We start from the raw sequence: 72,089 nt of genomic DNA, 5'->3' as shown, positions 1-72,089 counted from the left end.
TTCGCGAAATCATGAAGTTTGAGATGTTGCACAATGGGTTTCAGATCACATAAAAAAGTGGCCATTTCCAGGGGAACCAGGTTCCCGGAATGCCACGGAACCTGACCAGAACCACTCAGGTACCTCAAATTAGACTCTATTGAGCTCTTTTCTCGAAATCATGAAGTTTGAAGCGTCGCAAAATGGGTTTCGGATCAAATCGAATAGTGGCCACTTGCCCGGAGGAACCAGGTCCTCGGAATGCCACGGAATCTGCCCAGAACCACTCAGGTACCTCAAATTAGACTCTGTTGAGCTCGTTTTGCGAGATCATGAAGTTTGAGACGTCGCAAAATGGGTTTCGGATCAAATCGAAAAGTGGCCACTTCCCGAGGAAACCAGGTCGCCGGAATGCCACGGAACCTGACCAGAACCACTCAGGTACCTCAAATTAGACTCTGTTGAGCTCGTTTCGCGAAATCATGAAGTTTGAGGCGTCGCACAATGGGTTTCGGATCAAATCGAAAAGTGGCCACTTGCCTGGAGGAACCAGGTCCTCGGAATGCCACGGAATCTGCCCAGAACCACTCAGGTACCTTAAATTAGACTCTGTTGAGCTCGTTTTGCGAAATCATGAAGTTTGAGACGTCGCAAAAAGGGTTTCGGATCAAATAAAAAAGTGGCCACTTCCCCGGGGGAACCAGGTCCCCGGAATGCCACGGAACCTGACCAGAATCACTCAGGTACCTCAAATTAGACTCTATTGAGCTCTTTTCGCGAAATCATGAAGTTTGAGGCGTCGCAAAATGGGTTTCGGATCAAATCGAAAAGTGGCCACTTGCCTGGAGGAACCAGGTCCTCGGAATGCCACGGAATCTGCCCAGAACCACTCAGGTACCTTAAATTAGACTCTGTTGAGCTCGTTTTGCGAAATCATGAAGTTTGAGACGTCGCAAAAAGGGTTTCGGATCAAATAAAAAAGTGGCCACTTCCCCGGGGGAACCAGGTCCCCGGAATGCCACGGAATCTGCCCAGAACCACTCAGGTACCTCAAATTAGACTCTGTTGAGCTCGTTTTGCGAAATCATGAAGTTTGAGACGTCGCAAAATGGGTTTCGGATCAAATCGAAAAGTGGCCACTTCCCCGAGGAAACCAGGTCCCCGGAATGCCACGGAACCTGACCAGAATCACTAAGGTATCTCAAATTAGACTCTATTGAGCCTGTTTCGCGAAATCATGAAGTTTGAGGCGTCGCACAATGGGTTTCGGATCAAATCGAAAAGTGGCCACTTGCCCGGAGGAAGCAGGTCCCCGGAATGCCACGGAATCTGCCCAGAACCACTCAGGTACCTCAAATTAGACTCTATTGAGCTCGTTTCGCGAAATCATGAAGTTTGAGACGTCGCAAGATGGGTTTCGGATCAAATCGAAAAGTGGCCACTTCCCCGGGGAACCAGGTTCCCGGAATGCCACGGAACCTGACCAGCACCACTCAGGTACCTCACATTAGACTCTATTGAACTCGTTTCGCGAAATCATGAAGTTTGAGACGTCGCAAGATGGGTTTCGGATCAAAAAAAAAGTAGCCACTTCCCTGGAAGAACCAGATTCCCGGAATACCACGAAACCTGACCCAACCTCAAATTAGACTCTATTGAGCTCGTTTCGCGAAATCATGAAGTTTGAGACGTCGCAAGAAGGGTTTCGGATCGAATCGAAAAGTGGCCACTTACCCGGGGGAACCAGGTCCCCGGAATGCCACGGAACCTGACCCGAACCACTCAGCTACCTCAAATTAGATTCTATCGAGCTCGTTTCGCGAAATCATGAAGTTTGAGACGTCGCAAGCAGGGTTTCGGATCAAATCAAAAAGTGGCCACTTCCCCGGGGGAACCAGGTCCCCGGAATGCCACGGATCCTGACCAGAACCACTTAGGTACCTCAAATTAGACTCTATTGAGCTTGTTGCGCATAATCATGAAGTTTGAGACATCGCAAGAGGGTTTCGAATCAAATCGAAAAGTGGCCACGTCCCGGGGGAACCAGGTCCCCGGAATGCCGCAGAACCTGTCCAAACCCACCAGGGAACCTTGGAACAAGCACTATTGAACATGTCTCGTGATTTCATGAAGTGGGACACATCAAAAAATTAGATTTAAGACTTTTAGCATGGTCATTTGATTTGAGAAAAAAAAGGTACCCCACTCGACTCCGGAATTATTCCGTAACCAGGTGGCCAATGCCAATTCTCTTCTCAGGTTTGAAAACTAAAGACCTAACCGGTTTGCTTGGTAGGCGAATCGTAAAAATCGGTTGAGAATCAACGGAGTTATAATTTTTTGAAGTTATTTTTTAGTGCTTAAAAAGTATCAAGGGAGGATAAGGGTTAATTTCGAATGCGTTTTAAGGCTCAAGACTCCATCACAATGTTTTGAGAATTAATGACTGTATCGCTTATTTGTAATAGTGAGGCAATTGGTACGGAAAAGTGCAGCAGCGATAGATAAATTTTGTTTACAACTGGGGTGGGTGGAAATGGGGAGTTAAAAATATGCCAGCTGATGCATAATGTTGCCAGACTTGACGAAATGTTTATTCTATATCATAACACATGTTCACGGTGTATCAAATATATGGGTATTTATCGGCTTAAAATTTGTTATTCACCACTTGGAATTTAACAGAAGCTTACATAACATGTTTAAATATTTTTTTCTGGTATATTTGTTCAATCCGACAAACAGCAATGTTTTTTTCCAATAACCAAATCTGGCAACGGTGAAGAGATGATTATTTTCTTGTGTATGCACACCTTTGTTTGCGTGTTGGCTGGCGTATACGTTGTATTGTTCGGATTGAATGAAGTTGCATCGCGTAGATTTTGTACTCACCATTTCACTTATTGCGCTAGTGAATTTGAGTCTTCCGCATTTTATTACATTCACAATACGGTCGTCAAATTTGTCTCTCACTTCGATTTTTGGGAAGCAGTTTTCGACAGTTTTTGGACGCGAAGTGAATAAATTGGAAGTCAATATTAAAGAAAAATGTGAAACTTAGTTAGTGAATATGTTTTAGAAGTGATTAAATCAAGGAAACAGTGATAAAAGATCAAGTGAAAAATCAAGTGCGTGTGTATGTGTTTGCTCCGAACGTTCGGAGTTAGTATGCGTTCGATAAAAATACGAATGCCGGCCCAGGAAAAAAGGCAGTTTTCAGCGTTTTTCCTGCAATTCCTCATTAATTGTTAATTAGGATAAGTGAAAATTTTATATGAAAATGTAATGAATATGCAATGATGAAGGTAAGTCGGCAAATAGCCCCAATATATTGAATTTAGTTCAAAACTTTATTAGTATTAGTGCGGATTCTAATAAAATCATCGTCATTATCGGATTGATTACGGTTTATAGAGCCTTAAACCAAAATGATGTTTTGGCAAATGAGCGGAATGATGCGTTTTAGCATTACAAATTCAAGCGTGATGCATTCCTTTAAAATCACAGATGATTTCGTTCGCACGGGAGGGCTCGTTGATTGAGATTTATGAGTGATGATGCGGATGAAATTTTTCGTTGGGTGGTGGTGGCGGTCGTGGCAACAGCAGTACATCTTTACATCCATGTTCCCAACAGCATCTTTGAATCTGGCAATCAACGCCGTGCTGTTGGTGAGGCACATAAGTGGAAATGAATCGGTTCTTTTCAGGACCACCATTATGATTGAGAGGAAGGTTAAGTTGAAATAATGTTTGACGTAAACTACGTCTAAGGGGAAGCCTCGGATACAGGGTGCAAAATGAAAATTTTCAAATTGGGGACCGTCACGAAATCATGTAAGATTTCAAACGGTAATAGCGTCTTTATCTTTCGATGGATTTTTAATCACTAACTCTGCAGAAGTCAAATGATGAATTGAATCTAATGAATTTTTGCGTTACTGCTGCCGATTTAACGCAACAATCTCATGAATTTACTCTCAGTCAAACCAAATTCCTCCAATGAAAAATTTAATGCCCTGAAAAGGACAGATTTCAGATCATGCGGATTCCTAATCACCAATACAACAGCAACCATTCGATAGTCAGAATATCACAAGAGTATTTCACTTAAATGCAGATGCTGGCTCTATGATTTACCGCTACACTGCATCATATTGCCATCGTTGGATTTTATGTTTTGAATATTGCTCGAAACCAGTGTTGTCTCAAAAGTAATCAAAAGAACAATTTTGTAATATTCATGAATGATGAGACTTGCTAGGTTCTTCATTTCACCAAACGGTTTTACGTAGTTTACGTCGGGCGGTCGTGTCTTGTACATAACCCTTATGATTTTTTTTTTTTAATTAACTCGCATGCACAGACCGCATCGTGCTTTCGTGCTGTGCGGTTCTTTCTCTCTTTGCGGAAGGAAGTTTTTAATACTACCCGAAGCTATTTTAATTTCAACGGTGCTTCTTAGCGCTATTTGTACCCACTGATCCCGTTACGATCTTTGCAAGGACCCGTGCCTTCGTTTTACGTTGGACCCGTTTGCGGAAGTAAAATTCCGGCAAGCGGAGGTAATCCTGCAGGGACACCGTTCTGGGAAAAAACCTCTTAGAAGGTCACGTCTCCACGCCCAGCAATGAGCATTAATAAAAACAAGAGGAAGGGGGAGTCTCTGAATTCTCCACTTCCTTCAAAGAAACAAGGTTTCAATACCGTCCTGCCAAAGCGCGGAAAAATAGAAGGAAGCAGGAGACTTCAGATATTCCTTCTAACTCTAACATCGGAAATAATTTCTTCTCCAATCGAACTGAGCAATCAGTTCGATTTGATTAATGATGAAATTGAGCAAATCGAATATACCTCTAGCCCAGGTGATTCGATTCATGCGAAGAAACAACGGATTCCGCCAATTGTGGTATCTGTTGCCGAGTTTTCTGGCTTTCGGAATGAAATCTTGAGTAACCTTCAGGGGATCAAGGTTTCATTTCAGATTGCTAGGAAGGGTGACTGCCGCGTTTTGCCGGGATCCTTTGACGATCGCAAACGTCTTCTTCAGTATTTAACTGAGAAGCGCCATAAATTCTTCACATACGACGACAAAACTGAGCGATTGTTCAAAGTCGTCTTGAAAGGTCTCCCCAGTGATGATAAATCACTGGATGAGATTAAAATTGAAATTTCTCAATTACTTGGATTTGCGCCAGTCCAAGTAATTAAGATGAAAAAGAAATCCCACTCTGGTACTTCCCAAAGGGGCATTACTCAAGAATTTTATTTAGTTCATTTTAACAAAAGTGAACTAAATAATATGAAAAGTTTGGAAAAGGCCTGTATTATGTCTCATGTCCGTGTTACATGGGAACATTTCCGCAGGCCTGGGGGAAATTTCCAAAACCCCACCCAGTGCCGTAAGTGCCAGAAGTGGGGTCATGGAACCAGACATTGTCACATGGATGCTAAATGCATGATTTGTGGTGGAACCTCTCACGCCAAGGACGCATGTCCTGTGAGAGAAGATTCCAATAAATTTAAGTGCGCAAATTGTGGGGCAATCATAAATCCAATTTCTAGGAATGCAATTCACGCAAAAAGTTTTGAATTCCCGTGCAAAATTGATGACGGAAATTCCAATCGGATCCCAGATTCGACGGATAGAAATTTTCAAACGCTCAAATTTCGAAACCGGTCCGGTCGAGCAATTCATACCCACCACAATTCACAAACAAATTTTGCCGCTCGTCAACGGGTAGCAAGCACTTCAGTAAATTCCAATTTTTCCAATGTACCTACGTATGCAAACATCGCTGCTGGTAGACACAATTTCTCTTCTCAAAATGAGGTTTATACCCATGTCCCAACGGAAAATAACGGTCATATTGCCGATTCAGGTAGCATGACAGCTTCCGATTTTGATTTTTTAACTGAACAATTGCATCACATGATTGATGCAATGTTCAAAGCAAATACCATACCTGAAGCTGTTCAGGTTGGTATAAAGTACACACAAAAAATTGTTATCGGACTCCGTTTCAATGGATCCAAATAATTATATGAAAGTTCTAAATTGGAATGCCCGCTCTCTAAAGGGTAAGGAAGATGAATTATTCAACTTCCCTTCAGTTCATAATGTGCATATTGCCATTATAACTGAAACGTATTTAAAACCAGGACTCTCCATTAAAAGAGATCCAAACTATTTTATCTACAGAAATGATCGTCTTGACAGCGCCTGTGGTGGGGTCGCCATCGTCAAATAGACGTATCAAACATAAATTATTTTCTTCGTTCGAAACCAAAGTTTTTGAAACCTTGGGAGTTTCTGTTGAAACAAATTTTGGACAATTTTCCTTCATTGCAGCCTACTTGCCTTTTCAATGCAATGGGCAGCAAAATAATTGGTTGAAAGCTGATCTTCAAATTCTGACTCGTAACAAATCAAAATTCTTCGTAATTGGTGACTTCAATGCCAAACACCGTTCATGGAATTATGCTCAAAGCAATTCCAATGGCAAAATTTTATTTGAAGATTGTTCTGCGGGATATTATACTATTCAATATCCCAATGGCCCTACTTGTTTTTCTTCCAGTCGAAATCCTTCTACAATTGATTTAGTTTTAACGGATTATAGTCAGCTTTGTGGCCAATTGGTAACTCATGCTGACTTTGACTCTGATCACCTTCCTGTGACGTTTGAAATCTCTCAAGAAGCCGTTTATAATCCAATCAGCTCTACTTTTAATTATCATAGAGCTGATTGGGATTTCTCTCAAACGTATATCGATAGGAATTTTGATGTTGATATTCCTCTCGATACCAAAAGTGATATTGATAATGCTCTCGTATCTTTGACAAATTTAATTGTCGAAGCCAGAGGCATTGCAATTCCTAAATGTGAAATTAAATTCAACTCCATTATTATTGACGACGATCTTCAGTTACTGATCCGTTTAAAAAATGTGAGGCGAAGGCAATACCAAAGAACTCGCGATCCCGCGTTGAAAGTTTTTTTGGCGAGATTTGAAAAATGAAATTAAAATACGTATCGCTATTATGAGAAATACCAACTTTGAGAATAATGTCTCGAAATTGGATCCCAGTTCGGAACCCTTTTGGAAATTAACGAAAATTCTTAAGAAACCTCAAAAGCCAATTCCAGCGCTTAAAGAGGAAAATAAAATTTTATTAACAAATGGCGGAAAGGTTAAAAAACTTGCTCAGCAGTTCGAGAGTGCCCATAATTTTAGTCTAGGTCTCACTAGTCCAATTGAGAATGTTTTTGACCCTTCGTCGGGAACTAATTTGGATGAAGTGAGATCTATTACTAGAAAATTTAAAAATATGAAAGCACCGGGTGATGATGGTATTTTCTACATACTTATCAAAAAACTTCCGAGAGCTCTTTATCCTTTTTGGTTAATTTTATTTAACAAATGTTTTCAATTGGCATACTTCCCAGATAAATGGAAAAACGCCAAAGTTGTTCCAATTTTGAAGCCGGACAAAAATCCGGCTGAGGCTTCTAGTTATCCTTAATCAGTTTGCTTTCTTCAATAAGCAAACTGTTTGAAAAGATTATTTTAAATAGAATGATGGTTCATATAAATGACAATTCTATTTTGCTGATGAGCAATTTGGTTTTCGCCATGGGCATTCAACCACTCATCAGTTATTAAGAGTTACAATTTAATTCGGCTCAACAAATCTGAAGGATATTCGACTGGAGTTGCTCTTCTTGAGATAGAGAAAGCATTGGACAGTGTTGGGCATGAAGGTTTGATTGTAAAATTGATGAATTTTAATTTTCCTCTGTACATTATTAAACTGATCCAAAATTATTTATCAGATCGCTCACTGCAGGTCAACTATCAGAATTCTAAATCCGATAGATTACCTGTAAGAGCTGGTGTTCCCCAAGGCAGCATACTGGGGCCCATTTTGTATAACATTTTACTTCTGACTTACCTGATTTACCACCAGGGTGTCAAAAATCTTTTTTGCAGATGACACAGGTCTCTCAGCCAAAGGGCAGAAGTCTTCGTGTCATTTGTAGTAGATTGCAAAAAGTTTGGATATTTTCTCCACTTACTTGCAAAATGGAAGAAATTTCCCTAATGCTTCCAAAACTCAGCTTATAATTTTCCTACATAAGCCGAGAGCTTCTTATTTGAAACCTTCTAGCATACATATTGTCACTATGAATGGGGTTCCAATTAATTGGTCTAGTGAAGCTAAATATTTAGGACTTCTGCTAGATCAAAATTAACTTTTAAAAATCACATTGAAGGCCTTCAAGTCAAATGTAACAAATATATTAAGTGTCTATATCCACTTATAAACAGAAAATCAAAACTTTGTCTTAAGAACAAACTTTTGATTTACAAACAATGTTTTAGACCTGCCATGTTGTATGCTGTGCCAATATGGACTAGTTGCTGCAATACCAGAAAGAAGGCACTTCAGAGAATTCAAAATAAAATTTTGAAAATGATTCTGAAGTTGCCTCCGTGGTATAGTACCAATGAACTTCATAGAATTTCTAATATTGAGACATTGCAACAAATGTCCAACAAAATAATTTCGAATTTTGAACAAAAATCGTTGCAATCTTCTATTGCAACGATTAACCCCTTGTACCCTTAGTGTAAAGGAGGTTAAGTTTAGTTTAAGTAGAAAACATTATAATTCCTACATGGTTTAATTCAACCAGAGGAAATATCTTAACTGCCAGAGGCAATTGAAATGTATTAATAACTAGTTGACCCGGCAGACGTTGTCCTGCATACCCGATCAAGAATGCATAACAAAATTATAACAAGGAGAGTTATTTATTTCAGAAAAATAATGTAACAAAATGTGTTATAAAATTGGCTGGTTAGTTGTTAAAATAACAAAAATTATATCAAAATTCCCTCTAGCCGTAACATAATTATATCAGAGGTTGTTACCTTCATTTCAACATTATAACAACCGTTGATATGATTATGAAGGTACAAAATCTTCTTTCATGGTAATTGCCTACATCACGTATAAAAATGTGGTACGCTACAATGCCGGATTTCCATCCATAATGTAGGCAATTAGCTTTGTACTAGCTATTAACATCGAACATTGATTCAAGTTATACTGGAGGTGATTACCTCGCTTTTTTTCCAATATCAAAAAATGTAGGCAATTATTTTGTGTAAATATACATAACTAATGTTGTTATAATTTTGATATGAAATAAAACTGACCGAAGACACATTTTTATCGAATTATCTAATTATAACACACATTGTTTTAAATAACAATTATTGATAGAATTGAGTTATTATTTTGTTATGTATTCCTGATCGGGTAGTAGGCGAAAAAGCGCACTGTAAAATGCCCATGCAAAATTTCCATATGAATCTTAGTTTTAGTTTTTCACGATTTACTCAACTTTACTCGTGATTTTGGCAATAGGAAATATCATATAAACCCGTCGGAAACGATAACGGGCATATTTGCTGAAGGAATGGAGAAAATCTATCCAGCCGTTTTCGAGTTATGCGGATACGAACACAGACCATTTCATTTTTATATATAAGATAACTAAAAGCGTAACATAGCAAATAAGGATGATAGTGTTAAGAAAACACGGAACACCTAGTCTAAGAGATAAATGCATGTATTAGATAATTAGCAAATAAAATTAGTTAAAAAAAAAAAACTCGCATGCATAATCCCATTTTTGAGAATTCCAAATCGTTATCAATTTTTTAATATGATTTGGTTGAGAGAAACGAAATTTTGTGAACAACCTACCCGATATGAGAGTCTGATATAAATATTGTAGATCCAGTTGAAAACCGAACTTAGTTCTCGCGACAATTGCATTTTCTCCCATTTCCGGATGTCGCAACTGCATCGCGAATAGTGCGCATCTATGCCACAGCCGTGCGCCATCCTGCGCACCACTCGCGATGTAGTTGCGACATTCGGAAATGGGAGAACATGCGATTGTCGCGAGAGCTCAGTTCGGTTTTCAACTGGATCTACAATACAATTCAAACATAATTACTTTTGTGGTACAATCTTCTTCTATATATATAAATAATGTTCTATATATAAGAATGAGTTTGCATTTCCTTTGAGGCAATATAACTCACGAACAGGTTGACCGACTTGTACGGTTTTCTCACTAATCGATTCGTCTTGAGATCAGCTGTGTTTCTATATATAACAACACTAAATTTTGAGGAGAAAGTTGAGAAATTGTGAAAACACAATTTTGATGCGAGTTGTAAGGCAAACCAATACGATCGCGCAAAAAATGACCTAGAGTGCGGTGCTGAATGAACTCAACAATTGACAGTAAGAATGCAAAATATAGTTGACCAATTTTTAGGCTACCATCTTTGGACGATAACAAACACATCAACAATAAGTAATGACATTTGTTTTGTTGTCGTTTTTCATAGCAACAAGCTTTTATGGATCTAGTACCCATTTAATTTTTTTCCATTCCCTCCCTATCTCGATGGTCGCTTCAATATCGATATTTGGAGAAGCGACTGTAGTATAATCCTGAGCATGGTCGGGTACGTTCAACTACACGCAAAAAAATGTTGCGGTCGTAACTACCATTCCGAGGGTTAATTTAAGAATACGCACCGACGATTTTCAGCAGACAACAAACCCGTTTGATTTTACCATGCGCGCAGTAAAAATCAACTGTGGTCCTGGTGGAATGTTGTTGCATGAACTGAATCAGTGGTGAATTTGTCCGAATGCGTGGTTAATTTAACTGAAAATTTGTGGTTGTTTTAAAACATGGCGTAGTCTACAAAATAGTAACCGTTACCATAGAATTTTTTTCTGTGTAGCTTTTCTTGCGAAATTATCAAAAATAATCTATTAAATCCCAAAAAATAGCTGATATTGGACACGAAATCGAGGAAGCACAATAAAATGGGCGTAATTAAGTTTAACGGGAATATCTCACCGTAATGCTACATTTTGAAAGGGCAAGTGAATTGAACAACTTAGTTGGATGCAATTGACTTGCCAACATGTTCAATTTACTGGCCGTTCAAGTGAGTTATACGAAGGTGTTTGGACGCGTTTAATCCAAGCGACTTGTTTAATTCACTTTCCATGTCTAAACGTAACATAATGGTCATACCCAAGATTAATACACCACTAGGTGTTCCAATGTGCTAAATTCACGATTCAGCCATCTTGGATTTTAGTATGGGAGAGCCAGCCGGATTGTTTTCGTTTTGCACTGAAAATGATGTTTTCACCCCCGCCTTCTTCTCTTCCACAAACTAGGCAGTTTGGAGCACCAGTACTGTATTCTTCATTCAGTCAAACCCATTATAATAAGCGCAACAGTGGCGTAGCCAGAAAATTGGTCTGGGAAGGCGGTTTTCTGAAGATTTTTTAAATTCGAGAATGTTCGAAAAGAAAATTTCTGCTAAGAATTTTGTCTCTGGGGGGTTTTATGTTCAAAACCACCCCGTGGCTACGCCACTGAAGCGCAACAAAACACAACGCAAACGGATGAGTGTCATCTTCCTGGCTTTCCACTCAAGATACATATTCATTCAATCAATGGTGAGCAGCGAAAAGTTTTCAATTCATAATAGGAATAAAACAATAAGTTGAAACGCAGGTGTTAAGTTCCAGTAGGAATTTAGGACACCGAATAGGAAGAAGAATGATGCATTGGAATAATATCGATAATACATATTCATAAAGAATTAATCAAATTTCTTGCTGAAAAAATGATTGAAATGTTTACAGTGGAACTATCATTTTAATGTTTGCGGAACGGCTTTTTAACGATTGAAGCAAAAGTGTAGATTGTCTGCATTGCACTGCTGTTTGCATTTAACAAAGTCGATATTCCGGTAATCGATTTATTGAAAAATGTATGGACATCCCCACACTGTAAAATGTCATCGAACAACTGTGTGACTATCCATTCTTCAATAAATTATCAGAAAAAAACCTTCCAACTAAATTTCTGGAATAAGTCTTGCGAGAGTTTTGGAAGAAATTTCATATGGTTTTACTAAGATTTCCGCATGATTTCAAGGAGGAAGTTTCCAAGGAATCTCCGGATAAATTTACAAATGTCTTTTCAGAGAATTTTTCCAAGAAATGACAGAAGGAATTCCTGGCGTAGTTTATTAGAGGAGTTCTCAAAAGAATTTCTGAAGGATTTCCTGAAACATGCCCTCTAGAAATTCCTAAATCAGTTTCTGAAAGACTTCCTAATGAAATTTCGGAGGGATTTCTTCTAAAGTAATTTTGAAGGTATTCCTAAAACAATTTCAACAAATCCTGAAGCAATAACCTAATTTTAAGTATAATTTCAAACGAGCTCCTACAGGAGTTCTCAAAAGAAATTGTAAAAGAATTTCTGAAAAAAAAAAAATCCTAAAAGATCTCGTAAAGGAATCAACGAAGAAAATTTCGAAATTTCCTTATATTACCTTTTTTGAATTTTCAAAAGAATTTCTGGGTTTATCTGCGAAGTAGTTTCCGGTGGATTTTCTGAGGAAACCACAAGAGGAAAATTTTGTCCAAGACTTGTGGGAGCAATTCTTGCCGGAGAAATTTCCTAGAGAATAGAAATTTCGTTAGTATTCGAAGGAATACCTACCTGAAATAATTTTTCAAAAGAGTTTCTATGAGAATTTCTGAAAGTACCGTCGTTCGGGGTGACATTGGGCCTAGGGGGTAAGATTGGGCCAAAACGAAAAATGTTTCAACTCAAAAGATTTTTTAGTTACTAGATAAAGATTGTCGCTTCGGTTCCCTTTGTTCTGCTGTCCGAAACATATGTGGTACATACCTGTCAAATTGTATGGATTTTCCTTCTTTGACATTTAGCTCCCCTATCCTCGCCAGTAAAAGATGTTCCGGACAGCGACGACAGCGACAATCTTTATCTAGTAACTAAAATATCTTTTTTCAACTCCTAATATCTCAGAAACTGCTACGAATTTTGATCAAAACAAACGGTTCGAAATTATATTAAAATTCACGTCTAGGAAATCACAAAACAAATTCCAAGAACTAATTGTGCTCGTTCCATAATGCTTGGAATTTGAATGTAAAACTATTGATCGAATGAACCCGTATTAAAATAGTGTCAGTAATGCCCCACAGATGTATTACATAACTAGTTTTTAGATCCATGGATACCTGGTTATCATGTTACGATAATCTGTTGTTGTTTTATCGAATTTTATGAATATTTATATAGCGGTTCTGTTTTTCGTAACAACGAGCAATGCAAGCTGAAAAGGGGTGAGATTGGGCCAAGCCTTTGGTTGATTTGCCATACATTATAGTAACCTTATGTTTACTGATTTAAAACTGGATATACGAACATCATAAGCAATTTCTTAGTTGATTGTTCACTTATTAATTGTTTGTTTTTCCCGAATCACAACGCAAATGTTTATTCAGGAATTTTAAAACCTCATACATGTATACCTCTGCTTACCAATGTCTGCTCCACGCGAGTGACATCAAATGCATTCTCATGATTTGATTAAAGTTTCCTAACATCTCCGCGCTGTGAGATTAACCTATATTAAATTCCGTCAGGTGACAAGTTCAGCAACACCTCCGACTGCTGACTGGCACCTCCCTTATGCTCAGTAATACAGCACTTAAAGGAAGCTAAATTGAATTGTACGACCTCATCATCATTACCATATCCTTTCATGCACAGACTGTCAATGTCATCGAGTCCACGGCGACGGCTTCAGAAAGTGGAACTCATCTACCCTTTCATTAGGAAGCACCGAGAGAACCGTAATTACGCCAGGGAAGACAAACAGTCACCCATCTATTTCACGATAGCTGCCACGCCACGCCACGTATTGATATACCTTCTCTTCGAGGTTATCTCCCCGAACCGAGCCGCACACGGGCCATCACAATGGCTCAGAAAAGTTCCCCTCGAAATTAAATTCCTTGGCCACAGTTCGTGCTGATTCACGTGCGGAAGAGCGGATTCTTCCTTTCGCGACACGCTCACACGTTCGTCGCCGCCATAGGCGGGGGCGTTTGCCTTGAAGCTAGCTCAGTTAGGATCGAAGAAGGTAAAATATTAGCCCTGTTCAATGGAACAGCACGAACTTATATGAAGTTGCTACATTTTACTCGAGTTTAATGTAAAACATCGTCGAAGCTACTTTCAGTGGTTGTTGAATGAGGTACGACTCACCGACTCAAAGCAAACAGAAGTGATTATATATATGGCAACAATGCATTCAAAAGTGATTGTAGTTTATCTGTTCCCACATCTAATTGAACAGGGCTATCCTCTTCTCGCCATAATATTCGTTCTTTATCACAATTTTATTGATGTGTCGACAGTTGAAGTGGAAAATTGACAGTAATTAAGAAAGCTTCAATTAAATTTAAATTATTTCGACACTTCGCCGGTTATTGAAATTTGCGATTCGAGTCCAACGTTTATGGTTACGATATACATCATTTTCTTTTTATTTCTGTCAAATTCATCAGCCGATGGTAAAAGTTTCAGATAAATTAAACATCTACGTCTAAGCGCTGATTGGCTATGTTTCTATGGCTGGTATGTTGATTGAAGTTTAAGATAAATTTGCGCTGATCTCCGGAAGTAAATAAACGCCAATATAAGTTAAACCAAACCTTCAACTGTTTCGCTCAAACTATTGTGTTTGGTTGACCGTTAACACTTGTTAGAAAAACGCAGAACATCCTGGTCTAAGGCAGATTAGATCGCCTTTTGAAAATCTATAGCATGTTCAATGCTTCGGCAATGGAAATCTAGAATTCGCCTTTGCGAAAGTGTGAATCAAATCAAACAATTTATATGAGAAGGGAGACGGGCAAACTGGTGGAGGTTGAAGTCCCCCTTTAGCTGATCATAGAGCTGTAGTTGGGTGTGAGACCATCACCCGAGTTAGCGTACCCGGAAGGCCCAAGATGGCGACTAAATTTGTTGATATAGCCCTCCGTCTTTGAGGAATCAGACAAGGGGCTAGGCTGGCGATACCATTAGCCAAAGCGTCTCGGATACTCGAATCGCTACAGAATCACTGGATCGGGGAACGTCGAACTTCAGACACCGGCAAATCTTCGATGGAACTCAACATCCCACATATTTCTCAAACAGTCCGGAAAAGACTACCACCGAAGCTATGTGAAAATCGAGTGCAGCCGTTGAGAAGAGATGATCTGTTGATCCCTGTAATTGGGCATATCGTTCTAGGGAGCTGTTGATCCCTTAACCTTAACCAATCCTGACGATTCTCTTAATCCAGGTTTTGGCGTCAGCCTGAGGAAGCGAGGTGGCAGGCCTTGTTAACCGACACCAGTCAGATTGACGAGAATGGCCTTAATCCATGGGTGTCTTGGGTGATCGCTTCAAAGCACAGCGATTGTACTAGCGGGGACAGTCAGGACTAGAATCGGTTTGACGGAGGGTGGTAGTGGATTTGACCGAAAAAAAAGCAGCTGGGGAAGACTATTTGTCACTGTTAGGTTGTATCTGTAACTCTTAAGCCAACCCTTTGCCTCGAAACGGAACCGTCGGTGTAGCGTTGTTCGAGGTTGCTGTATTCCGTGGTTAGCATCTCAACCAGCGTCTTAAGAAGAGCCTCCGTATTTCCTGATTTATGTTGGCAATGGATGAGTGCCAGTGTTTTTCTCCGTGCCAGTAGATCATGGCCACTTGGGGGATCGGACGCCAACCACCGCGCGCAGGATCCGGCCCTCTTCAATAAAGAGAAGAGTCCTGTGATTTTCGGCAATACATACAGCGAAGGAAGCAGCCTTGCAGCATATAGCAGCCCGACCGCGGTAGCGATGTGGCAAGATGCCTGCCCGGTGCAGGCAGACTCGACGGGTGTTGAGGGTAGAAATTCGGAGACGATCCGAACCCAACTGTTGAAGGTCGGAGACAGGAAGTTAAAGAGGTTACTGTATGCTATGCAGGTGAGTTTTTTTCTGTCTAAGCAATGGAGGGGGAATCTGCTCAACAGACATCCTGGATTGTCCAGGAAGTGCAGGTTAGGGGCCACCTCCAACGAGGGGAGGTGTGTAGGACTGCATCCCCTGACCCGCTAAAACCGTTTCGTACATTGCCGCCAAGCCCATCGTCCCTTCTGATAACAACCAGAAAGTAATGCTTCAGCAAGGGGCCAGTGCATAACGCACCCTCGAGGTTAGCTGCGTGTCCTTTGCAGCATCGGGAACATCGTGACTTCCGCTTTTTAGAAGAACACCATGGTATCGTGCCAGCGCATTGCCGGCTTCTCCAGGTGTGCCTTACCACGCCCCTATGTCCCTCTCGGAAGGTGGGAAGGGTCAGACTTCGCGCCTGCTTCCCTCTGCACAGACTGGTATCAAGAATGATGATTCCGCGTGCACCCCAAATTGACCTTTTCTGGCGATAGGGCCTATTCGCCGCCCAGCACACAGAGGGACTTGCTGACGCGGTGCCTACGCATGCGCCCCAGCCTTGACGAGGACCCCTTTCCGTCCCTCGCTCGGAACCCGCCCTGGAGTTGACCGACGCCGCGAAAGCGACGATACCATGTTGTTCTTTCACGCGGCCACTTGTTCGATACAAAAGGATTGAAGTTCGACCTTCACAGGGCACCGGTATGATCCATGAAGCCGACTCCGAACCCTTGACCAACTCTTACATTTGCGCCTGAACTAATGCCATTCCCTCGAGTCCACGCGCCATCTTCTGTGTAGCTCCTGAGGACTATTTGGACGATAGCCGATAAAATGGCGTTCCAGCCAACTTCATCTGTATATACCATCCTCCGGATCTAGGTTGTCCGGGGTAGTGTCCAGACCACATGTGGCAAGCATGTGGTCACGCATTGTGCGAAAACGCGGGCACACGAACAACACGTGTTCCGCCGTTTCCGCTAAACCTACGCACACCGGACACTCGGGCGAGGTGTCGGGTGAGGTGTCCGAACCGGTGTAGGTACTGTCTGAAGCAACCATGGCCTGTTAGGACCTGGGTCAGATGGAAAGTGATTTCCCCATGGCGCCTCTTGACCCACGTACCTATCTCCGGTATCAACCTGTGTGTCCATCTACCCTTAGTGGAACTGTCCTACGCACGCTGTCATTTGACCATTGAGGCCAACCTGTTCTACGGATGCCTCTCGTGCCGCGCATTTCGAAGCACTCTATGTCTTCACCGATAACGATTTCAATAGGCATCGTACCGGTGATGACGCAAAGTGCATCGTGCGACACGGTACGGTACGCGCTCGCAACTCTTAGGCTCATGAGCCTATACGTACTTTCTAACTTCGTTCTGTAGCAGTTAATACGCTTGGTCGTGCCCCAAGCTAGCCCCTCATATCTCAGTATGGACAGAGCAACGCTAGCCAGAAGCTTGCGCTTGCTGGCATAAACTGCAGAGCTATTGGACATCATCCGGGACAATGCCACTATAGCTGTGGAGGCACGCTTGCAGGCGTAATTGACGGGGCTACCAAAGGTGAGCTTATCGTCGATCATTACCCCCAAGTGTTTGATGGAGCGTTCAGAGGTGACCGTGCAGTTACCTGCCCTTATCACCGCTTGTTGCTCCGACCGGGAACCGGGAACCACCGGGAACTTCAACCTCAAGACACCGTCGTGCATGACGTTCCATAACACCGGACCCAGTATGGAACCTTGCGGAACCCCTGAGGTTATGTCAACGCACTTACGACCCGCCTCCGTGTCGTATACCAGTACTCGATTCTGATAGCAGCTTCCGAGAATCTTGTACAGGTACTCGGGTATTCCAAGACGCAGGAGCGCATCTGCAATAACTGCCCAACTGGCACAATTGAATGCATTTTTCACGTCGAGAGTCACTACTGCACAATAGCGAACTGTCCTCCTCTTACGCTGGATGGCAATATCCGCGGATTTGGTAACCGACAAGATAGCGTCTTCGGTCGACTTACCCTTTCGGAAGCCAAACTGGTTACTCGATAGACCATCCACACCCTCCGTGCGTATCAACAACCTGTTGAGAATGATCTTCTCAAGCACCTTCCCCGCCGTATCAAGCAGGCAGGTGAGTTCAAGACCATACATAAGCCGGCTGTCTATATTGGATTCCCCAATACGGACACGAATAACCCTGTAGCTGGTCCTGGAAATGAGATAGAAATGTGAGACCATGGTCGATGAAGACGCCGAGTACTATAACAATTTTACGGTTGGGGATGGAGTGTTTACTCAACTTGATGCACGGTCCTGATTTCTGACAGTTGATGTCTTTATCGAAATCGGTGACCGCGTACACATTTGCGGTCCTACTAAATCCTATCAAGGTGATTCAGGATGCATCCAGGTGTGTCTCCGATGACGCCTAATAGAAGTAAACGTTGGGTAGTACGTAGCGAAAGATACCGTTCATGGCAACCAACAATAAGGGGACCGCAAGAACCGACCCTTGGGGTACGCCAGTTTTCTCCTGGTAGATTCCGGAAGAGTGATTTCCGATGATGACTTGAAATAAGGAAATTCCGAGAAAATGCCAGTATGTTGCCTAAAAATCCCCATTGCGGCAAAACTAGTGGTGTCCAGGTTCGATTGCACGCTTTCAAGATGTCAAGGGATACCAAAAAAGCGTGTTTATTCTCCTTGAATGTATTCTGAAGGACATTTCCTAGGCCGGCGAAGTAGGTACCGGTTCCATACCCAGGACGGAAGGCATGCTGGAAACCGAATCTTTCGGAGGCCTGGAGTTTCTCACGTAGATGACTCTTAGCTAGTCTTTCGAGAACCTTGTGATATAGCCCCAGACTCAGCAGCACCCAAGACAACCTTCGGATTGTGTTGACTGAGTGCTATTTTCAAGAACGCATCGCGGGTGTTGCCTTCCTAGTCGGCGGCATCGTATCGCTATCGTGACTTCCGGGAGGTGTTAGGAGGGGACATTGAAGGCATTGACCATTATTGGAAAGTGGTTGCTCCTTTAAAGGTCGTACATCGGACACTTGAGCACGGCGAGAATGGATCGACGAGATTCTTATACAGAATTGTTAGAAAATATAACAACCACCGGCTGGGTGTGTTGACATCGCTTATTTGCATGCTACCTTGGAGACAAACACCAACAACTGGGATGTCCTAGTTGAACTTTAGCACGACAAAGGGGATGTCCTGAAGATCCCCTATTGCCACTGAATGCCGGATGTTGGCCCCAACCTTAGTAACCCACTTCAATATTCTACCCAGGGATATAGGGTTAACCTCATGTAAGCCGATAACCCAGGGGACTATTGTTGATTATCAGTTCGAGGTACGAAAGTTTTTCCAATAGTCGTTTATATTCCATTGGAGGCAAAGCTTGATCTTCGAGGGAATCGGCTAGTTGAGCTGGTTGAGGGTAGGGCCTGACGTGTTGGTACAGTTGTCGTGGTCCTAGAAGAAGATATCATCTTGGGGAGTTGTGGTCCTGGGTTGTGACCAGAGAGGTGCTGCTATCAGTGAAAGTCCCTTGAAAGGTTGAATTTGGGAGAAATCTGTGCCCTGGAATGGGGTTAGCGAGCGAAGATGATCATTTATTAGACTGCTAGGCATAGTAAGACTTATCGCCCGTGGTGCCCGGAAAGCGGTCTGATGATTCTTCACTGCATAATTGCACTGTCGTTGAGGCTCCGGACGCCGTTGTGCCGTTTGACAACTATCATCCTGCGTTGGATATATCAATTGACAACGGATTTGATCAATGTTTCGATGAACCTATGAGTGACGATCGGCTCAATTTTCACAAAACCGATTTTCAACAGCTCCGACAATGCTTGTCCCGTATTGACTGGAATGTTTTAGATCGCCTGGACATCGAAACAGCGGTAGACCGCTTCAACTGTCTGCTACGTGATTGCGTTTCAGTCGTTTTACCGAAGCAAAAGCCTCCAAGGAAACCACCGCGGACTAATCTGCCGTAATCTGGAAAAAGTGACGTAACACCCATTTTACAACATGCATGTTTTCCATTTTTCTGTTAAAGAGCTCGATGAGTAGTATTCGTTAACACCATTTTTGGAAAATGGCGTATACGTCACTTTTTCAGATTACGGCAGTAATGCTCTTTTACGGAACCTGAAAAGAGTGCGCGCTTATACCTTTCGACGGTGTGCCTTCACTAAACGGAACTTCAACATCGCCAGCAATGATTATCGGTGCTATAATAAACTCCGTTACAAACACTATTCAGGGTGGCCACCGAACCGGGAAAAACGGGAAAAGCGGGAAAAAGACGGGAAATTGATGTCACCGGGAAAAAAAGCGGGAAAAACCGGGAATTCAGGACATGTACCGGGAGAAAACAAAATATTCGTCAAGTTACATTCAAAACTCTTCAAAGTTTTTAATGAAGTTGATTTAACAAAAAGATTTACCTTTTAATATTTATCAGTCGCATTCCAGCTGAATTATAAGATTTTAGTACATGGTGTAAGACGCGGTAAGACGCGCGGCTACAAAGCAAGAGGGTGGCTGGGTTCGATTCCCGGTGCCAGTCTAGGCAATTTTCGGATTAGAAATTGTCTCGACTTTGCTGGGCATATAAGTATCATCGTTCTAGCCTCATAACAGGGCCGGATTTATGGGGGGGGCTTTGGCCCCGGGCCCCCACAAATCTTATGTACCAAAACCAACCTTTTTTGTACATTTTGGGGTCCCCACATACCGTCGGCCCCTTCCGGCTAAATCCGGCCCTGCCTCATGATATACCAATGCAAAAATGGTAACCTGGCTTAGAAACCTCGCAGTTAATAACTGTGGAAGTGCTTAATGAACACTAAGCTGCGAGGCGGCTCTGTCCCAGTGTGGGGTGTAATGCCAATAAGAAGAAGAAGAAGTACATGGTGTGTGTGTGTGTGCGTGTGTTTTTTTTTTTTTTGCAAGGGTTAAAGGCCATCAAAATCTGCGCGACAGACACCTCGAGTATCCACACTATGCTCGAAGGCGAACAGGGATGGGCTCCTCCCGACCTGCTAAAATGTGCCTCCCGGATAAACCGGGTCCCTTATCCTCCTTGCCTCGATCCCCGGGACCACTGGATGCTGCGACTACTTCGGGGGCTGTGCTCATGCACTTCTTCTAAAATTCCGGCCCTAGCTTAGGCTAGTTCGCCGACTGGCTTGCTGAGATCCACTGCTACGTCTCGATCCTCGGCGGTTGTGCCGCAAACTTCCTCACTCGAATCCTCCTGGCTTCCCCGGCGTCGAGGGTGGTCCACCAGTTCCGGTGAAGGAAACTTCCGCACTGATGGTGCCCCGACTACCGGCGGCTATCGCAGGGACGCTTTCGCGCATTGCGTCGACTTCTGTCTTCGGGTTGCAGAGGTGGTCCGACAGTTCCGGTGGTGGATAACGTCCGCACTGGCGGTGCCCTACATACCCGGAAGCACTTCCTTCTTCTTTCTTCTTTCTTCAGCAGGTTGACGGTTCGAGTGCCGAGGTCGGTCCGACGATTCCGGTTGGCAGAAGACTTCCGGTTCGCTGGCGCCCCGACGACTCGAGACCCAACACTGCTCACTGTGCTGGATTTTGCTCCAAACCGACGCTTACTTGCTGGTCCCTTCTCCATCGACGCTGCAGCTCTGACATTATTTGTGTCACGACTCTGGTTACCGCATGCCACGTACCTTCATCGCGACACATTTGCTCTGCGATGTTGTCCGCCCTTATGGCATTCTCCTACGTGCCTCCGCAAACCTCGGGCAGTCGAATATCACGTGCTCTGGAGTCTCCTCTACGTTGATACACGCCGGGCAGAATGGCGATGACGCATGGCTACACCGGTGCAAATATTGGCGGAAACAACCGTGTCCGGACAGGAACTGTGTGAGGTAAAAGTTCACCCCACCATGCTCCCTGTTCACCCACGTCGACACATTGGGGATGAGCCGATGGGTCCACCTTCCATTATCCGCATTGTCCCACTCCTGCTGCCACTTCACCATAGAGTCCAGTCTCACCGCCTTCCTCACATTTCTGGTATCCCTCCGTTGGTAGCACTCGATGTCCTCTGCTAGGGTTATGCAGACTGGAATCATCCCTGCGATAACGCAAACTGCCTCCGACGAAATAGTTCGGTACGCACTCACGACTCGAACGGCCATTAGGCGAAACACGCTGTTCAACTTCACTCCGGTTACGTTTCGTCTTGAGCGCAGCTCCCCAGGCTGGAACTCCGTACCTTAGTATCGAGATGATACTGACGCAAGAAGACGCCTACTGCTGCCTTTCGGACCGCCGACGTTCGGCATGATCCTTGCTAACGCACTGATCATTTGAGCCGCCTTTTCACAGGAATAGTCCACGTGGGTGTTGAAGTTCAACCGGTCATCAATCATCACACCTAGATGTCTCAGAGTCCGCACCGACGGGATGTCGTGCCCTCCAATGGTAATCTGCATCCGCTGGATTACTTTGCAGTTGCTGACCAGCATCACTTCCGTTTTGTGATGAGCCAGCTGCAGCTTGACTCCATTCATCCAGGTTTCTACTGCGTCGGTCGCTTCCGCCACCAGCATTTCCACCTCCTCCAGTGACTCACCGGTTATCGTTAGGACGACATCATCCGCGAATCCGTAAATCTTTACACCTTTGGGCAACTTCAGCATCAGCACCCCGTTGTACATCACATTCCATAACGTCGGGCCTAGTATGGACCCTTGTGGAACGCCCGCCGTAACCCTGATCGACTTCTGCCCCGAGTTCGTGTCGTAAACCAGAATCCGGTTCAGGAAGTAGCTCCTAAGGATCTTACACAGGAAGTCGGGGATTCGCATTCCATGCAGCGCTGCGGCGATGGCCTCCCAGCTGGCACTATTGAACGCGTTTTTGACGTCAATCGTCACTACCGCGCAGAACCGATTGCCGCTCCTCTTCTTCTTGGACGCCCTCTCTGCATCTTCAATGACTGTCCTGATTGCATCCACAGTCGATCTGCCTTTGCGGAATCCGAACTGTTTTTCCGATAAGCCAGTCTCTCCCACCGTGGACTTGTAAGCCTATTAAGGATAACCCTTTCCAGAAGCTTCCCCAGTGTATCCAGCAGACATGTGGGCTTATACGATGCTGGATTCCCAGGTGGTTTTCCTGGTTTCGGCAGCAGCACCAGTTTCTGGATCTTCCACGTATCCGGTAAATTACCATCTACTAAACACTTCTGCAGCACCATCCTGAACAGATCCGAAAACGCAAAAATCGCGGATTTTAGAGCCACATTTGGAATTCCATCCGGACCCGGAGCTGATAATAGCTCGTCATTGGAGACTTGCATACCTGCAGCGGTAACTCGGTCTTCATTTTCTTACGGTGCAGGCGATCACGTCGTAGAACAATGCTGCGGGAAAAGACCGTCCATGATAATCTTCAGCTTGTTTGGAAACATTCCCGCTGGCTTCACTGGACCCCTGATCTTCTTTGTCACAACTCGATAAGCGTTACCCCAAGGATCAGCGTCAGCTTCCTGGCACAACTCCTTGAAGCTGTTAGACTTGCTGATTTGGATCGCCCGTTTGAATGCCGCTCTAGCTTCACGGAAAACTATCTTTCGCTCCTCTTTGACCATTTCAGACCGTGCCCTCTGAACGTGTCTCCCTAAGCTCTGAGACAGGCAGCGCGAAGGTTAGCAAGATTTTCGTTCCACCAGTAACTTGGCCGTCGGCTATTCGTTGGCTCCAATTTCCTCGGCATCGTCGCATCGCAAGCCCTCGCTAGCGCTTCCGTCAGTTGGTCTGCGTCAAGGTTTGTAGCGTCGTTGTTCCTCAGAAGTGCTTCGATAAAAGATCCTTATCGAAGTCCTTCGTCTTCCATCTTCGCCAACTAGACCTTGTCTCCCGTCGTACCGTCGGCGTTCGCGTTCCAACACTATATCGGATCGCCTGGTGATCGCTATGGGTATATTCTTCACAAACTTTCCAGTTCATGTTCCTCGCCATCGACGGACTGCAGAACGTGACATCGATGATGGACTCCCTGACTCTCTGCGGAATGTACTAACGGTACCTTCGTTGCACAATCTTACTTCCAGCTTAGCCAGCGCCTCCAGCAAACTGTAACATCTGGCGTTAGTTAGTCTGCTTCCCCAATCCACTGCCCAAGCATTGAAATCATCTCCGATGATCACCGGGTTTCGGCCGATCAGCTTCTCCGTGAGTGAGTCCAGCATCCGGTTATACTGCTCTTCAAAGTCCACCTTGGGGTGCGTAACAGCTACACATAAAGATCCCGTTAATTTTGGGGATTACGAAACCTTCGCTTGAATTGTCTACCACATCTTGGATAGGGAATCTGCCCATCACTTGGATAGCCGCAATCCCAGATGAATCCGACACCCAGTTGCCGTTGTCAGAAGGGATCCGATACGGTTCAGCAATAATTGCCACGTCACACATTGCTTCTGTTGTCGACTGCCACAACAGCTGCTGTGCGGTGTCGCAATGGTTGAGATTCAACTGGATGATCTCCATTAATCTCGGCCCGCCATCGCCTTCTTGTAGGCAGGGCATTGAAAGCCACCCGTCATGTGGTCGTTTCCATCCTCCGGTTTGCAGAGCAGGCATCTTGGTTGCTTCGTGCAGTCCCTAGCAACGTGTCCTTCTCCACCACATTTCCTACAAAGACCGGATCTGTCTGGGCCACTGCAGTTTCGCGCCTGGTGTCCAAATGCCATACATGTGTGTGTGTGTGTGTGTGTGTGTGTGTGTGTGTGTGTGTGTGTGTGTGTGTGTGTGTGTGTGTGTGTGTGTGTGTGTGTGTGTGTGTGTGTGTGTGTGTGTGTGTGTGTGTGTGTGTTTTTTTTACATGGGTTAAAGGCCATCAAAATCTGCGCGACAGACACCTCGAGCATCCACACTATGCTCGAAGGCGAACAGGATGGGCTCCTCCCGACCTGCTAAAATGTGCCTCCCGGATAAACCGGGTCCCTTATCCTCCTTGCCTCGATCCCCAGGACCACTGGATGCTGCGACTACTTGGGGCTGTGCTCATGCGCTTCTTCTAAAATTCCGGCCCCTAGCTAAGGCTAGTTCGCCGACTGGCTTGCTGAGATCCACTGCTTCATTGTCTCGATCCCTCGGCGGTCGTGCCGCAAACTTCCTCACTCGAATCCTTCCTGACTTCCCCGGCGTCGAGGGTGGTCCACCAGTTCCGGTGAAGGAAACTTCCGCACTGATGGTGCCCCGACTACCGGCGGCTATCGCAGGGGACGCTTTCGCGCATTGCGCCGACTTCGTCTTCGGGTTGCAGAGGTGGTCCGACAGTTCCGGTGGTGGATAACGTCCGCACTGGCGGTGCCCTACATACCCGAAGCACTTCCTTCTTCTTTCTTCTTTCTTCAGCAGGTTGACTGATCGAGTGCCGAAGTCGGTCCGACGATTCCGGTTGGCAGAAAACTTCCGGTTCACCGGCGCCCGACGACCCGAGGCCAACACTGCTCACTATGCTGGATTTTCCTCCGAGCCGACGCTTGTTTGCTGGTCCCTTCTCCATCTACGCTGCAGCTCTGACAATATTTGCCTCACGACTCTGCTTACAACATTCCACGTATCTTCATCGTGACACATTCGCTCTGCGATGTTGTCCACGCTTAGGGCAGGCATTCCTCTACGTGCTTCCGCAAACCTCGGACAATCGAATAACACGTGCTCTGGAGTCTCCTCTACGTTGATACACGCCGGGCAGAATGGCGATGACGCATGGCCACATCGGTGCAGATATTGGCGGAAACAACCGTGTCCGGATAGGAACTGAGTGAGGTGAAAGTTCACCTCTCCATGCTCCCTGTTCACCCACGTCGACACATTGGGGATGAGCCGGTGGGTCCACCTTCCATTGTCTGCATTGTCCCACTCCTGCTGCCACTTCACCATTGAGTCCAGTCTCATCGTCTCCCTACATTTCTGGTACCTCTCCGTTGGTAGCACTCGATATCCTCTGCTAAGGTTATGCAGATTGGAATCATCCCTGCGATAACGCAAACTGCCTCTGACGAAATTGTTCGGTACGCACTCGCCACTCGAATGGCCATTAGACGAAACACGCTATTCAACTTCCTGCGATTACGTTTCGTCTTGAGCGCAGCTCCCCAGGCTGGAACGCCGTACCTAAGTATTGAGGATGATACGGTCGCCAGAAGACGCCTACAGCTGCCTCTCGGTCCGCCAACGTTCGGCATGATCCTAGCAAGCGCACTGACCATCTTTGCCGCCTTCTCGCAGGAATAGTCGACATGGGTGTTGAAATTCAAACGGTCGTCGATCATCACTCCTAGATGTCTCAAAGCCCGCACGGACGGTATGTCGTGCTCTCCGACGATAATCTGCATTCGCTGTATGATTCGGCAGTTGCTGACCAGCATCACTTCCGTTTTTGTGGTGAGCAAGCTGCAGCTTGACCCCATTCATCCAGTTTTCAACTGCGTCGGTCGTCTCCGCCACCAGCATATCTACCTCTTCCAGCGACTCTCCGGTTATCGTTAGAACGACATCATCCGCGAATCCGAAGATCTGCACGCCTTTGGGCAACTTCAGCTTTAGCACTCCGTTGTACATAACGTTCCACAGCATTGGGCCAAGTATGGAGCCTTGCGGAACACCCGCCGTAACCCTAATCGACTTCTGCCCCGAGTTCGTATCGTAGACCAGAATCCGGTTTTCGAAGTAGCTCTTAAGGATTCTACACAAATAGCCAGGAACCCGCATTCCATGCAGCGCTACGGCGATGGCCTCCCAGCTGGCACTGTTGAACGCGTTTTTGACGTCAATTGTTACTACGGCGCAGAACCGATTGCCGCACCTCTTTTCTTGGATGCTTTCTCTGCAACTTCAACGACCGCCTTAATTGCATCCACCGTCGATCTGCCTTTTCGGAATCCAAACTGCTTCTCCGACAAGCCGATCTCACCCTCCGTGAACTGCGTCAGCCTGTTAAGGATAATCCTTTCCAGAAGCTTCCCCAGTGTATCCAGCAGGCATATGGGCCTATACGAAGCTGGACTCCCCAACGGTTTTCCTGGTTTCGGCAGTAACACCAGTTTCTGCATCTTCCACTTATTCGCAAACCATCTGCTAGGCATTTCTACAGCACCATCCTGAACAAATCTGGAAACGCCAGTATCGCAGTTTTTAAAGCCACGTTTGGAATTCCATCCGGACCCGGAGCTTTCTTCTTCTTCAGACCTTTCGCCACTGATGACAGCTCGTCGTTTGAGACTTGCATACCTGCAATGGTGACACGGTCTTCATCTTCGTACGGTGCAGGCGGCCACATCGTAGAATCATGTTGCGGGAAAAGACCGTCCACGATGATCTTCAGCTTGTCCGGACACATCTCCGCTGGCGTCGCTGGACCCTTGATTTTCTTTATTGCCACCCGATAAGCATTGCCCCAAGGATCAGCGTCAGCTTCTTGGCACAACTGCTTGAAGCAGTTGGACTTGCTGACTTTGAGCTCCGTTTGAAAGCCGTCATAGGTTCCCGGAAAACTATCTTACGTTATTCTTTTACCGTTTCAGACCTTGCCCTCTGAAAACGTCTCCTGGCCCTGAGACAGGCAGCACGAAGATTGGTAAGAGATTCGTTCCACCAGTAATTTGGGCGTCGGCTGTCTAATGGCTCCAGTTTTCTTGGCATCGACGCATCGCAAGCCCTCGCTAACGTTTCCGTCAGTTCATCTGCTTCCAGATTTATTGCGCCGCTGTCAACTCGAAGTGCTTCGATGAAAAGCTCCTTGTCAAAGTCCTTCGTTTTCCATCTTCGCCCGGTAGTCCTTATCCCTCTCCGCATCGTCGGTAGCCGTGTTCAACACTATACCGGATAGCTTGGTGATCACTATTAGTGTAGTCCTCACAATCTCTCCAGGTCATGTTTCTCACCAGCGACGGGCTGCAAAACGTCACGTCAATGATGGACTCCCCGCTGTCTCTGCGAAATGTATTAACGGTACCTTCGTTGCACAGCCTGACTTCCAACTTTGCAAACCTCCAGCAAACTGTAACCTCTGGCGTTGGTCAGCCTGCTCCCCAATCCACTGCCCAAGCATTGAAGTCGCCTCCGATGATTGCGGGTTTAAGGCCGATCAGCTTCTCCGTGAGTGCATCCAGCATCCTGTTATACTGCTCTAAAGTCCACCGTGGGGGTGCGTAGCAGCTACACACGAAGATCCCGTTGATTTTGGCGACAACAAAACCTTCGTTAGAGCTGTCTACCACCTCTTGGATAGGGAATCTGCCCATCACTTGGATAGCCGCAATCCCCGCACATTGCTTCTGTTGTCGACTGCCACAACAGCTGCTGTGCGGTGTCGCAATGATTGAGATTCAACTGGATGATCTCCATTAATCTCGGCCCGCCATCGCCTTCTTGTATGCAGGGCATTGGAAGCCACCCGTCGTATGGTCGTTTCCGTCCTCCGGTTTGCAGAGCAGGCATCGCGGTTGCTTCGTACAGTCCCTAGCAACGTGTCCTTCTTCGCCACATTTCCTACATCGACCGGAACTATCCGCACCTTTGATGCATCGCGCCTGGAGTCCCAACGCAATGCATTTGCAGCATCTCTCCATCTCTTTGGTGACCCGCGGAGTGAGTCTCAACGGGCACACCGACCATCCGACTTTCACCTTGCCCACCTCCACCATTTTGTTGGCAGCAACTGCTGGTAATCGTACCGCTGCTACTTGTGTACCACCGTACGCTTTCCTAAGCCGGATCGTCATCTGCACCTCACTCAGCATACATTTGTGAGACAAGAGCCTCCCTCAGTTCGTCTTCCGACGTAATCTCGTCCAGGTCTCTGCACTCGACTACTGCTTCCTGTGTAAGAGCTCTTACGTTTGCTTCACTGCCCAAGGAATTGGCAACAGGCTCCCGGAAGGCCGAGCTTTTGATTGTTGGATCTTTCTTCAGCTCGAACAGCAACTCCCCTTCTGGGTACGCCTAGTCCTCACTACTTTCTCTCCCAAGTCCTTGAGATCCGGGTTTTCTCTTACTTTCCTTAGGATTGCTGCATACGTCGTCCTGTCGCTCGCTTCGATGATCAGGGCGTCGCCCTTGACCCTCTCCTGAGGAGATCGACGTTTTCTTTCTTCTTCTGTTCCTTCTTCTTTCCACAGTCACCTTCTGCTTCTTCCTCTTCTCTCGCTGGCTTTCTACGGTTTGCCATTCACCGTTCTTGGCGCCATCCTTTAGTACGTTAGCACAATCGTGCACGTTCCGCTGCTTCTTCGGGACTTCCTGCTCCCCTGGCGAGGCCCCGCTTCCTTCTCCGTGCGAGTATTTTGGATGCTCATTGGTGTCTGCTGTGTGTCTGCTGCATGCTCCGCTCCCTCTCTCAGCGTTTTTCAGCTGCCTCAGCTCTTTTTGATCGCGTTCTGTTCGTGCTCGGCAGCTTTAACGGCGAATTTGATGCTCGTCACTAGAACCTTTATCTTAGTGTGGACATTGTGTTTGTCCTTCACGAAGTCATAAAGCTCGTTGACTCGCTTCCGCACTTCCATCAGGTTGGACCTCCCAAGTTGTAGTTCCTCCTGAATAACACTACTTGCCGATTTTGGTGTGGACACCCTATTCTCGGATCCTAGCTCCTGTTGGCCTGCCTGGTTCTCAGAAGTCTTGGCCAAACTGCTGGTACTTGCTACTGCTGCCTGCGCCATCACTGGAGATCGCTGCAGCTTCCCACTCTTTGCGAAAACAATCGCTCCGCCTGCTCCTTCGTTGATTTTTGTATTCGTTTCCATGTTAAAAGGGTCCCCCTCCGGGCCGTTATCTCTACCCGTTGTAGATAGTCGCCTTTTGTGATCCCATGGGTGCCTTTGTAAACAGTGAGGTCCATGCAAGGGTTGACTCCGGTGCCTTATAGCACCGTGTTCAGAGCCGGATCGACGTAGATCAGGAATGGTGCATCTGAACCTACTACCCACCAGTCTAGGTGACAGGTGTTGAGCGTTACCGGAGGTCTGCCAGGTTGTTTACCGGGACGGAGGCAGTCGAACCATTAGCCTGCCTACCATTTCGAAAAGATGTCACTCTTTTTACTCAGGAAACAGAATAGCTCGACTGTCAGCCCATATACGCCTAATCCTATCCAAAACCGAGAATCGTCCAATGTCGTTTGCCGTGACCAGTATACCATAATCAGGATCTTACTGGTATGAATCCTGATGTGCCAGTTGGCACTCCTCTTGGGCTTGTGTGCTTTGAGCGGCGCACGGTCGCTGTGATAGGGCCTGCTTGCAGACACATGCAGCTTTTTATAGAGGTTCAACAGAGCCCACTGTCAAACCCCACCACATCCTAGACAGGCCCCTAACTCGCAGTGGCCATGGGGAGGGGTCGTCAAGCCCTTGGACAAAGTCCTTGCTGCCCTGTGTGTGTGTGTGTGTGTGTGTGTGTGTGTGTGTGTGTGTGTGTGTGTGTGTGTGTGTGTGTGTGTGTGTGTGTGTGTGTGTGTGTGTGTGTGTGTGTGTGTGTGTGTGTGTGTGTGTGTGTGTGTGTGTGTGTGTGTGTGTGTGTGTGTGTGTGTGTGTGTGTGTGTGTGTGTGTGTGTGTGTGTGTGTGTGTGTGTGTGTGTGTGTGTGTGTGTGTGTGTGTGTGTGGTACAACAATTACGTAGATCTGTTTTTCCAAATCCAGTTTGTGTTATCACTAGATCATTTTGATATCAATTTCGAGTGACATATTTAATTTAAAAATTCTACAAATCATAGAAAAATGGTATTTCTTATACTTCGTGCTTTCGCTTGTAATATTTCAAAGAGCAAAATGTCTTTATTTAAGTATGTTTCCACAACTAACTTAACGTAATAAAAGTTTATGATGGTGAATGTTATACTCTAAGATATTTTTTTAACTTGTTAAACTTTGAAAATTGATCAGAAACAAGTCTTCGAGTGTTTATAATTTTAGTTTTTTAGAAAAGCAATACCAATAACTTTGATGAAGTTATACACTGCTTTACTTCTTTATTACTAACTTATCTAAGTTAAAAACTTCGATTAAATTTTATTTATTTTATAAGAGTGAATTATGTCTTTGCTCACATAACTTTGCGGTATTTTGAAAAGCCTCATCAGTTACCCAAGAAGATATAATATGTTTAAATAGCCTGAATAAGATCAAACCGAGAGCTAAACATTAAAAATATTTCGGCTACACTTTAAGATACCGTCGTTAGTTATGACTCCAAGGCTACTTTTGATTTTTGATTTTCTAAAAAAAAATGAAAGGAAAAAAAAACTATATTTGAAACAAAAAGTTATCATCCAACTATTATAATTTCAAACTTCATTGCTTTCTGTGAACATTATGCTCCAAAAAGACATAACCACACTAGACTAGCATGCAATGAACAATGCATTGGCTCTGTCAGAAACTTTCAATCAAGAAAAAAAGTACGCAAGTTTTGCAACTAAGAAAAAAATAATTGTTATTAATGTATTTGCTTCAAATGTTCGTTTCAAATTATCAGTTGCTTCGATATAAACACTTATTTTCGATATAGAAACTGACTGGGCAGAAAATAAAACACCGAAATAAAGTTCAAAAACTATGTTTTCCAAGTAAAATAAAAACCGGGAAATTTTGACAAAATTTATCGGGAAAAGCGGAAAAAAACCGGGAATTTGAAAATCGAATTTCAGTGGCCACCCTGCACTATGTTCATCTCACGCAACAAAATCTCCGACGACACCCCAGGAAGTTTTGGTCTTTCGTGAATTCTAAAAGAAAGGAATAGTGTCATCAAGTGTTTTTCCCGATAACGACATTGCGCTGAATACTGAGGATAAATGCAGCCTTCTCGCTAAACACTTCTCAAGTGTATTCTCAGGCCTTTCGCCTTCTCAGGTTGACATTGATAGAGCTGTAAGTGGAGTACCTAGCTATGTAGTGGATGTCTTTCAAGAAGATGTTCAAATGGTACTGTCAGCGATACATCAGACCAAACGTTCTTCCATCGGCCGTGCTAAAAAAATGCTCCGATATTTTAGCTGCGTCACTTTGTCTTCTATTCAATCTATCACTCCAGCAGAGGAAAGTTCCAGTGCAGTGGAAATCCTCTACTATGTTCTTAGTTTTCAAGAAAGGCGACAAACGAGATGTGAGCAACTACCGTGGCATTACATCACTCGGAGTGGAGTCGAAAGTGTTCGAGTCGCTGATTGACGATAGAATGTTCGCTTCCTGCAGAAATTATATCAGCCCGTATCAGTATGGTTTCTTTCCCGGTCGCTCTGTAGAAACGAATCTTGTCAATTTTACTTCGTTTTGCATGGAGAACATCAAAAAAAAATTCCAAACAGATGCCGTTTACATCGATCTCAAATCTGCTTTTGACAAGGTAGCACCCTTGGACCATTGCTATTCTCGCTTTTCATAAACGAGGTAACCCTTATTTTGCGACGTGGAGGTATGCTGCTGTTGTTTGCCGATGACCTTTAAAATGTATGTAGTTGTTCGAGACCTTACTGACTACTGGTGTACTCGGAATATGATGGTTCTAAGCATTCTTAAGTGCTGTGTCATAAGTTTCCGACGAACAACTAATTTCGTCCAGTTTGACAACAATATTGCTGGTTCTCCACTTCAACGGGTTGATCATGTAGAAAACTAAGGAATTGTTTTGGATGAAAAGCTTACCTACACCCGCCACTTATCAAATACCAACGATAGAGCCAATCGCCTGCTTGGGTTCATGTTCAAAATCTCCAATGAGTTTCAAGATCCGTTGTGTTACAAAGCGTTGTACTGCTCCCTGGTTCGCTCAATACTAGAGTTTGCATCTTCTGTTTGGAATCCCTACCAGGCTGTATGTATGTAGTGAGCGGTTAGAATCTGTCCAAAGAAGATTTGTCAGATATGCTTTGCGTAGCCTTCCATGGAATGACCCGTTGATTTACCTGCCTATGCTGATCGCTGTCGACTACTCGGGTTGGATACTCTATCCAAGCGAAGGAATGTTGCTCAGTGTTTTTTCCCCCGAGATTTTAACATCCGAATACGATGCTCCTGAGTTGCTGTCGAGAATTAGTTTATATGCACCTGTCCGAACGCTTCGAGCGCGAGCGCTGCTACACGAGGAGCCACAAACAACTAACTATGCTGCTAACAGTTCAATTGTTGCCATGATTCATCGATTCAACGAAGTGTACGACGAATTTGATTTCCAGATTTCGCTGTCGTTTGCTGAGCCGTATGTAATGTTTTTAATGTTTGACCACAACTAGATTGAAGAATTTCATGTAGACAGCCAGAGCATTAGTGATTAATCATAGATCTATTCATGATTAATGAATAATGGATTATTTAATCATTATTCATTAATCATAATCATACAAAAAATATGATATAATCATTAATCACTAATCATTATTCATATAATTCTACATTCAATCATTAATCAATAATCATATTCATAATTGTTTTGAGTTTATTCATTAATCATCAATTTTATTCATTGCATACATCGCTTTTATTCATTAATCTTTAATCATAATCATATAATTTTATACCTTTTAATAACTCAATTTGGAAGAAAGGTTACTTGGCTATTGATCACTATGCAAATCATTCAATTTGATTATTCATAATCATTATTCATTAATCATATCGATCATTAATCATTAATCATACACATATTCTGTCAACATTTAATCGCGATCGGTAATCGTTAATCATACTTCAAACCAAGGATGGTTTCAATCGTATCAATGAACGTTCATTTCACATTTTATTTCTGATTCACTCAACACGCACAACTAAAATGCTGGCATCTCTTCTCAAAAAGAAAACAAAAGCGACAATGCCACTCATTGAATGAACACAATGCAAACGTCATCGTCTATCAACCACACCCGCATTCATCACTACTTGCTTCTGCCGTTCCGCGATGCATTCATCGGCTTTGTTTGACCAGTTATCATCACTTCACAATCCGATTCAGCATTAGGCACCGAATTGTCCGATAGGATCAGCTCGCAATTGCGTGGTGAAAACTAAATTACAATGGCGCGGAAGGGAATTTCGCAGAAAGATAAGATTATCCAAATAGTGGAGCAAATACAAGAGGGCGAACTCATTATATACAAATGTGCAGTGGATGTCGATTGTGTCCCGAAATGCAGTTATGCACAAAAAAACTTTTTGGCCAGTAACTTTAAACGGCACCTCAAACATCCCATCCAGATGCCTACAAAGGGCTGAACCTTGATGATAAACCAGAAGAAGAACCTGCCCCAAAGAAGCCGAAGGGTGCCAAACTGCTGGTTGACCTAGAAAAAAGAGACTGCTATTTAGGATTGTTACAACTAGTAACAATTAACAATTTACCGTTCAGCTTCATCGAATGGATTGGCTCAAAAACATTGATACATCCTGTGTTGAACGCAATCGGGAACAAGTGGACACGTCATCGCGTTGCGGCTTTCGTTAAAGCAGCCGCGGCAACCATCCGCGAAATTTTGCGATCCCGAATGCAAAAACGAATGTTGAGTTTAAAAATCGACTCCGCGTCGCGTCGTGGCAGGGCCATTTTTGGAATCAACGCTCAGTATGCTGATGAAGACGGCCAAGTACGGATCAGACACCTAGGTAAGTTTGAAATCTATTTTCGTGTGTAATGGCACAGGATTTTCTTAATTTACTAACAGTTAAATAAATTGTCACTATCTGTAGCTGTGCGCGAGATGAACGAGCGACAAACCAAGGAAAATTTGTCAAACGTAATACTCGAAGAGCTGAATGATCTCGGATTCTACATCAATCACATATTCGCCATTGCTCATGACAACGGCGCTAATATGTGCGCAAGTGTCAAGCTTTTGAAAGCTCTATCGAAACCTGGATCAGAAGACGAAGCTGCTCTAAACAGCATGTTACCAGCCGAATTCGAGCTATTGGAACAATACGACAGGGAGCAAAAGCCTATTGATGCCAGATGAGGAAAACCTTGGTCTGATGAGCATGCTGCCCGCTGAGTTTACCGAATTCGACTCTGATGACGCCCAAGAAGCAGACGTAAAGGTAAAGAAGAACACAACAAGCAAAGCACTACCGAACAACAGGAAGACACAAACGATTTCGAGAACGAGAAAGATGGAACATCTGACATCCTTGTCAATGACGACGATTCAGAAGAGCCAGTTATTCTTGACAGCATCAGGTGTGGTGCTCATACGGCGCAATTGGTCGCATACGATGTCATTAAGCTGCACAATAAGAGGCTGGGTCAAATCAACAAAATTTGTCAAAAGATGCATCATAAGACTAGCAGGGAGCTTTTTGTTCTGCACAAAATTGCTCTGCCACCGAAAGTCAATGAAACCCGTTGGGGCGTCTGGTTTATCGTTTTACGGTATCTTCAGGTATTAAGATCAAAGCCCTTTCTTGCAACTTTGCAGAACCACGACTCGACGCTTGGTAAGTATTTTTGCTAAAACAATTCTGGAGATCGATTTAAATAGATCCTATCGCCATTCGTCAATATAAACTTCGATCAGTTTTATTTTATTACTAGCAAACGTTGTCCCTATTGCCATTGTGGCATGTGGAGGCGTGAAAATTGACAATTGTTGAGCTTATTTCAGCATTGCCCTCTAAACTTTGTTTTTTTCCGATCCTAATGAATTTCTCCCAACTCATCAGCATTTCAGTACCTATTTGCCAAGTTTTCTTATTTTTTTAGAAAATTTTCCTAACTTTCTCTACATTTAACCTTTCCGTCTCCGACGTCTGTTTTTAAGGGCTTTCAAAAATCTAAACTGCTGTAAAATCCGCATTTATTGACCGATTCTTTCGCAACAAATTGCATTCCATCCGGATGGATCCCAATTTTCGATTTATACTATTCGAGGCTATCCACAGTACGGTTCCAGAATTATTACAGATTCCATTGGGGTCAGTTGTCCCTGGAATAAGTGGCCATCTACATTTTTTTTAAATTTACACGGGATGGCCATTTTCTAAATCGATTCAAAATAGGTCGTGCGACACCTCAAACTTCATGATTTCACAAAGCAATTATGGGAATAATATTTTTGGAGTTCCTGGCTCCTATGGGAATCCATATGGCCATATCGGTCACAATCCGGGAACCCACGGAACGGCCGTTTTCTAAATCGATTCAAAATAGGTCGTGCAACACCTCAAACTTCATGATATTACAAAGCAATTATGGGAATGATATTTTTGGGTTCCTGGCCCCTCTCGGAATCAATGTGGCCACATCGGTCACATCCAGGGGACCTTCGATATGGACATTTTCAAAATTGATTCAAAATAGGTCGTGCGACACTTCAAACTTCATGATTTTACAAAGAAATTATGGGAATGATATTTTCAGGCACACTCGGATTCAATCCGGTCATATCGGTCATGATCCGAGGAACCAAGGAATGGCCATTTTCTAAATTGATTCAAAATAGGTCGTGCGACACTTCAAACTTCATGATTGTACAAAGCAATTATGGAAATAATATTTTTAGGGTTACTGGCCCACTCGGATTCAATCCAACCACATCGGTCACAATCCTGGGACGTACGATATGGCGTTGTGTACTAAATTGATTCAAAATAGGTCGTGCGATACTTCAAACTTCAAGATTTTACAAAGCAATTATGGGAATGACATTTTCAGGGTTCCTGGCCCACTCGTATTCAATCGGTCGTATCGGTTGTAGTCCGGGGACCCACGGAGAGTGCCATTTTCTAAATTATTTCAAAATAGGTCGTGCGATACCTTAAACTTCATGATTTCACAAAGCAAAGATGGAATAATATTTTTAGTGTTTCTGGCCCACTCAGATTCAATCCGGCCACAACGGTCACAATCAGGGACCCACTGAACGGCCGTTTTCTAAATCGATTCAAAATAGGTCGTGCAACAACTCAAACTTCATGATATTACAAAAGCAATGATGAGAATGATATTTTAAGGTTCCTGGCCCCTCTCGGAATCAATGTGGCCACGTCGGTCACATCCAGGGGACCTTCGATATGGACATTTTCAAAATTGATTCAAAATAGGTCGTGCGACACTTCAAACTTCATAATTTTACAAAGAAATTATAGGAATGATATTTTCAGGGTTTCTGGCCCACTCGGATTCAACCCGGTCACATCGGTCGTTATCCGGGGACCCACGGAGTGGCCATTTTCTAAAATAATTCAAAATAGGTCGTGCGATACTTCAAACTTCAAAATTTTACAAAGCAATTATTGGAATAATATTTTCAAGGTTCCTGGCCCACTCGGATTCAATCCGGTCACATCGGTCATGATCCGAGGAATCAAGGAATGGCCATTTTCTAAATTGATTCAAAATAGGTCGTGCGACACTTCAAACTTCATGGTTGTACAAAGCAATTATGGGAATAATATTTTTAGGGTTACTGGCCCACTCGGATTCAACCCAGCCATATCGGTCACAATCATGGAACCTACGATATGGCCATTTTCTAAATTGATTCAAAATAGGTTGTGCGATACTTCAAACTTCATGATTGTGTAAAGCAATAATGGGAATGATATTTTCAGGGTTCCTGGCCCACTCGGATTCAACCCGGTCACATCGGTCGTTATCCGGGGACCCACGGAGTGGCCATTTTCTAAAATGATTCATAATAGGTCGTGCGATACTTCAAACTTCATGATTGTACAAATAAATTATGGGAATGATATTTTTAGAGTTCCTGGCCCACTCGGATTCAATCCGGTCACATCGGTCTTGATCCGAGGAATCAAGGAATGGACATTTTCTAAATTGATTCAAAATAGGTCGTGCGACACTTCAAACTTCATGATTGTGTAAAGCAATAATGGGAATGATATTTTCAGGGTTCCTGGCCCACTCGGATTCAACCCGGTCACATCGGTCGTTATTCGGGGACCCACGGAGTACTACATTTCTAAAATGTTTCAAAATAGGTCGTGCGATACTTCAAACTTCTTGATTGTACAAAGCAATTATTGGAATAATATTTTCAGGGTTACTGGCCCACTCGGATTCAATCCAACCACATCGGTCACAATCCTGGGACGTACGATATGGCTATGTCCTAAATTGATTCAAAATAGGTCGTGCGATACTTCAAACTTCAAGATTTTACAAAGCAATTATGGAAATGACATTTTCAGGGTTCCTGGCCCACTCGTATTCAATCGGTCTTATCGGTCGTAGTCCGGGCACCCACGGAGTGGCCATTTTCTAAATTATTTCAAAATAGGTCGTGCGATACCTTAAACTTCATGATTTCACAAAGCAAAGATGGGAATAATATTTTTAGGGCTTCTGGCCCACTCGGATTCAATCCGGCCACTTCGTCACAATCCGGGGACCCACGGAACGTTCGTTTTCTAAATCGATTCAAAATAGGTCGTGCAACAACTCAAACTTCATGATTTCACAAAGCAATTATGGGAATGATATTTTTAGAATTCCTGGCCCCTCTCGGAATCAATATGGCCACATCGGTCACAATCAGGGGACATACGATATGGCCATTTTCTAAATTGCTTCAAAATAGGCCGAGCGACACTTCAAACTTCATAATTTTACAAAACAATGATGGGAATGATATTTTAGGGTAACTGGCCCACTCAATTCAATCCGGTCACCATCCGGGGACCTACGGAATGGCCATTTTCTAAATTGACTCAAAATAAATCGCGTGACACCCCGAACCTCACGATTTCTCAAACAATAATGGAAAGACAATGTTTACAGTTCTTTGATCACTTGGATTTAATCCGGCCACATCGGTCAAATTCCGGATGACCTACGGAATGTACATTTCCTAAATTGATTCAAAATATATCGTGTGTCGTCTCAATTTTCATGATTCCACAAAGCAATGATGAAAGTGATGTTTTAGTAGTTCTTAGGCCACTTCGGTTCAATCTGGTCTCCTCGGCACAATCCGGATGACCTATGTAATAAACATTCACTGGAATGAGAATGTTGTTGGCTATTCCGTTGATCCCCGGATTGCGACCGATGGGACCGGATTGAATCCGAGTGGGCCAGGAGCCCTAAAAATATCGTTCCCATAATCGCTTCGTAAAATCATGAAGTTTGAAGTGTCGCACGACCCATTTTGAATCAATCTAGAAAATGGCCATATCGTACACACTTAATTTATTTTACCGGGATCTCAGCAAAATGTTGAACTTTTACCGAGATTCGTACAGCCGTGCCCCAGCAAACATGTTTTTTGCCGAGATTTCTGTCAATATTGCTAAAAATAAGCAAATAATTTGCCGAAAATCATTGTTAGCTGACGTCACTTTTGCCGGGATATCAGTTTTTAATTTTGCTGGCGCACGGCTGTGCGGATTTTTGTCGAGCTGCAAGAATAAAAACTGAGTGTGTAGGTCCTCCGGATTATAGCCAATGCGGCCAGACTGAATCCGAGTGGGCCAGGAATCGTAAAAATATCTTTTCCATAATTGCTTTTTACAATCATGAAGTTTGAAGTGTCGCACGACCTATTTCGAATCAATTTAGTAAATGGCCATATCGTAGGTTCCCCGGATTGTGGCCGATGTAACCGGATTGAATCCGAGTGGATCAAGAACCCTAAAAATATTATTCTCATCACAGCTTTGTACAATCATGAAGTTTGATGCGTCGCAAGACCAATTTTAATCTAATCTAATCTAATCTCATACTTGCGCAGCCAATACTTGAAAGCATCCTGGAAAATGACGGTTTCTAAATTCCGTCATTTTTCTTTTCATACGGCCAGGCCAACTACGCAGTATGTACCGCAGAGATGATTTCTAGATACTGAGCGACTTCAGAATTTGTAAACCCTTAAAGTCGATCCATACCATGAAATCGAGGGAAAGGAACAAAGCGTGGACCTCCCATACCAGACGCTTCCAGTTAGTATAAATAATAATCAAATATTATATAAATTAGTTTTTCGTTGGGAGCGAAGCTATTTAAAAGTTATGAAATGCTCCATTCGGCAAGTGATGGTAGACGTTGTGTTCAGAATAACTACGTTCACTATAAATAATAAAAGAAGAAGAAAATCATCATTAGTAGACGGTAAGGTCAGCTTCTTTCCTCGGTAACAGATGTGATGATTTCTGAAAATAAAAGAAGCGCTAACACAACATTAGAAGATTGGACACTTTAATTATACTCATGTTATTTTTGAAATGCTTTTCCAGACTGCTATCAGAAATCAAGGGGGTTAAATCTTTGATTCCAATCTAAGAAAACATTACAGGGACATGAGTATTACTATCTGCGGTTGGGAAGCATCTAGGAAGTTGGAAGGAAGGATAAGTGCAGTATTTACTTAATGACTTACCGACAATTTCATAAGCACTACAGAATTGGAAATTGGGGAAGGTTTTCGTTGGGTCAGGATTTGCCTGTAGCTGGCAATGTAACCGTGGTAGATCTTACCCCGTAACACACTACGCAAAGGTGTCTACCCAGCGTTAAGGGAAATGATGCGTCGCAAGACCAATTTTGAATCAAATTAGAAAATTGCCATTCCGTAAGTCTTCCGGATTGTGGCCGGAATGGATCCGAGTGGGTCAGGAACTCTAAAAATATCATTCCCATAATTGCATTGTAAAATCATGAAGTTTGAGGTGTCGCACGACCTATTTTGAATCGATTTAGAAAATGGCCATTCCGTGGGTCCCCGGGTTGTAACCAATGTGGCCAGATTGAATCTGAGTGGGCCAGGAACCCTAAAATATCATTCCCATCATTGCTTTGTAAAATCATGAAGTTTGAGGTGTCGCACGACCTACTTTGAATCGATTGAGAAAATGGCCATTCCGTGGGTCCCCGGATTGCGACCGATGTGGCCAGATTGGATCTGAGTGGGCCAGGAACCCTAAAATATCATTCCCATCATCGCTTTTTAAAATCATGAAGTTTGAGTTGTCGCACGACCTACTTTGAATCGATTTAGAAAATGGCCATTCCGTGGGTCCTCGGATGTGGCCGTATTTAATCCGAGTGGGCCAGGAACCCTAAAAATATCATTCCCATCATTGCTTTGTGAAATCATGAAGTTTGAGGTGTCGCACAACCTGGTTTGACTTAAATTTGTAAATGGCCACTTATTCCGGGGACAACTGACGCCAATGGAATCTGGAATAATTCTGGAACCATACTAGTATGCATCGAAAATTGGGATCCACCTGGATGGAATGCAACTTGTTGCGAAAGAATCGATCAAGAAATGCGGTTTTTACAGCAGTTTAGATTTTTGAAAGCCCTTAAAAACAGACGTCGGGGACGAAAAGGTTAAACACAGTTGCTCCACAGACAAATCGAACCGTACTTACCTTTCAGATCGGTCCATACGTTCGTAAGCCATATTGCTTTAAAGGGAATATATGTGTATACTAGCGAAAAAAAACCCAGCTTTGCCCGGGTGTTGCAAATGTCACAATAAACTATTTGCAGCACCGCACTCTAGATCAATTTCCGTGTGTTTGTTTTGTTTTCCTCAACAGCTGACCCAAAATTGTATTCTAATGATTTTTTACATTTTCCCGTTAAATTTATCAACCTTTTGCATATACAAACCTTGCGGACCCCAAAACGAATCGATTGGGGAAAAAAATTTGCAAATCGGTCAACCCGTGCGCGAGTTAAATCGTCAGGAATGAAATTTCAACTCATTTTTATTATATAGATAGAAGATATAGTTTCAGATGCTACAAATTATGAAATAAAATAATAAAATTTTATATCGACTAATGGAGATAGGACCTGTTTAAATCGAACGCCTGAATATTACTGGAAATGATAACTAGTTTCACGATCTATTTCCGCAATGCATTTTTAAATTTAATGTTGCATTGTTCACTTATATCGTCCTTATAATTCACTTCTTGACAGATTTAAGCCAACATTGGAAATTTATCGACCGCTTTTGCGATGCTTTTGAGCCAATTTATGTATTGACACTCAAACTGCAAAAAGACCACGTTCCACTGTCTGATTTTTACGCTGACTGGCTGGTATGCCAAGCTAAGTTGAACGCTATTAAGAAACAGGGAAATACACTGGCAGCCAAGTTGCATACATCCATGCAAAAAAGAGTTGAGAAACTTCGCTCAAGCATGGCTTTCAAAGCCAGCTTGTACCTTGATCCACGTTTCAACTTTGCTGGATCCGCCCGCTTGACTCCAGAAGAAAAGAGAGAGGCACAGGTACATATATATTTCATATTCACCAAGGTTTTTTTTACCCGGTTGGAATTCATTATTTTCTCGGTTAAACTGAACTTTCGCAGCTTTTTAAATACCCCTTGAATTTTCTTTGATTTTTTTGTGAATTATTCCTTGGGGTTAACTATAATTGCTTCATTGACGCTGAAGGTCTTTATCGGCCAAAACCAAACCGTGTAAAAAAACCTGGGTGTATATAGTATCTGTAAATAAAACATAAAAAAAATGCAAATATTAATTTTAGGAATATCTCATCGCACTAAGCAACCGACTCGATGTACTGGAAGGTTTACAAGAGGAACTATGTACAGATGATGGAGAGGCAAGTACTAGTGGTTTTGTGGAGGATTACTTGATGGATTTCTTCAACGAAGCAAGTAATGATACTGCGTCATCCAGCTCAGAGAAAAGAGCAGCGAACGAATCGCTTCGCGATGAGTTGTCCAAGCTTGAAAAACGAAATAAAGTTAACATCACAGTCAACATGCCACCTCCTTCAAGCTCCAACACCAATATCCACCAGTTCCCCAGTGCCGCGGACAACAATCAACCAAGTACATCTAAGTCTCAACCTGCTCCAGCGGCTAGCGAATCCTCTACGCGTTTCGATATTCTTCAATATTGGAAAAAACGTAAGTTCTCCAGTCCACGGCTGTATCGCCTAGCAATGGTAGTTTTGGCTGCACCATCGACGCAAGTGACAGTAGAACGCCTATTCAGTCAACTCAAATACATATTGACTGATAGACGCATGCAGCTCTACGGCGTATCTGTTCACGATATTATGATTCTAAAGATGAATCCGGATTTGCTGATTGAGGTTGTCGAAACACTCCTTGAGCATCACGCTATTTAATTCAACTACGCTATCCATTTGTTTAACAGTTGATTTTTTCTTTACAATTGTTTTTTCAATGAACACCTATATTTGAAGAAGAAAAGTACATATAAAGTCTGCATAAGTCAAAATGCACAGACGATTGCAAGCTTTGCAGAAGTTTGAACTCATGAAATATAAATATGATGAATATCACCATTCGAAACGCATTTTTGATTATTCATTTATTATCACTTTTTACTTCGCCAGACTCCTTCTGATGCTCACAAAAATATGTTAGTTTCATCCTCATCCAATCGATCCACTTTTATCCCGCATGCACACTAGGGGTCATGCACAAATAACGTTAAAGTTTTAAGGGAGTGATGGATTCACGAAATACGATGACGCAAACAAAACTTTCAGGCGGTTCTTACAAAAAAGGTGACAAAGAGGGAAAAACCGTTTTAAATGTGCAAATTTTGATTTGACGTAATTTGTGAATCACCCCGAACCGTGCCTCTTTCCTTCAAACCAATTTATGTTTCACCGACTAAAACCGAAGGACATCTATGAGAGCACGAGGCGTTAAATTGGTCCACTAGATCACTTCTCTTTGCATGTCACTTCTCTTCTCGTCATGCACAAATTACGTAGCATTTTAGGGGGAGGAAGTGTCTGAGATTTTGTGATCGGCCATGTATAAAGAATAGGAAAATGCTCTACTATGGAGTAGGGGAAGTCGAAAACCACAAAAAAGCAACGTCATTTGTGCATGAGCCCTAACGGTCGCTTATGATCTTGAAAAGACTAAAGCCTGAGCCGTACACATTGTTGAAATTCTCAGGTGGAAATTGAATCACGACCAACTAAGGCATCTACATTTTTTACCACCTACACTATCATAGTTCATCGCTGTCCTCTTTGAACGTAGCAATATCATTGCCACTTTGCAGTAGTGAGAGTCAATGATTAAAAAGAAATAGTTTGTTATTCATTATTGATGTTGTGTTTACTTGTACCATGACGATTTATTCATTACGTTGGTAATTTTAAAGAGTTTTCTCGCCCTAGTTTTTGCTATCTGATTAAATAACTACTTCTCCTACAGAAAGAACGTTTTGGCTCAACCACCAACGAATCTCATCATATGACAAAGTCTTCATGTAGGTGAACGCTGGCTATTTGGACGCTCGTTCCTCGAATACCACACCTGCAGTCCAGAAGAGATTATCCTCGTAAATTCAGTTGATTTACGTCTATCAACTTCCAGCGTCGTGTGCATTCGAGAACGCAGTACAGTGCAACGAAAACGATGGCAACAAATTTGATGTGTATGGCATTTGTTGGTCCCTTTTTCATTGAAGCTCCAGATGGTATGAGTTTGTCCATCTTCTATGTTTAATTTCTGCCCGAGCCACCATCGTACCCATCCGTCCGTGTTAGGCTGGTATGGAATCGATGTTTGCCTGTAACAAAAACACAAAATAAACTAAAGATCACTGTTTGTTTGGGGCCCTGTAAAACTAACTCGATTCGTTGCCTCTGGTTATCATTCTGTTCCGGATCAGCAAAGCATAGCATGGAAAAGATGGCCCCATCATTGCAATCCATGCAAACGTTTTGTCGTAATTGTGTATTTCAGTGCTAAAATCGTAGTTCAAGTATGATAAAATGTCTCAATATCAATCAACTATAAAATGCAAGCGTATAATAATGACCAACCTGTTTTTCACTATCTTTGATTGAATCTTTAGTTTTCATTCTGGAAAACTATATTTACTTCACAACTATATTCCACTCACTACCTGGGTATTTTGAACATAAGCACTAAAATGGAAATTATATTTTGACAGCTGAGCGATGAGGTTACTCGCACAAATTCACTCGCAGTGCATCCAGATCTAAGCATTCTGTTGAAAAAAATCTTTTGAATGTAACGAACTCTCGTTTGCTTTATATATAATAAGTTCATAAATCACATTCATGGTAGAATGGTAGAAAATATGATGATCTAATTTTATGAACGTTGTCTTACTTGCAAATCAAAAGGACACTGGACTGTTTTGAATTGTATGGGGTGTTGACAGCTGATGGTCTTGTTTTTTTGAATCATCAACGTGAAATAAGAAGTAGAATGGAATTCTGCCAACATTTTCCGTGTAGAAATAATGAATGATGATTCTCAAATGACCTCTCTGAGCTCTCATTCGGCGAACATTTTCAGAAGGCGATCTTTCTCTGCTACATTCAGGCACGGCTTCAATCAGCGCTCGAGTGAATCCGTGATTGGGTAAGATGTTGTTCATTCAGATTGAGGTAGAATGAAGTAGTTAGTCAAACGTCAAAACTCGGGTCACTCACTGAGTGGCATCGTATGTTGTTTGAAAGAATATATTGATGGGCGAAGCTGTTTCACACACTGAAAAAATATTTTGATGATTGCCGATTTTATCAGCAATCACCAACACTGCTTCAAACGTTTAATTCTTTATTCATAATCGTTATTCATTGTAAAAAAATATTTTAATCGTTAATCATAATCATAATTCATTGTCAAAAATGAATAAATCATTAATCATAATCTTTAATCATAAAGATAAATGATTTAATCATAACCAATTTAATCATTCATTGGAAGCTTTATTCATTGACGCTCTGTAGATAGCACATTCCGATAAATAAATTACAAATACAAATACAAATGAGGTGGGAATTATCTTCCGGAACGAATGAATTAGGATGCCTAGAAAGACTGGCGGCATTCACAGCGTGCAGTGTTCCGACAGTAGTTAGGATCTAGTAGTTCTGTTAGGAGAAACCGTGTTAATTGCAAGATTGTTATGCCACATCTTCCGTCGAGGAAGACCAAAGTGTCCCGATAACACCAGACAGGCTACGCTTCATTGTCTCGAAGTCCTTCGGAGAATTAACGACTTCATACCTTACGCTTGTTATATGACTTGCAGGTAAATAATGCGTCCGAGGCGGGTTCCTCAATTCCAGTGTTGGAAGGACGTCCGTACTTGGGGGGCTCGACTACTGGGTAATCTCGTTCTTCTCGTTATCTTCGTCGGCTGGATGCCGGGGTCGACCCGATCGTTTTGGCAGGGTCTTGGCGAACAGTCTACCGGCGGCGCCCCGACTATCCAGGATACCGCACTTTACTTGTTCATCCGCTGCCTTCATCGTGTACCGAAGTCAACCCGAAGGTTCTGTGCGACTCCGAATGATTCCGCTAAATCACCCAACAATGCAGCGCATGGTGCTCACCTCTTGACGTCCTCAGCCGATCGCGAGAATGGCCGAACACTGCCGCTGAAGATGCGAGATATGACAGATGAGGAGTGGGAATCAGGCCAGTCCATGTTCTTAGCCACATCTCCCCTTCATTAAAAAATCCAGCTAACAGCAATTGTTTTTTTGGGGGTATGGGGGTTATTACATATCTTGAATCTCTTATGCAAAATTTCATGAATTTCAGTGCACAGGAACTATTTAAAATTAGTTTCAAAAATAATAATTGACATATTGAACATCCCTCACTTGATTAGACTATGAGCCGAGCTGTCAACTAGTGAGCTAACTGGTTAACAGTCAAAGTTTCAAAAACTTGCTGATTATTCATGATTATTCAATACAGTCATCGAGTGAAATGGAACTATACTATAGGGTGTCCCAAAAAAAATCGATGTTCGAAAAGTCATGGTGCTCAACTCTGAAATTAAAGATATACCTGTCTGGATATTTTTTGTAGATTATTCTATTTATTCAGACTAAGGCCGAAGTGGCCTGTGCGGTATATAAGAGTCTTCTCCATTCGGCTCGGTCCATGGCTACACGTCGCCAGCCACGCAGTCTACGGAGGGTCCGCAAGTCATCTTCCACCTGATCGATCCACCTTGCCCGCTGCGCACCTCGCCTTCTTGTACCCGTCGGATCGTTGTCGAGAACCATTTTCACCGGGTTATTGTCCGACATTCTGGCTACGTGCCCGGCATACCGCAGTCGTCCGATTTTCGCGGTGTGAACGATGGATGGTTCTCCCAACAGCTGATGCAACTCGTGGTTCATTCGCCTCCTCCACGTACCGTCCGCCATCTGCACCCCACCATAGATGGTACGCAGCACTTTCCTTTCGAAAACTCCAAGTGCGCGTTGGTCCTCCACGAGCATCGTTCATGTCTCGTGTCCGTAGAGGACTACCGGTCTAATGAGCGTTTTGTAAATTGTCAGTTTGGTACGGCGCGAACTCTATTCGATCGGAGCGTCTTGCCGAGTCCAAAGTATGTACGATTTCCAGCCACTATACGTCTCTGAATTTCTCTGCTGGTATCATTTTCGGCAGTCACCAGTGAGCCCAAGTACACAAATTCTTCTACCACCTCGATTTCGTCACCACCGATGCCAACTCGCGGTGGGTGGTTCACATTGTCTTCTCTTGAACCTCTTCCTATCATGTACTTCGTCTTCGACGTGTTGATGACTAGTCCGATCCGCTTGGCTTCCCTCTTCAGTCTGATGTAGGCTTCCTCCATCTTCTCAAAGTTACGTGCCATAATATCTATGTCGTCGGCGAAGCCAAATAGCTGGATGGACTTATTGAAAATTGTACCACTCGTGTTAATCCTTGCTCTTCGTATTACCCCTTCCAAAGCGATGTTGAATAGAAGAGACGAAAGACCATCACCTTGCCGTAACCCTCTGCGGGTTTCGAAGGGACTCGAGAATGCCCCTGAAACTCGAACTTCACCCGATCCATCGTCGCTTTGATCAACCGTGTAAGTTTATCCGGAAATCCGTTTTCGTGCATAAGCTGCCATTGCTGGTCCCGATCGATTATATCATATGCGGCTTTGAAGTCGATGAATAGATGATGTGTGGGCACTAGAGTGATTCAAATTTAGACTTTTTCGCTCCCCTATGCTTAAACGATGACATTTGCTGTTTTATTAATTCTTCTAAATTTTAAGTTAATTTGGATGTAACTAGACTGAGCACGAGCAGTTTGCATTTTGTATGGAAATTACTATAGAAATCGTCACTAAAGCAAAAGACCGTTCCGTGTTGCAACCCATCAAATATTCAAATGTAATCGACCCGATGACTTCATAGAATACTTCCCTAGTTATAGGACAGTTGTTGTTGCGAAGTGATCTGACTTTTGTAAACAAAGTTATAAAGAAAACAAAAATGCTCATTATTGATATTGATGTTATTCTTTTACGTGTTAAATTGAATTTACCACGATTCAGTATTTCCCCAATTACTTTTCTTACAAGCATAGAATCGTTTCGCAACAAAGACGACCAGTTTCATTGCAACATTTTCTATGTTGCCAATAAAGTCGTATATTTTTAGAACTTAATGAGTAACGTTACGGAACGGTTTTCCACGAAAGTGACTGTTATCATAGCAAATTTTCATACAAACTTCAAACTGCTCGTGCTCAGTCTAGTTACATCCAAATCAGCTAAAAATTTAGGAGGATTAATAAAACAGAAAATGTCATCGTTTAAGCATAGGGGAGCGAAAAAGTCAAAATTTGAATCATTCTAGTGGGCACGTTGTATTCGCGACACTTCTGCAGTACTTGGCGAATGGCGAACACCTGGTCCGTGGTGGAGCGTTCGCCCATAAAACCCGCCTGGTACTGCCCCACGAACTCCCTTGCACTTGGTGCTAGTCGACGGCATAAAATTTGGGAGAGTACCTTGTAAGCGGCGTTCAGCAATGTGATTGCGCGGTAGTTGCTACAATCCAGCTTATCGCCCTTTTTGTAGATGGGACACACGACACCTTCCATCCACTCCTGCGGCAGAACCTCATCCTCCCAAACCTTGGTAATCACCCAGTGCAGCGGTCTAGCCAGTGCTTCACCACCGTGTTTAAACAGCTCTCCTGGTAGTTGGTCAACTCCAGGGGCTTTGTTGTTCTTCACCCGGCCAATATCCTCCTGGATTTCTTGGAGATCCGGAGCCGGTAGAATTATGTCCTGCGCGCGTTCCCCCAGGTCCATCACCATACCGCCATCTTCGTCTGCCACATCGCCATTCAGATGCTCTTCGTAGTGCTGCCGCCACCTTTGGATCACTTCATGCTCGATCGTAAGAAGGTTCCCGTTTATGTCCTTACACATATCAGGCTGTGGCACGTGGCCCTTACGTGAACGGTTCAACTTCTCATAGAACTTTCGTGTGTTATTAGCGCGGTACAGTTGCTCCGTTTCTTCACGGTCTCGATCTTCCTGCTGACGCTTCTTCCTCCGGAAAATCGAATTTTGTCTGTTCCGCGCCTGTTTATATCGTGCCTCGTTCGCCCTCGTGCGGTGTTGCAGAAATCTCGCCCATGCTGCTCTTCTACTAACTGCTCACATTCGCCGTCATACCTGTCGTTTCTCTGATCAGGGGGCACCGTGCCAAGTGCAGCGGTTGCGGTGCTACCAATGGCGGATCGAATATCTCTCCAGCCATCTTCAAGAGATGCTGCGTCTAGCTGCTCTTCCGTTGGGAGTGCTACTTCCAGCTGCTGCGCGTATACTTGGGCTAGCCTACCGTCTTGTAGCCGCCCAATATTAAGCCGCGGCGTCCGACTTCGGCGCGTGTTGTACACCGTCGAGAGTTTTGAGCGCAGGCGCAACGAGGTAGTGGTCGGATCCAATATTCGCACTGCGGACGTTCGTGATGTCGGAGAAGAATTTACCGTCGATTAGAACGTGGTCGATTTGGTTTTCCGTTTCTTGATTAGGTGATCTCCATGTGGCCTTGTGGATATTTTTGCGGGGAAAGAAGGTGCTTCGGACTACCATTCCGCGGGAGGCTGCGAGGTTTATGCATCGTTGGCCGTTGTCATTCGATACGGTGTGCAGACTATCCGGTCCGAAGAACGGTCTATACATTTCCTCCCTTCCTACCTGCGCGTTCATGTCACCGATGACGATTTTGACGTCCCGCAGTGGGCATCCATCGTATGTCTGCTCCAGATGTGCGTAGAACGCTTCTTTATCGTCGTCGGGTCTCCCGTCGTGTGGGCAGTGCACGTTGATGATGCTATAGTTGAAGGAACGGCCTTTAATCCTCAGCTTGCACATCCTTGCGTTGATTGGCTGCCACCCAATCACGCGTTGGCGCATCTTACCCAGCACTATGAAGCCGGTTCCCAGCTCGTTGGTGGTGCCACAGCTTTGGTAGAAGGTAGCCGCCCGATGCCCGCTTTTCCACAATTTCTGTCCTGCCCAGCAAATCTCCTGCAGCGCCACGACGTCGAAGTTGCGGGGATGTAATTCATCGTAGATTATCCTGTCGCAACCTGCGAAACCTAGCGACTTGCAGTTCCATGTTCCAAGCTTCCAATCGTGATCCTTTATTCGTCGCCTAGGTCTTTGCCGATTATATCGAGTCGCATTATCTCTTATATTGTTCGTAATTATTTGTTTTCTAGCCGGCTTATTGGGCCTGCGCAAACCTCCTGTCTCGCCGGAGGGCCGTCGTGTCAGGGCTGTTTAGCGTCCCACCTAACACCAGGACTTGGGCTTGTGCGCTTTGAGCGGCACACGGTCGCTTTGGCGGAGCCTACTTGAGGATACATGCAGCTTTTTATAGAGGTTTAACAGGGCCCACTGTCAAACCCTACCACATCCTAGGCAGGCGCCACAACTCGCAGATGGCCTGGGGAGGGATCGTCAAGCCCTTGGACATAGTCCCTGCTGCCCCCATATTTTTTGTAGAACAAATCGAATTTCTAAAAAATCGTTAAGAGGTCGCGCCAGATCGATTTTAGAAAAATGAGCTTTTTTTAAGTAAAAAACCAAATATTGGGTCCTTTATCATTTTTTTTTTGAGGGTCACCCATTCGTTTTATTTTTTTTATATTTCTGTGGGTCTTTGCCCATATTCTCCATGAATTAGTTTTTGGTATTATGCGTTTATAGTCTGCAGAACTTTTTAAATATCGAAAAAAAAAAACACATTTTTTTGACTAACTTTCGAAGTTATTTCATCCTCAAACAAAAATTTTTTTTTTCTCGTTCGGAAGTACGTACATTCCACAAAGAGCTATTTATAAGGAGTATTTTCATTAAAAAAAACCATGAAATGTTGTTCTGGGGCTGAGATATTGCAGTTTCAGTAAATAGTCAACAAGTGTACAAATTCGGTACTTTTTCTTTACATGTTATAATTTCATCAAGATTGCACCAATATTTTAATTTAAATTAAAAACAATTCAAAAGCAAATAAATGGGAATATTTTCTAGGTAACATTGCTTTTCTTTCCGATGGAGTTGGTTACCTGAATTACAGGATTTGGTCGTATTATATGGATGGAGCCAGTTATAAAATGATATCACACCCCACAGTTAATATGTAGCAATATACAACTAATCAAGTGATGATCTCTTTATTAGTTTTGATTCAATCATAGGATGCTTTTCACGGTATACAAAAAAAAAACAAGGTAGGCTCAGCACGTATGTAAACATTCAGTTTGAACGTAAACATATGTCGTCACAGTGTCGTCAGTGACACTTTAAGAGTGACGCATATTTTATCGCCACATGTTAGAGTTCAAAGGTAATCATACTGAGACCGTAGAGCAGTTCAGTCTCAGCTCAGCTTGTGCGAAGATAGTAGTTCTGCAGACTGTAAAAACGCATAATACCAAAAACTAATTCATGGAGAATATGGGTAAAGATCCACAGAAAAATAAAAAAATATAAAACGAATGGGTGACCCTAAAAAAAATTGTGAAAGGACCCAATATTTGATTTTTTACATAAAAAAAGCTCATTTTTCAAAAATCGATCTGGCGCGACCTCTAAACGATTTTTCAGAAATTCGGTTTGTTCTACAAAATTATCCAGACAGGTATATCTTTCATTTCAGGGTTGAGCACCATGACTTTTCGAACATCGATTTTTTTTGGACACCCTAATAATATCAATGTCATTGAAACGAGCAGATCAGATTTGAATCCCTCGTTTCAAAAAGTAGCGTTAGCTACCTTTAGCCAGGCCGATATAGGCAATGAGAGTGCTTGAATCAATAATATATAAGTGGTAGTAATTTAGTTTGGAATGAGTGGGTGAAAACAGGGAAAACAGGAAACCCCAATCAGAATGACCAAATGAATTCAGGAAAATTGTGAGAACGAAAATGGTTATAAAGACAAAATCCGGAAACCCTTAATAACAGAGATGGGAATAAAAAGAAAGTTTCTTGGCAGGTAAGGAAAGATTACGGGCTCTTTTCCTTTTGGACCGCCAAGTCGTAAAGTTGTGATTAAAGAGTTAAAGTAAATTTTAGTAGTACAGTGAGAAAAATTTTGTAAGAAATCAAGTGAGAGAAAATACCTAAAAAAATCAGAGTACAACTAAATTTAACGAAATGAATATTATTTTTGTTTTAGATTTTTTTAATTTGATAAAAAAAAGCACTGAAAAAATCGTGAGTCGTGCATTGTATTGTATAAGAAAATGTGAGTTTATTAAAAAAATATGATAAAAATTCAAACCATATTTTAAAGAAACATAATTTACTGTAGATTGAAGTTAGCCGTAGGAAGTGAGTCGTCAAAACAAGAGGGAATATTCGAGGAAAGAAAAAAAGGTGATTTGGAAAAGATAATGTGAAATATGTGTGTTTAGTTCTAAGATTCTTATTGTCGTTTGAGATGAAAAGAATTTGTTAATTTTTTAAAAGAATTTGAATTGAGTTCACTCAAAAAGGTTATTCATTCTTTCTTACTTTTTAGTTAAAAAATAAAATAAATCAATAAATAAATAGTTATTAGGAGACTGCTGAATACCTTGGTCGATGGCTGTAGATAGCAATTGTTATTTGCACAACTTAAAGCCTATGAATCTCATAATTATTTACAAAGTTTGAAAGCAAAGCAGAGTGTTGGAAAAGGAGGTGAAATAATAGTTGAAGTTGACTTGACCACCAAAACAGTAGTTTCATTGTAAGCTGCATACACAACTAAGCAAACGACTCAAGTCTTTGACTTTTTACCAATATTAAGAAGGAAGCTTCAACTGGAGAAAATTATCAAGAAAAGCTAACTGTAACTCACTCCATGCAAGAGTCGATTTTAATGCCTAATGAAAAATAACACATAATAATTTTCTATCCTATCAGCGACCGAACACTCGGACTCACCAACCAAGAAAGCATTCCGGTGCTGCCGTCTTTTGCTACCTTTCGCACTACAGCCCATCATGGAGGGCACGACAAAAAAAATATCCTTCCTATGGCCCATAACTTCTTTCTGCTAGTGAGCGGACCAGAGCGTTACATTCCAACCACCCGTTCTGACGATGCGCCACAAATACCCACCCAAACAGGAACGATTGTGCTGTGGTTATAATATTGTGGCCTGATTCGAAAGAACTAGTTTCAGCAGCTTTGGGATGCTTGTTATTCTAACTTTTTTTTTCGCACTGCCTGTTTTCTGCTTCTTAAAGTTGAGCAAAGCAGAAGAGCCATCGCATGAATAGCAACTGCATGAACATATCGTCATCACCACATTATTATCGCCATCAAACATCCCACTGACTGGCTATAGGAAACATCCTAGAGAGTCCCTTTCTGTAGCTATATTTATTTTTTGCTCCTTTAAGAAGTCGGCTTTTCAAGTTGCTGGTCGTCAGCTAGGGAGTATTTTCGGAGGAGATCCAACCTACTCGTATCGTATCTTGAGAACCAAAACACCATGTAGAGGGTATTGGAACTTGAGTTGTGAAGGCTGCAGCTTGTGATTGAACCGTGCTTGCTGTGTGATAACTGGATAGAGAGAATAACACTTGTGGTTGGGAAAACTTGAAAGATGTTCAACGATTAAACTGGTGTCGGTAAAGCCTTCAGATATTTTTCATGAATACATATAACTTGATGAGTTTTTTTTTTATTTTTGGGAATTCAAAAAGATAGTTTAACTTGTGTTGTTGATGATGAATACCTCAATCAATTGAACTACAAGCCTAAAAATTAGAATAATTATTACGCTCTAACCCTAATGCAACAAATATAAAACATGCTATTGACGCATATATCAGCTTAGGGTATATCATATTGTAACTTTCTTTGCTAATTGACAGTTTTTCCGAACTAATAAGAATACAGTTATTCGCTTGTCATAAGACGAGTTTGCACATTTTTGCCTTTCTCGTGTACTAAGTATACGTAAAGGCTATATGTTCACTCCAAAAACAAACTTTTTATAGAAGGCTCGGAGACCCATAGTGTTATATACCAATCGACTCAGCTCGACGGATTGAGGTGATGTCTGTGTGTGTGCGTGTGTGTGTTTTTGTGTGCAAAAAGTTTAGCTCATTTTTTTTGCACTTACCCTCAACCAATTTACTCGCAACAGGTTGCATTCGACGCAGTATACCCCATTGTTTCCTATTGAAAATTGGCCGATTCGGACTATGGGCTTAGAAGTTATGGCCAAAATACTTTTCCTCATAAAAAAGCGCGTAAAAAAGTCTAGCTCACTTTTAATGCACTTACCCTAAACGGATTCCCCCACAGCAGGCTGCATTCGACGCAGTATCTTGCTCCATTGTTTCCTATTGAAAATTGGACGGATCGGACAATGGGCTTGGTAGTTATGGCCAAAATACTTTTTCTCAGAAAAAAAGCGCGTAAAAAAATCTAGCTCACATTTAATGCACTTACCCTGAACCGATTTCCTCGCAACAGGTTGCATTAGACGCAGAATCTTGTCTCATTATTTCCTATTGAAAATTGGCCCGATTGGACGATGGGCTTAGAAGTAATGCCCAAAATACTATTTTTTTACCGCACGGGAAAGGCATCATCACCGCTAGGTGGATTAATCTGGTTTTTTTTTTAATCTTTATTAAGGTGTTTTTTTAATCTACAAACTAAGTTCAACACCGCGACGAGTTTGTACAATCTCATTTAATTCCACCACTTAATTGTACCTTGACAGATACGTAAATCGACCTCAACAGTAAGGCCGTCTTCAGTGTCTCGTACTTAACTCGACAAGTCGAGTGAAGACGGCCTTACTGTTGAGGTCGAAATACGTATCTGTCAAGGTACAATTAGGTGGTGGAATTAAATGGGATTGTACAAACTCGTCTGTACAATCGCCTATGCTATGCTATTTCAATTGCTGTGAATAACGCCAATAAGGGGCTGTCCATATACTTATACATGGACAGTTGAGAGGGATATATTTTTTGACGTAGACTACGTCTGTCTTTTCTACATACACTTTACAATTGCAAAAAATCTAAAAACGTCACGAAAATATGATATACTTTGATCGTTAATATCTCAGCCATTTCTCGATGGATTCTCAATTTTCTTGGACCATTCGATCAAGGAAGAGTCAACGCTGAAGTCATTTTTATGCTTTTTTTACATGAATTGTATTGTATGCGATTTTTGACGTACATCTAAGGGGAAGACTTGGATACAGGGTGTTAAATGAAAATTTCAAAATTGTGGACCGTCACGAATTCCTGTAAGATTTGTAACTTTAATATGTCCTTTATCTTTCAATGGATTTTGAAGATTTATATATCAATCGATTCGCAAACTCTCCACCAATTTGCCTGTAGTATTGAAACTTTTGAGTGCCAACGCTAAAGACACATTCCAGCGTAACGCGACACCATGAGGAGCCGACTTTCAGCGAGAAATTAGGTCTGCATTCGAAAATTGGCTTCGGGGACATATGATTAAACAGGTGTAAGATTATCCTCACTTAATTTCCTTTCTGATAGAACATTCATTTTGAATATGATAAATATAACGCGCTGCATTTTGTAACGCGACACCACTTTTCGCGTTTTGAAATGCAATTGCGTTTTTTAGCTCTGGAATACGATTTGGAATCTCGATTTAATCTAAGCATTTCTCGTATACATCAACAGAAATGAGGCTGTAAATTAAAATCGCGGAAAAAAACGGGGATCCCAACAGCTGATGCAATTCGTGGTTCATTCGCCTTTTCCACGTACCGTCCGTCATCTGCACCCCACCATAGATGGCACGCAGCAGTTTCCTTTCTAAAACTCGCGTTGCGCGTTGGTCCTCCACGAGCATTGTCTAGGTCTCGTATCCGTAGATTCGATCGGAGCGACTTGCGGAGTCCAAAATACGTACGATTCCCAGCCACTATGCGTCTCCGAATTTCAATGCTGGTATCATTTTCGGCAGTCACCAGTGAGCCCAAGTACACAAATTCTTCTACCACCTCGATTTTCTCACCACCGATGCAGACTCGCGGTGGGTGGCTCACATAGTCGTCTCTTGAACCTCTTCCTATCATGTACTTTGTCTTCGACGTGTTGATGACTAGCCCGATCCGCTTGGCTTCCCTCTTCAGTCTGATATAGGCTTCCTCCATCTTCACAAAGTTACGTGCCATAATATCTATGTCGTCGGCGAAGCCAAAAGCTGGACGGACTTATTGAAAATTGTACCACTCCCTGCTCTTCATATTACCCCTTTAAAAGCGATGTTGAATATAGCAGACATGAAAGAGCCTCACCTTGCCGTAATCCTCTGCGGGTTTCGAAGGGACTCGAGAATGCCCCTGAAACTCGAACTACGCACATCACCCGATCCATCGTCGCTTTGATCAACCGTGTCAGTTTATTCGGAAATCCGTATTCGTGCATTAGCTGCCATAACTGGTCCCGATCGATTGTATCATATGCGGCTTTGAAGTCGATGAATAGATGATGTGTGGGCATGTTGTATTCGCGGCATTTCTGCAGTACTTGGCGAATGGCGAACATCTGGTCCGTGGTGGAGCGTACGCCCATAAAACCCGCCTGGTACTGCCCCACGAACTTCCTTGCAATTGGTGCTAGTCGACGGCATACAATTTGGGAGAGTACCTTGTAGGCGGCATTCAGCAATGTGATTGCGCGGTAGTTGCTACTAAGGGTATGCGATAACACACTTTTTCCTAACGAAACGAAACGAAACGAAATTTAAAATGTCTATGTTGATTCGGATCGAAACGAAACGAAATATAGATTTACTTTCGAGACTTCGAAACGATACGAAATCAAGGCTAATTTATTTCGAAATTTTTCGAAACGAAACGAAATTTTAATTTTTTTCCGCGGAATTTTGATTTCGCAATTCGCAATTCTGATTTCACTTTTTCGAAGTCAAATAACTATTTTTAGAGTTATAATAACAGAAGAGGTCGTCTGTGAAAAATCGCCGCATTCTCGCCGCATATAACATTGGCAATAAGGCAATAATACCCCAGCATTTGTGCCGCTATCAAAGGAATTCATCGTGGAGCTTGTGCTCTTGAATCTGATCAATTTTATATTAGCAAGTACATAAAAATATAGAAATTGTGGGATTTTTCATATAGGGATTCAAATTTCGTTTAAGACCTTATTTCACTTAAGGTTATGTTTTAGAGGTCTGTGCCGCCGCGGCTGACAGTTTTTGGCACGCCGCCTCCACCGACATTTTTGCATCGGCGCGCCACCGTTTAAAATTTGTCACGCCGGCGGTCTATAATTCTCCACCCCGATTTAAAATTGAAGAAATCTGCAGAGTTTTCCGTGGAAAATCCGAAAACTCAATGAAATACCAATGATATACCTAAAAATTCCATACAATTTTTCGTTGAAATTTCGGAAATTTCACCATGAAAAGTAAGATAAACTTCGAATGTAAATTTCAAAGGATTTCTTGCAGAAATCCAAAAAAATATCGTTGAAATTGATTTTTTGCACGGAGAAGAGTCGTTTGGCAGAAAGCCATTTTGTCGAATGCAAGAATGCCCAACAAACATTGGAGGAGAATAAAGGCTCCCCCAAACCTAAGCGATTTCATCGCTGCAACGATGACAACTAGTCACCGCGATTCTATCGTTGGGTCGCTGCAGCCAATATTCTGTTTACCCTTCTATACCAACGGCGACAGAATTGCTGTCTGTCTGTGACTGTTATTGTTCAAAGATGGTCTAGTAGCCTAGAAATTCGCACGAAAAACTCGACATAGAGAGAGAAACTTGAACAAAAAATGACCAGAACACATCGCAATAGGGGGCGCTCCTTAGCCTAGCTACAAAGTAAGACCATGCTGGGTTCGATTCCCGGTGGAAATTGTCTTGATTTCCCTGGGCATAAAAGTATCATCGTGTTAGCTTAATGATATACAAATGCAAAAACGGTACCTTGGCTTAGAAACCTCGCAGTTAATAACTGTGGAAGTGCTGAATGAACACTAAGCTGCGAGGCGTCAATGTCCAGTGGGGGATGTGATGCCAATAAGAAGAAAAAGACATCGAGATATGTAGGTTATCAAGATGTAGAAGGCCCGAATGTATGTAGATTGGAGGGACCGAGAAAACTATCGACATAGGGAGAGATATCTGTATATAGAACATCGAGATGTAGAGAGTCGGCTGTATAGCTAAAATTCAAGCTCTATCTGGCAAAAGGGCGAATGTCGCAAGAGAGAATTCTTTTCATCGACTACCCCTCTTTTAAATAAAAGTAACAAGCAGAAGATTTATTTGCGGTTTATAACCTCAGAATGCAAGTTCTCATTGTTTTCTAGTTTTCTGAGGTAATAAACTTCAAAGAAATCCCCTGCTTGTCACTTTTATTCAAAAGAGGGGAAGTCGGTGAAGAGAATCCTCTCTTGTGACATTCGCCCTTATTCCAGCTAGAGCTTGAGTGGTTTGTTGGTAAGTCCGAAAGTTGGTTGGCCTAATATACTACATTTGGCTGAACATCTAGTCTAAAATTACTTTGCCGAAAATGTCAACGAACAGTTCCTTAGGCTGAAAAAAACAGATGACCTATGACCGAAATAAGCATTCGACCGAAGTGTCGCTCGACTGAATTGGTCATTTGGCAGAAAACGCTGTTTGGCTGAAATGTTTGATTTGCAGAAAGGACATTTTCGGGCCAAAGGATTTTTTCTGCCAAACGACCATTTCCACAAAATGACGTTTTCGGCCAAATGATCTAGTCGATCAAATGTCTTTTTAGGACAAACTACCATTTCGGCAAAATGACATTTTCAGCTAAAAAAACTGTTGGATATTTTTGACCATATTACCATACAGTAAGCAACATTTTTGACCAAATGACTTTTTCTGCCAAACATCCATTTCTGCATAACGACATTTTCGGCCTTATAACCTATTCAGCCAAACGTCCATATCAGCCAAATGAGGTATTGAGGAAGAGTGTCTGACCAAATGAAATTTCTGGCCAAACTGGTTTTTGTTGGTTTTGCCCAAACGTTCATTTCGATCAAATACAATTCTGCTGGTACGGCACGGCAAATGCTGGGTAAAGCGTACCATTGGTACTTCGCGTACCTGAAGGAATAAAATAGACCCCATCTCGCGGTCCTTAGCCTCTTACCCAGCAACTCCTATCCCTACCTCCCCGCGGTGCTGGCCGGGATACGAGCAACCTTAGGGAAGATCGGGTAACCAACCCCGGTGGGAACTATGGTCGTATGCTGACAGGGAAGGGGGGGTTTGCTCCTCTCCGGAGGTGCAAATCTTATTGAGCGTCTGTTCTCCATGTTAGGGCGGCTGATCATCGTCCGAGTGCCAGCGAGGGACTCTAAGTGAAACTGTGCACCATGGTCCACCGGAAATAAGGAGGAATGGTCCTCCGGAAATTTAGGGGGTTTGGTGTCAGGCCCTGCAAGCCAGCCTTTAAAAAATCATAAGCAACGAACAATCAACAAGAGAGTACGGACCGGAACCATCGGCGAAGACCACTGCGACGAAAAGGGACTAGCGATTGAAAACTCGGTTCGTGGAACTGCAAATCTCTCAACTTCATCGGGACACGCATACTCGCCGATGTGCTCAAGGACCGTGGATTCGGCATCGTAGCGCTGCAGGAGGTTTGTTGGAAGGGATCAATGGTGCGAACGTTTAGAGGTAATCATACCATCTACCAGAGCTGCGGCAACACACACGAGCTGGGAACAGCTTTCATAGTGATGGGCGATATGCAAAGGCGCGTGATCGGGTGGTGGCCGATCAATGAAAGAATGTGCAGGTTGAGGATCAAAGGCCGGTTCTTCAACTTCAGCATAATCAACGTCCATAGCCCACACTCCGGAAGCACTGATGATGATAAGGACGCATTCTACGCGCAGCTGGAACGTGAGTACGACAGCTGCCCAAGACACGACGTCAAAATCATCATAGGAGATTTGAACGCTCAGGTTGACCAAGAGGAGGAGTTTAGACCGACTATTGGAAAGTTCAGCGCTCACCGGCTGACGAACGAAAACGGCCTACGACTAATTGATTTCGCCGCCTCCAAGAATATGGCCATTCGCAGCACCTACTTCCAACACAGCCTCCCGTATCGGTACACCTGGAGATCACCACTGCAGACAGAATCTCAAATCGACCACGTTCTGATTGATGGACGGCACTTCTCCGACTTTATCGACGTCAGGACATATCGTGGCGCTAACATCGACTCTGACCACTATCTGGTGATGGTTAAACTGCGCCCAAAACTATCCGTCATCAACAATGTTCGGTACCGACGACCGCCGCGGTACGACCTAGAGCGACTGAAGCAACCTGATGTCGCCACTGCATACGCGCAGCATCTCGAGGCAGCGTTGCCGGAAGAGGGTGAGCTCGATGGGGCCCCTCTTGAGGACTGCTGGAGTACAGTTAAAGCAGCCATTAACGACGCAGCGGAGAACAACGTCGGGTATATGGGTCGAAGTCGACGGAACGATTGGTTCGACGAAGAGTGCAGACAGATTCTGGAGGAGAAGGACGCAGCGCGGGCGGTTGCGCTGCAGCAAGGTACCCGGCAGAACGTGGAACGTTATAGACGGAAGCGGAGACAGCAGACCCGCCTTTTTCAGGAGAAGAAACGCCGCCTGGAAGAAGCGGAGTGCGAGGAGATGGAACAGCTGTGCCGTTCTCAAGATACACGCAAGTTCTATCAGAAGCTCAACGCATCCCGCAAAGGCTTCGTGCCGCGAGCCGAAATGTGCCGGGATAAGGATGTGAGCATCTTGACGGACGAACGTGTGGTGATCGAAAGGTGGAAGCAGCACTACGAGGAACATCTGAATGGCGCTGAGAGCACAGGAAGTGAAAGTCAAGACAGCGGAGGAGATGACTACATCAGTTCAGCGGACGATGGAAGCCAACCAACCCCCACCTTGTGGGAAGTTAAGGATGTCATTCAACAGCTGAAGACCAATAAAGCAGCTGGTAAGGATGGTATCGGAGCTGCCTGCCTGCACAAACTGATAGTCAGAATCTGGGAAACCGAACAGCTACCGGAGGAGTTAAAGGAAAGGGTTATATGCCCCATCTACAAGAAAGGCGACAAACTGGAGTGTGAGAACTTTCGAGCGATCACCATCCTTAATGCCGCCTACAAAGTGATATCCCAGATCATCTTCCGTCGTCTGTCACCATTAGTGAACGAGTTCGTGGGAAGTTATCAAGCCGGCTTCGTTGACGGCCGCTCGACAACGGACCAGATCTTTACTGTTCGGCAAATCCTTCAAAAATGCCGTGAATACCAGGTCCCAACGCACCATCTGTTCGTTGATTTCAAGGCGGCATACGACAGTATAGACCGCGTAGAGCTATGGAAAATTATGGACCAGAACAGCTTCCCTGGGAAGCTTACCAGACTGATCAAAGCAACGGTGGATGGTGTGCAAAACTGTGTGAAAATTTCGGGCGAACACTCCAGTTCGTTCGAATCGCGCCGGGGACTAAGACAAGGTGATGGACTTTCGTGCCTGTTGTTCAACATTGCGCTAGAAGGTGTCATGCGGAGAGCCGGGTGTAACAGCCGGGGTACGATTTTCAACAGATCCAGTCAATTTATTTGCTTCGCGGATGACATGGACATTGTCGGCCGAACATTTGCAAAGGTGGCAGAACTGTACACCCGCCTGAAACGTGAAGCAACAAAAGTTGGACTGGTGGTGAATGCGTCAAAGACAAAGTACATGCTTGTGGGCGGAACCGAGCGCGACAGGGCCCGCCTGGGAAGCAGTGTTACGATAGACGGGGATACCTTCGAGGTGGTCGAGGAATTCGTCTACCTCGGATCCTTGCTAACGGCTGACAACAACGTTAGTCGTGAAATACGAAGGCGCATCATCTGTGGAAGTCGGGCCTACTACGGGCCCCAGAAGAAACTGCGGTCGAAAAAGATTCGCCACCGCACCAAATGTGTCATGTACAAGACGTTAATAAGACCGGTAGTCCTCTACGGACATGAAACATGGACAATGCTCGAGGAGGACTTGCAAGCACTCGGAGTATTCGAGAGACGGGTGCTTAGGACCATCTTTGGCGGTGTGCAAGAAGACGGTGTGTGGCGGCGAAGAATGAACCAGGAGCTCGCCCAACTCTACGGCAAACCCAGTATCCAGAAGGTAGCTAAAGCCGGAAGGGTTCGATGGGCAGGACATGTTGCAAGAATGCCGGACAGCAACCCTGCAAAGATGGTGTTCGCTTCCGATCCGGCAGGTACGAGACGGCGTGGAGCGCAGCGAGCGAGATGGGCAGACCAGGTGCAGAACGACTTGGCGAGCGTGGGGCGTATCCGAGGATGGAGAGATGCGGCCTCGAACCGTGCATTGTGGCGTCAAATTGTTGATTCAGTGTTATCTGTTTAGATGTTAACTAAATAAATGAAATGAAATGAACAATTCTTCTGGTACCGAACATTGTTGATGACGGATAGTTTTAGGCGCAGTTTAACCATCACCAGATAGTGGTCAGAGTCGATGTTAGCGCCACGATATGTCCTAACGTCGATAATGTCGGAGAAGTGCCGTCCATCAATCAGAACGTGGTCGATTAGTGATTCTGTCTGCAGTGGTGATCTCCAGGGGTACCGATACGGGAGGCTGTGTTGGAAGTAGGTGCTGCGAATGGCCATATTCTTGGAGGCGGCGAAATCAATTAGTCGTAGGCCGTTTTCGTTCGTCAGCCGGTGAGCGCTGAACTTTCCAATAGTCGGTCTAAACTCCTCCTCTTGGCCAACCTGAGCGTTCAAAACTCCTATGATGATTTTGACGTCGTGGCTTGGGCAGCTGTCGTACTCACGTTCCAGCCGCGCGTAGAATGCGTCCTTATCATCATCAGTGCTGAGTGTGGGCTATGGACGTTGATTATGCTGAAGTTGAAGAACCGGCCTTTGATCCTCAACCTGCACATTCTTTCATTGATCGGCCACCACCCGATCACGCGCCTTTGCATATCGCCCATCACTATGAAAGCTGTTCCCATCTCGTGTGTGTTGCCGCAGCTCTGGTAGATGGTATGATTACCTCTAAACGTTCGCACCATTGATCCCTTCCAACAAACCTCCTGCAGCGTTACGATGCCGAATCCACGGTCCTTGAGCACATCGGCGAGAATGCGTGTGCTCCCGATGAAGTTGAGAGATTTGCAGTTCCACGAACCGAATTTCCAATCGCTAGTCCCTTTTCGTCGCAGTGGTCTTCGCCGATGGTTCTGGTCCGTACTCTCTTGTTGATTGTTCGTTGCGTGAGTTTTTTTTTTGCTGGCTTGCAGGGCCTGACACCAAACCCCCTAAATTTCCGGAGGACCATTCCTCCTTATTTCCGGTGGACCATGGTGCACAGTTTCACTTAGAGTCCCTCGCTGGCACTCGGACGATGATCAGCCGCCCTTGGTTGTCGGGGTTGGTTACCCGATCTTCCCTAAGGTTGCTCGTATCCCGGCCAGCACCGCGGGGAGGTAGGGATAGGAGTTGCTGGGTAAGAGGCTAAGGACCGCGAGATGGGGTCTATTTTATTCCTTCAGGTACGCGAAGTGCCAATGGTACGCTTTACCCAGCATTTGCCGTGCCAACGACCGACGACCGCCGCGGTACGACCTAGAGCGACTGAAGCAACCTGATGTCGCCACTGCATACGCGCAGCATCTCGATGTAGCGTTGCCGGAAGGGGGTGAGCTCGATGAGGCCCCTCTTGAGGACTGCTGGAATACAGTCAAAGCAGCCATTAACGACGCAGCGGAGAACAACGTCGGGCATATGGGTCGAAGTCGACGGAACGATTGGTTCGACGAAGAGTGCAGACAGATTCTGGAGGAGAAGGACGCATCGCGGGCGGGCGCGCTGCAGCAAGGTACCCGGCAGAACGTGGAACGTTATAGACGGAAGCGGAGACAGCAGACCCACCTTTTTCAGGAGAAGAAACGCCACCTGGAAGAAGCGGAGTGCGAGGAGATGGAACAGCCGTGCCGTTCTCAAGATACACGTAAGTTCTATCAGAAGCTCAACGCATCCCGCAAAAGCTTCGTGACGCGAGCCGAAATGTGCCGGGATAAGGATGGGAGAATCTTGACGGACGAACGTGTGGTGATCGAAAGGTGGAAGCAGCACTACGAGGAACATCTGAATGGCGCTGAGAGTACAGGCAGTGAAAGTCAAGGCAGCGGAGGAGATGACTACGTCAGTTCAGCGGACGATGGAAGCCAACCAGCCCCCACCTTGAGGGAAGTTAAGGATGCCATCCAACAGCTAAAGACCAATAAAGCAGCTGGTAAGGATCGTATCTGATCTGAGCTCATCAAGATGGGCCCGGAAAAGCAAGCCACTTGCCTGCACAAATTGATAGTCAGAATCTGGGAAACTGAACAGCAACCGGAGGAGTGGTAAGAAGGGGTTTTATGCTCCATCTACAAAAAAGGCGACAAGCTGGAGTGTGAGAGCTTTCGAGCGATCATCATCCTTAATGTCCCAGATCATCTTCCGTCGTCTGTCATAATTAGTGAAAGAGTTCGCGTGAAGATCTTTACTGTACGGGAAATCTTCCAAAAATGCCGTGAATACCAGGTTCCAACGCACCATCTGTTCATTGATTTCAAGGCGGCATATGACAGTATAGACCGCGTAGAGCTATGAAAAATTATGGACGAGAACAGCTTCCCTGGGAAGCTTACCAGACTAATCAAAGCAACAGTGGATGGTGTGCAAAACTGTGTAAAGATTTCGGGGGCAGCCCAAAAATTGTCCATTAAAACAGATGAAATTATCCTTAAACAATTGAAAAATGCTCCTTAAAAAACTGATCATTTTTCCTTAAATTATTGATCAAATTACCTTGAAATATATAAAATGCTCTGTAAACATTTGAAAAGTGTACCGTAAAAACGAAAAAGATGTACCGTAAACAATTGCAAATGCTCCTTAGAAAATTTTTTAAGCGCAGATTTCGACAATTTCGAGTTCCTCAAGCCGTGGGTGGTTATAAGAGATATTCAAGTTACAAGATACAAATTGTCGCTGTCGTGGCTGTCCGGAAAATCTTTTGTTGGCGAGGATAGGGTGCTAAATGTCAATGAAGGAAAAATATATACAATTTGACAGTTCGGTACCCAACATGTTTCGGACAGCAGAACAAAGGGAACCGAAGCGACAATATTTATCTTGTAACTAAGATATCTTTTGTGGTTATGCAGGGAAATTGATGAATAAACCTATTAGCATTATATGCAATGTGATTTTAATGAAATTCGTATCGTCAAGCATGTTTATGCGATGTGCAGTTGTATGGGACGTCTGTTTGTCTGTGAGCAGTCTGGTGCACAATTTCTTTAACAATGCTTTGAATTGCTTGTAGGCTAAGATTACATTTTGTATAAGTTTATGGAGCATTTCATTTGTTTACGGAGCACTGTTTTTAGTTTTCGGAGCATTTTTCTGTTGAACAGGGTTACCAAGCAAAACAATCAGCTTCATACTCCAGGGGCTATACAATGGTGCATAAGATTCTACTTTATGACAGCCAATTTCAAGGTACTTTTTCAACTATTTCACAATAATTCTTATATCAATATACTGCGCAATTATCATTAGTTAAATAGCAAATCTTTGTTTTTCTAAGGAGCATTTTCAATTGTTTACGGTACATTTTTTTCGTTTCTACGGTACACTTTTCAAATGTTTACGGAGCATTTTATATATTCCAAGGTAATTTGTTCAATAATTTGAGGAAAAATGATCAGATTTTTTAAGGAGCATTTTTCAATTGTTTAAGGATAATCATGATTGTTTCATGATGCATTTACCATTTTCCCATTTCGGGCGAACACTCCAGTTCGTTCGAATCGCGCCGGGGACTAAGACAAGCTGATGGACTTTCGTGCCTGTTGTTCAACATTGCGCTAGAAGATGTCATGCGGAGAGCCGGGTGTAACAGCCGGGGTACGATTTTCAACAAATCCAGTGAATTTATTTGTTTCACGGATGACATGGACATTGTCGGCCAAACATTTGCAAAGGTGGCAGAACTGTACACCCGCCTGAAACGTGAAGCAACAAAAGTTGGACTGGTGGTGAATGCTTCGAAAACAAAATACATGCTTGTGGGCGGAACCGATCGCGACAGGGCCTGCCTGGGAAGCAGTGTTACGATAGACGGGGATACCTTCGAGGTGGTCGAGGAATTCGTCTTCTTGGATCCTCGCTAACGGCTGATAACAATGTTAGTCGTGAAATATGAAGGCACATCATCTGTGGAAGTCGGGCCTACGACGGACTCCAGAAGAAACTGCGGTCAAAAAAGATTCGCCACCGCACCAAATGTGTCATGTACAAGACGCTAATAAGGCCGGTTGTTCTCTACGGACATGAAACATGGACAATGTTCGAGGAGGACTTGCAAGCACTCAGAGTATTCGAGAGACGGGTGCTTAGAACCATCTTTGGCGGCGTGCAAGAAGACGGTGTGTGGCGGCGAAGAATAAACCACGAGCTCACTCAGGTCTACGGCGAACCCAGTATCCAGAAGGTAGCTAAAGCCAGAAGGGTACGATGGGCAGCACATGTTGCAAAAATGCCGGACAGCAGCCCTGTAAAGATGGTGTTCGCTTCCGATCCGGCAGGTACGAGACGGCGTGGAGCGCAGTGAGCGAGGTGAGCAGACCAGGTGCAAAACGACCTGGCATTCGAGGCTAGAGAGATGCGGCCTCGAACCGTGTATTGTGGGGTCAAATTGTTGATTCAGTGTTATCTGTTTAGATGTTAACTAAATAAATGAATGAATGATGAGATTAATACTATCAGAGAAATATTTCCTTATGTAAATGAATCCTTAGAATATTCAGAAAATTGTCGCCCACACACTTTTACTCCAACATATTATGTTTTTTCAAAAATGCCGTCAAAACAGGAAGGATGCGCGCCGCATTGTACAATTTTTTTAAGCGAACAAAGATCCCGGGAAAAGTACACGGTGGACAATTTTGAACGTAAAAATGTTTCGAAAACTGTTTTTTAAGATGGATTTTAAGTAGACCGAGCTCCATTGGCATTGTATTCAAAGGTGATTGGAAGTCCATAGACACGAAGCAACTCATCAATAGGATCAGAAGCATCATCCGGAAATGGCCGCCGTCCAACGGTTATGTGATACCTGCAAGATAAAACTACGCCCCACAACGGACCACAGACCATATGCTATCAAGACAAAATTTTCAAAACGACTTATAAACGACTTACTTAAACAAAGATTCAAACGACGATTTGACGAATCTGATAGCTCTCCCACGCAAACCAACACCACCAATAGGTAGGTGAAGGTTTCCGCTACCTGTTGATGGTGTTGGTTTGCGTGGGCGAGCTATCAGATTCGTCAAATCGTCGTTTGAATTTTTGTTTACAAAAGCAGATAAGTCGTTTTGAAAATGTTGTCTTGCTATTATTCGTAAATTTAAGTTTAAAGACGAAAGCCAACTGTTTATATAACGTATAACGTGGTGCATCGAAACCCGTACATTTAAGCACTTCGGTAAATGTAAAAGTCTCTAGAAAATACAAATCGAATGCAAATCAAACGTTCGTCATTGATCTAACTGCACGAGGGCCTCTATTTTTTGTGTGCACAACTGTATTCCGTTGAAAGTAATTAAAAATATGATAAAATTACGAACAAAATCAACACCTCCTGAATCGAAATCCGTCCACCGTGGACGGACTTCGAATCATAGGATCATCATCCGTACAGCTATTTTCTAACAAAATATTTAAATTAAAGCAGACCAATTGATCAAACTAACACTGTGAATAGCGCAATACACACCTTGAGAAGCGATCCCTTTGTTATTTATGCTGCTGATCTTGCTCTATTAATTGCAATTTGCAATCTAAACACACTCACTTTTTGTACAATTGTGTTCAACACGCGAACAAAATAGCACCTGAAACTTCGTGTTTGCGGGGTGCCGATTTGTTTTTTAATTATGTTATTTTAATTTCAGAGCCTACTTTCCATTCCAATGGGCAGAAAGCTTTCTGTCAAGCATAAGATAAAGATAAGATAAATGATTCATACATTAATTCCCTCAAACCCCCTTTATTTTATTGATATCTCACGAAGTGGACGGATTTCGGTCCCCCACGGTATCAGATTGAACCGTGATTCTTTGTAGTTTTCCTCCCGAGCCACGCTTTTCATTCTCGCTATTTAGTGGCCACCCGTTACAGCCCCTAACTTGCTACATTATTTTGTTTTATTCCATCTATTAAGTTCTCTAGATTAATAAAAGTGTGCTAAATTCCGTTGTATTCATGTCAAAATACGCTGTCTCCTTGAGAAGTATTTTTTGCCGTCTGGATTACCACACACTTTTATTTTATATAAGTATTCTACTTTGCGCTCGGAGAGCTCAATACAAGAAAAAATGTACTATACTGATATACTATAAATAAAAACTTTGAAGGTTAAGTGTTACCAAAGCATCCTATCCGCAAACCCGTCATCCACTTGCTATCAATAGAAAATGGATTCTTTTCTCTTTGATTCCTCGACGCCGTAGATCGATTGGGGCCAAAATGCAACCGGAAAGGCTGTGTTCAAGAATTTTCAAAGGAGATGAAAACTTTTGTTCGAACTAATGAAATTTTAATATCGTGATACCGGAAAGCTATCAATATCGCTATGGTTGGTTGAGCTGAGTAGGGCCCGTAAGTTTTTGCCTCCTTGCCGGAAGAAAGCTGCAAAAACTGCTGCTTCCATAGAAGAAATGTGAGAAGAAAGCAAAAGATGCGCGTGAAATTTTGTAGCTCTTCTGTGCCGAAAGTGCTTCATTGAATCGAATGTAGCGAATGCACTAAGTGCAAAAGAAGGCGTTCTTCCCAATGTTTATGTAGTTTTAATTATTGTTGAAACCGTTGTGGTTTTATTTGCAGTCATGATAATGAGAGGAAAATAAATAAATTACCCTGTGGTATCAGTGCAGTGTTGCAAATGGGTTTGCCTCTATGAAAAATTATGTTTTATATCTAACAGTGAGATATAACTGCATAATAATACAGCGTTGCTTGTTAGATTCCGTAAACTGGATACACTTTTCCCCGCATTCAACTGAATTTGTGTTATATGTATAGGTGTAGTCTCCCAATCAAATTATTTATATGTTATTGAGCTTTCTCCAAATAAATTCCGAAGTAGAATGAAGAATTTTCTGCTATCATGCCTGTCAAGTTATTTGGCTAGTGGTGTGCAATCTAGTAATACCCTAAATACCCCTTCCAATATTGTACACTTATTGCAGCAGAGGTACATATTTGATAATTTATCTCTCAGTCGCTCTGATGCAGGGTAAATTATTATGAGAGAATGTTGAAAAACAGATTTATCCAACTTTCTGCAAAATTTATTAAGTGAACGTTTTGGGATAGATTATGATTTATATGATCGAAAACTCACCTCATCCATTCTTTGATTCTTCGTGTAAAGCTTCCACGTTAGAAAAAGTTTGGTTGCATGATCCTTCGCCAGCACCACGTAGCATTCCCCGACACGTGATAGTCGATGAAACTTCAATCGACGCTACAGCTCAACATGAGAGTTGTGTGCCGTGGTAATATGTCTTATTTTCAGTTGCTGTCTGACCCTTTCGGTGGCCGCCACGTGATGTTGATGTCGATTTATAGCACCGATGCGATGGCCGGAGCCCATCCAATGAACAATCGAATGTACTCGAAAAAGTTGCTGCTTCGGAGAATTGGAAAAGTTATTTTGTTTTTTTTTATTCGAAAGCAGGTTGTGAGCAATGCAACTATTGAGTAGGTTTCGTGATTTCCGAACATATTTGAATCATTCCTTGTTCAACTAAGTTTCTGTACGTAGCATCCGAAATAAACATCCGATCCCTAAAAGTTTAATAGCAACTTGTCTCTGAAAAATTGGTTTGAAGCTTATTCTTTCCATTTCTTCACCGCTTTCAAGTACAATTTGTCTTTTGTTGAACCACGGCAGGGTAGGTATATTATTTTTCAACAGAATGTGAGTAAAAACAAAAGATGTTCTTGGTTTTCAATTTTTCCTTGCGCACACAAAGCTCCAATCTGCAGCAGCAGCGGTTAAGGTAACATATCCCGCCGTCACCGAGCCGCTGGCATCGCACGTCAGAAGGACGACAAGGGAGCGCAAATAATTAAAAGGTGAATATGTTTGTTCTCGTACACCAGTAGCTATCCACTTCCGTCTGGTTAACCGGGTGAATGAAGGCAGGTGATGACGACGGGAAAGCCCGTAGTCTTCTACAGCAGCCACTATTTCCGTTGTGAGAATTAACCAGCAAGAAAAAAAAAGTGAGTACAAAAAAGAAATTCGAGCCCGTCATTTTCAAAACCATCCACTATTATGCGAAAAAGAGGTTCTCCATAATGCTAGGCACAAGAAGTGAGATCAGTTTTGCTGTTTTACGTTAATGTAAAATAAGAGAATATAAAATTTGAATGTGACATACACTGGGATAGGTTTTTACGCTGTTTCTGACATTTGGATTTAACACAACTTTGATAAACTTGTTAAAATAGACTATCAGTGTATTAATCTCATAATCTAAACAGTTGTCAAAATGACAAAAATTTATGAAGTCTGCTTGATATCCCTATAGATAAACCTGGCAAATATTGTAGTAGTCGTTACTTCCTTGTCTTTTAGTATAATCGCCTTCAATGAAAGTATAAACTTTTTCATTTAAATATTTTAAGTTTCCCTTCGACTGCAAAAGAATGGTTTACGATTGCTAATGATTTCGGAGAGCATTATCAATTGTGGAACTGCCTGGGTGCCATTGATGTCAAACATGTTTCAGTTAAAAAAAACAGATTATTCTGGATCACAACACTATAATTATAAAGGCTTCCACAGTACACTGGAGTCGGTTTTTACGCGTGGGATATGTTCCGCGTAAATCAAAACCGCGTAAAAAAAACCGCGTAAAAATCGACTTCACTAAAAATCGTTTTTTTTGTGGTTTTCACGTGTTTCCAAACCTTTTTTAAAAACCGCGTAAAAAAAAACTTTCGAAAAAATCCGCGTAAAAAAACCGCGTAAATCCCGAAAATCGCGTAAAAATAAACCGCGTAAATCCCGAAAACCGCGTAAAAAACGACTTTCTATAAAAAAAAATCGGTTTTTCGCTATTTTCACACGTAACCAAAGGTTTGTTGACTTGTTTCCAATATGGTGCATGCTCTTTGTGGTACATAGAATAGGATGTAAATAAAAAATAACTTCTTGGCCATCCAAGAAATTCCTGCAGTAAGGCCTTTTGATCTACACGCGTAACCAAAGGTCTGTCGACCTGTTTCAAATATGGTGCATGCTCTTTGTGGTACATAGTATAGAATGTGTATGAAGAATAACTTCTTGGCCATCCAAGAAATTCCTGCAGTAAGGCCTTTTGATCTACTCGCGTAACCAAAGGTCTGTCGACCTGTTTCATATATGGTACATGTTCCTTATTGTAGATAGAATATAATGTGTACACAGCATAGTTTCTTGTCTCTCCAAGAAATTCCTGCAGCAAGGCCTTTCGATCTACACGCGTAAGCAAACCCGACTAGGAAGGCAAAACAAGATTATAACATAATTGTAACAACATCAGTTATTTATAACAACCGTTGATATAATTGAGTTATGATAAATTATTATCACATTTTTTCCTAACAAAATTATAACAGAATTAGTTATGTTTCATTGTTTTGTTAGAAAGTTTAGTTATTTTTACAACATCCTGAACCAAGTTTATAACAGCCTA

General features: G+C 43.2%; 1 protein-coding gene and 1 long non-coding RNA gene across 2 annotated transcripts; one reads left to right on the top strand and one right to left on the bottom strand.

Moving 5' to 3' along the window:
* Nucleotides 1–34,951: 34,951 nt before the first annotated feature.
* Nucleotides 34,952–43,052, top strand: LOC134206837 (zinc finger BED domain-containing protein 4-like). The gene is made up of 5 exons (XM_062682569.1): nucleotides 34,952–35,011; nucleotides 35,053–35,407; nucleotides 41,865–42,178; nucleotides 42,441–42,674; nucleotides 42,762–43,052. The coding sequence occupies exons 1-5, from the start codon at nucleotides 34,952–34,954 to the stop codon at nucleotides 43,050–43,052; spliced, it is 1,254 nt and encodes a 417-aa protein (XP_062538553.1).
* Nucleotides 43,053–43,830: 778 nt separating this feature from the next.
* LOC134209219 (uncharacterized) lies at nucleotides 43,831–44,850 on the bottom strand. The gene is made up of 3 exons (XR_009978739.1): nucleotides 44,739–44,850; nucleotides 44,545–44,660; nucleotides 43,831–44,482 (listed from the first exon to the last, which is right to left on the bottom strand). It is a non-coding gene; the product is annotated as an uncharacterized LOC134209219 (long non-coding RNA).
* Nucleotides 44,851–72,089: the final 27,239 nt, after the last annotated feature.

The sequence above is a fragment of the Armigeres subalbatus genome, chromosome 1 (genome assembly GCF_024139115.2).
Source record: "Armigeres subalbatus isolate Guangzhou_Male chromosome 1, GZ_Asu_2, whole genome shotgun sequence".
Classification (NCBI taxonomy): Eukaryota; Metazoa; Arthropoda; class Insecta; order Diptera; family Culicidae; genus Armigeres; species Armigeres subalbatus.
This window is presented reverse-complemented; position numbering and strand designations above follow the sequence as displayed.

What these genes read in the sequence shown, in the direction of transcription:
- LOC134206837 (XM_062682569.1), top strand. Translation starts at nt 34,952, where the DNA reads ATGCTGCCCGCTGAGTTTACCGAATTCGACTCTGATGACGCCCAAGAA. An exon ending in CCCAAGAAGCAGACGTAAAG is followed by an intron (nt 35,012 to 35,052) that starts GTAAAGAAGAAC and finishes ACCGAACAACAG; the next exon opens with GAAGACACAAACGATTTCGA. An exon ending in AAGAAAAGAGAGAGGCACAG is followed by an intron (nt 42,179 to 42,440) that starts GTACATATATAT and finishes TATTAATTTTAG; the next exon opens with GAATATCTCATCGCACTAAG.